Raw genomic sequence first — 72,089 nt, 5'->3', positions numbered from 1 at the left:
GTAAAACCTAACAATACGCAGTTAGAAAGGTGAAAAAGCCATTGCTGGTAATTTGCCTTTTTTGCTTTTCATGTCACTTTTTTTTCAATGCACACCGCTTAGGAAGGATTTCTTGACACAGATGACAGAAGTAGCTTAACAATCCATCTGCTTTGTGAGCGCTGTTTATTTTCTCGCATTCAACAATTTTAATTGGCAAAGATATTTCATAGCGTCTCTTACATGTCCACACTAAAATGAAAGTTAATTTGCTGGTTTTGGCCGCAAGCGTGCTGCATCATTTTTTGGGCACATGACAATTTCAATAAAATTCCATGTTCTGTTATAAATCAAAAGCAACATTGCAATTGATCTCTATGCCTATTTTAAAGGCTGTAAGCAGTTAAAGTTAAACTCGTATACACACGTTAATTAAAGTGTTTTGTTTCCGCACAGGGGTCAGAGACATTAGTGGCTCCTTTATAGAGAGTGTCAACTTTTTCATACCATTTTAACCTTTTTGTCTTTCATTTTGCTAATTTGTTCCAGATGCGTACATTTCAGGAGCAGAAGTTCTTATTTTTACATTGCCTAGAGCTCAATTCATTTATTGTAGGGTGCTAATATTGTATGATCCGCTTTAAATTTCCATCAAATCAAATATGCCATTTTAAAGATGAAAATACGAAACAAGTAATTAATGGTTGTGCAGGTTGGTGGCCCAGTTTTTCAGATATAAGGATAAAACTCTAAGGATGTTACCCCGTTCCAGCTCTTGATATTAGTGTAAGACAGTAAAAAGGATGAAGAAAATCAAGTTTAATGTGATAATTTTAAAATGGGAGACAAAATTAACAAATTAATAATTTCATCATTTTTGTAATATCAATCATATTATAAAAATTCTTTTAAGAATGAAAGTCTCACCCAGTGATATTATAAAGCTAAATATAACCTCAAGTTTAGAAACAATATCTCTGATTACATGGAGGCAACGCATTCATCTTTACATACAGCGCATGCTGACACATTGGGTGCAGGTTCCAATAGCTACCGACTCCAAAGTGTCCCGGTATGAGTGAGTGGGAGTCTGCCCTGTGCCCATAATCCAGAACTGGATGAGCTGAGTAGAAAATATATGGATGGGGAGATAGATTAACTATTGTAACCAGTAGGGGGCATCACTGAGCCCCCAAAACCATAGACATAATATCACCCAACACAGACCCAAGTATCACGAACTGTGAGACTGAAAAAGCACATAAGCGTCATATATATTTCTGAAATTGCCCTCTAGGAGGATTACCTTCAAAACTTCAACTAGAAACAAAAGGGGGCTTGAAGAATCTTTATAAAATAAAAGATTTATTTTCAACAAAAATGCTCTTTAACATAAGGAGCTCCTTAGAGCACAAAAGGAATTGCCAGGAAATCCACAGCAAACACAGGCCCCAAAACAGAATCCCAAGGCAAAAGTCAAATTTAGAGGACAGGTTCACAAATCTGGGAAATTACAATAAGTACATTAGAAACACAAGTAAACTCTCCACTACGTAGCGCATTCAAAATGAACTGCATGGAACAATGGAAGGCCCTTCAATTTATAGAGTGGAGGGCAGTCCTTGGTGGTGATTGGCAGGTGGCCTCGCCTCTTGGGGAACCACCCCTAAAATACATGGTACACACCATTGGCTACATTTAAACATAGACAAAACTAAAAATAAAGAATAAACATTATGTTCATAAATTAATGAATCAATAATGAACCAAAGCGACGTTAAGCATCAACTTGTGAATTTCCCATTGGGATTAATAAAGTATCTATCTATCTATCTATCTATCTATCTATCTATCTATCTATCTATCTATCTATCTATCTATCTATCTATCTATCTATCTATCTATCTATCTATCTATCTATCTATCTATCTATCTATCTATCTATCTATCTAACTTGAGTCCCAGCCACAGGAAGAACCCTGGCTGAGACAGGACACCAGGCTCAGTAAATGTTTTTATTTGTCACAAATGCTGTTAAGATGAACACAACCAATACTGATACAATTGATGAATTAAATAACAGTCCTCTTACTCCTTCTGCTCCTTCTGGTGAGTGTTCCCTTCTACCTCAGTACCCTGACTCCACGAGGGCTCCTTTTAAGCCGGGCCCTAGAAGTTCTTCCAGTGTTTGGGCAAAGTCCAGAGGAGGTACCTCTGATTCAGGTGGAAGTTTCCTAAAGTTAGGGGTGGTCCATCCATGCACGTCCCTTTGGCTGGGATGTCTGATGGGACTAGGGTTCCCAGCATGCCCTTGAGGCAGGTAAATGGGAGCGGTGACATAGAAGGACTGTCCTTTATCATGTTGGGGGAGCATGCATTCTAAAAGGGCTATCTTCTCCTCCATCCCTTCCATTATTCCGGCCCCCTTTCCAGGCCAAGAGTTACCTGGTGGGGATACCAGACATTCCCAACAGGCACTTACATTATATTTCTTTATAGTTGATTCTCTATGCTAATTGAACTGTAATTACTTTTTATATTGAATTATTAGCAAGAAAACTAAAAGGCAAAAATGGAGTCATGCTAAGATATTTTATACCATAATCTGATGTCACTTTAAATAAATGTAATTATTTCCTACATGTTGTCAGCTCCCCGACTTCTTCCAAGGAGAGGAGGAGTCATTGTTCTTACAACGGTCATAACGAAAATTTACAATTTCTTTGCAAAAATTTAAATGTTATTTTCTCCTAACAGATTTTAAACAATTCTCCTTCTGTTCCACAGGATGACGGTTTTGCACCCAGTGTATTATACGTTTGTTTAAAGAGATCTAGATGTAATGGGGGAAAGAAAATAAATAAACTTACACTCCTTACTCTTTTAATGTAACCACGTTAAACTGTTTCATTTCTTTCCTTTCACTTTTCCACATTGAAACGCCGGGTTTCTTGACAGCAAGCAGCGACTTGATGTTAAACACATATACGTCTTACTTCTGAAGTAATTTTGACCTTTTTTTTTCTTTTTTACATTTCTCGTTTAACCACTACCACATGTCTGAGATTTTTTCTCCTTGTTATACTGTAACAGAGCACTAAATCTGTTCCAGGGTGGTGAGGTATGAATACCTCCATTTTTCGCATTTATTACTTGTCATTTATCTGTAGTATCCATATTACACAATTAATGTGATTTTAAATTAGGTCTGTACAACAAAAGTCAGTATGACACAAACAATGTCAGCAGTAATGTGGAGGAGTGTTTATATGCAATCAACGCTGCTAATGTGGTTCACCAAGAAAAACATTTCTTTCAAAAAATCTTCATATGCACAGCTTTGAATGTACTCTTCCAAATTCATATTTCACATTAGAAACATGAATACATAGATTGAAGTGTTTTTGTTGTGCTGACTCATTTTACATTAAGGGGACTGAAAGGAAAAAATGTTGGACTATCGACTACCATGGCCCTTATTATATTTAAAGTGTGTGCTGCTCAAATATTTCTATATTATTTAATTTTGAACAAAAAATCACAACGATTCAGTCTGCACTGGATCGCCCTGAATGGAGGCATTTAGGTACTTTTCTACCCTTTAAATACCTCCTTTCACTTGAAAGCAGACGGTCCTCAAATAATGTACAGTATGTCATTCCTTCAGATAAAATTACAATTCTCCTTTTCTGCCCTTAAATAATTGTGTCAATGAGTTAAAAGATTGGATGTGATGTAACTACTTGTCTTTGAATACAGAAAAAACAGAAATGGTATTAAATAAATGGGAGTAATACAGACAGCAGTTTGGTCCTGTCACATTATAATTCAGTTGGCCAAGATCAGGGGTCCTGAAGTTGAGTCATGAAGGCCCACTATGGCTTCAGGTCATTGCCCCAATTACTTTACTCAGCAGAAGTGTGTCAAGAAACGCAACTGGGGCTCCTTCATACATACATCAATAGGCCTGCATAATGTCTCGCTCTGACTTGGACTGCTGTTTTTATATTTAGCCATGTCAGCAGTTTTCTTTTTTTAGGTTTTCATTCCTTTCAGGTCATTATGGTGTATATTTGAAAATAGGTTTATTGTTTATCATAAAATAGTATAATAATGTTTATTTATTGATTGATGTTTTTAGCTAGCTTCTGTAAAATGTCAAATAACCCTTTGGAACAAATTAAAATGCTATCTATCTATCTATCTATCTATCTATCTATCTATCTATCTATCTATCTATCTATCTATCTATCTATCTATCTATCTATCTATCTATCTATCTATCTATCTATCTATCTATCTATCTATCTATCTATCTATCTATCTATCTATCTGTAAGTTCTCCCGCGGATAAGTCGGGGCTTGATTTTACCATATAATTTCTGGTATTTTATGTCAGTTGTATAAGTCGAATGCGGAAAACTCACGCTATTGGTCCAAGAGATTATAATATGCTAACGCCCACCTGAGACAGAAACCAAGGAGCACATGGCCTTGTTTTTTCCATTTATCGTGCCTATGTGACCATACGGTAATACCTGAACTATACCGAAGCGACGTTTGCGCTGTTTGTTTTTGTATCTCACACCGCCATGCACCTTTATCGTAAGAGCATCCCTTATCTATGATGGAGCGTTCGATCAGAAGAAAATATGAAGCTGGAAGCAAGAAAATGTAAAAAAAAAAAAATTAAAAATTAAGTGTTGCATTTTTGAACGGGCATATAAGTCGGGGTCTGATTTTTTTGATTGATTTTTCGGGTTTCAAGACCCAACTTATACGCGAGTATATACGGTAATTATACAGAACAATCAAATTGTAGTTTTCTAATATTTTATGGAATGTCTTGAATTTATGTGCAGAATTGGAGTAGTAGTGGTCATGGTTGAAGTTAATTCTAATATAACACATATTTGTCTGAATTTGGTGGCACGGTGGCGCAGTGGGTAGCGCTGCTGCCTCACAGTTGGGAGATCTGGGGACCTGGGTTTGCTTCCCGGGTCCTCCCTGCGTGGAGTTTACATGTTCTCCACGTGTCTGCGTGGGTTTCCTCCGGGCACTCTGGTTTCCTCCCACAGTCCAAAGACATGCAGGTTAGGTGGATTGGCGATTCTAAATTGGCCCTAGTGTGTGCTTGGTGTGTTTGTGTGTGTCCTGCGGTGGATTGGCACCCTGCCCAGGATTGGTTCCTGCCTTGTGCCCTGTGTTGGCTGGGATTGGGTCCAGCAGACCCCCGTGACCCTGTGTTCGGATTCAGCGGGTTGGAAAATGGATGGATGTCTGAATTTTATGTGTGTAGTGGAGTGAAGTAGGAAGAAGAAACAACTGTGTGTGATGTACGAATAGAACAAGATTTTTCGGTGGGGCAAGACGTGGGAGGAGCATGGGAGCGCGTTTGAAAAAAAATTGAAAGAAAGCACATTAATAATGGAAGGGGATGACTCTTTTGTTCTTAGTTCCTGTTAATTGTAAATATTAAATGTTTTTGTGTTTTTCCTGGATAACGGAATAAAGATTATTTTTAATGAAAAAATAGTATCTATCTATCTATCTATCTATCTATCTATCTATCTATCTATCTATCTATCTATCTATCTATCTATCTATCTATCTATCTATCTATCTCTGTCTGTCTGTTACTTACCAGTTTGTGTCTCTTGCATCTGTCCAGAAATTAAAAAATGGCTCTTTTTGCTGAATGATGCAGGAATTTAGACACATAAGGAATTCTTTTTTTTTCCTTTTAAGTGTTTTATTCTTTTTAATGTTCTATTATGCCAGTACTTACACATAAGCACACAAGTGCCTAACAGTAAAGTAGCTGCCCTTTATTAGTCAGTCTCTGATATGCTTGTTAGCAGTTGTTAGCATTCAAAAAAAATTAAAAGGGCAAACACCACAGAAATAAAAAGTGAAATAAAAAAGAATGATAGAATTGGACCTTCTAAAGATATAGGCAATAAATGCTTATATTTCTTAGTTGGTCATAAATGTAAATTTAACACTAATGCACTATACTGATTTCAAAATAAGAGAAGAAGTGAAAAGGACAGCTAATTAAACAATTAGTTCAGTTAAATGTTTTAACGACTCGCTGATTAAGAAACTTGTTGGAACTAAAGCCTGTAGCCACAGGGGGTCCCCAGGGTTGAATTTGATAACCACTAGCCTAGGTGTTAGTTTCACGAAAATGGTATGCAAGTTATGGCTGTGTTACATTTGACGACTTTTCCAGAGATTTTCAGTTGTAGCCTTTATTTATATGTTCTTAGCGAGTAGGGGGCAGTCATGGCACACTCTCATGACTTTAACTTGCCTAATCTGACATACCCAGCGACTCACTCCAACTAGTCCACAACTTGTCCTGACAAAATCAAACCCATATGTGTGTATGTGAGCTGATATGTGACGAATGAATGCTCATCCAAAAGTACAATGCATATAATGCAGGGATGAGGTGTGGAATGCAGGTGTTTTGGACCTTGCAAGTCTGATGTGTCATGTTTTACATACCATAACAGAATGGGAAAAGAAAAGAAAGGGCTGAGATTATGTCAATACTTGCTGTACTTGCTAACCTTTTGTACCTTTCACCTGTCAGAAAAAGGGGCAAGCAATTTTGACATACTCAATGATTTTCAGTCATGTAAATTGACATGGTCCAGTGATAAGATCAGCAAATGCAGTTGGCAAGTCTGGCATACACTACAACTAGAACTCACGTAATGTGACATCAGCTTTAGACATTGTCTTTGACACCAACATACATTAATTGCTATTTAAAACCTACTTTTCTGGTTAAAAAGTATCAAAAAATGAAGATGTTTCATAAGTATGGAAGACACAAAAAGGATAATTTATGCATTTTTCAAGTGAAACTAGTTATTTACAGGCTGTTCAAATTGTTTTATTTGTAACTTTAAATTAATTCAAAATTCTGCTGCAAGAATCATTACTAGAACTAGGATGTACAACCACGTAACTCCTGTTCTTATGTCATTGCACTGGCTTCCAGTTAAGTTTAGACCTTATTTCAAAATCATTCTTCTTAAATATAAAGGCTCCCCATGCCTTCTTGAACTTATTAATAAATGCATACCTGAGTGTACATTATGATCTCAATCTGCCAGCCTGCTAAGGTTGTCCAAAGAACAGGTCAGGCTTTTAGATGCATGGTCCTAAAGTTTTTAAATATTCTGCTTACTTGCATAAAAGATGCCTTATCAGTCTTACTACTTAAATCCAGCATCCTGTGATTAGAGCTGCTAATTCACTCTTGTAAAAGAAAGAGACCAACACCACATGGAGTTGGGGGTTTCAGTAGGTAGCCCCATGTAAGTTGAGCACACAACACAATTGAAACATGGGTAAAGGATGTTGTGGTCTTGGAACAAGAGAAGTTTTAGTTACTTCTTAGGTGCACATTCTATCGTCATCAGTTGCTGGTTCATAAGTGAATGTCGACCTCTGGGGCTTTGTGTTCCTATGTAATTGTCCCGAAGGCAGGGCTGGGGTGCCCTTTGTGGTATTGGCAGTGACATTACGCATACTCTTGGGAATTGTCCTCCTGTCTGCGGGTTAAAAAAGAAAAGTTGGTTACCGTCTGTGTACCGTCTGGTTGCCTGGTCCGATCCTTGGTGTGCTCCCATAGCGCTCATGTACAACACTGTTCATATTACAACTCTGTTTATTAGTCATTTGTATAATTATATAACCATGACAATCATTATGAACTGTTCTTCTCCGTTCTCTTTCTCTTTATGATGTCCTGCAGTGGCACTACATCGCCAAACTGCTACTCCTGCCCACTGGAAATGATATTGGAAGTACTGAACTTTGAAATACCAGGATAAACTGATAGAACATTAGAGCAATTTTGACAAGAACAAGCCATTTAGCCCATCAAGCTTACCAGTTACATTCACCTAATGTCTCCAAAATATCATCAATTCTAATGATGAAGGTCCTTAAAGTTTTACTTCCTTCCACAATACTTGATAAGTTAGTCCATGTATGTATAATTCTCTGTGCGAATAAAAACTTTCTCACATTTGTGTGAAATTTATTAGTTTCAAACTGTGTCCCTGTTGAACAATTTATTTAAGTAACAATTAGGATCCACGCAACTCATTTTCTGCACAACAAATGATAAATTGTACCTCCTCTTAATCTCTGCTTAACTAAAATGATATAACTTCCTCAAAATCTGAATGTAATGCAATCATCTCATTAGACTGCCCAACATGTACTTATCTGTGATGACTGTGTGTAGCCAGCTGGTCTACGTCAGAGCTGCGACTTCCTTGAACTTTGCCTGTGTTGTAATTGACCGTGGACCCACAGGTTTGTTTATTCCATTAATGCTGTTGACCTGAGTGTTTTTCACCTGCTTTGTCTATTATTCATATCTCAATTGTCATGTAAATTGGCTGCATTGTCATGATGTGTCCATGATAAGCCAGTGGAAGTCACTCTGTTTATTGTGTTTTCATGTAGGGAAACTATAGCTGAAAGCTTGTTCAAGTACTCCAAGCCTGTAGTCAGTGAAGAACACTACACACACACAAGGTGAGTTTAATTCTAATGAATCCATTTCTGCCTGGCCCGCTAATTTCATCCCACAGCTTAACGACATGCTGTTAGGTCATTGAGCATCAGTGTGAATGACTGGGTGTATTGAAATGGACTAGTAGTCCATCAAAGGCTTGTGCCCAGTGGTGTGGCTCAGTCAGTTTTCTATACTCCATCACTCACTTTCAGGTCCAGCCTTTCTTTCCTTCCACCTATTGAGTTTTTACTCCAACTCATTTTCCAACTTTATACTACTCTTTATCAATTTGGGAAAATGCAAATAGGACTTAGGCCAGGAAGAACTTCTTTACTCAAAGGGTTGTGGGAATCTGGAAAAAAACTACTGAGTCATGGAGTTGAAGCAGAAACCTTGACAACGTTTAAGAAGAATCGGGTTGAGAGGTTGGGTCTGCTTTACTGTTAACTTAACAAGTGAGCCTGAAGTACTGAATGGTCTCCTCTTGTTTGTCCAGTTTCTTCCTGTTCTTATGTATCCTCAGTGTATCACGATTGGGATTTTGTTTCTTATTTTTTTCTATATAATTTGTCCTTCACTTTTAAAAACCATCAAGACCTACTTTTGAGGATTTTGAAGGTCAAGGAACCCTGAGATTGCATTTATTTTGGTGCCGATGTGTTTTCCACGATGTTCAAAATTATTAAAGTCTCCCCCATAACAAAATTTTTGATTTTTATATGAGTGCCCTCATTTTAACATCTTACTTAAAAGCTACTGCCACTTTTTGCAGTCAGCACAAAATAGTGGATCTGAAATAATGTCAAATCCTAATTATGAAAAAAATGGCATTGCGGGAGAGAAATAAAAAATTTTCAACAATGTGAAAAACACATCAGGAACCAAAAATAGACAATACAGCTCCCTGACCTTTCAAAATTCCCAAAAAGAGGTTTTCATGATTTTTAATGGCTAAGAAAAATGATAATAATAAAGAAAATGTTAATCATAGTACAGCTTCAGGCACCATCCTGGAAGCAAGTCAGCTGTCAGAAAGTTCCAAGGTTGTCCCCATACCCAGAGGTCTATCTGGTGGTCATGGGGGTCTCTGTATCCCTGAACACCAATAATCACTGAAAAGGACAATCAAGTGAAGTCAGCTCCAAATAACTGGACACAGTGCACAGCACATTGCTGTGGATTCACACCATGAAGCATCTCTGTTTGTAGATTTGAAGTGTGGTGAATTGCTGGTGGTCAACTGCAAACCTGCCACATCTGGCTCAGGAGTGGTCGCTCTGTCAGCTTTTCTGCACAACGTTGCCAATAAACTCCACCTGGCAATAGTGCAAATCCCATCCTTATCACCAAATGACTTTCTGTGGACTCAAACCATGAAGCAGCTCAGTTTGTAGATTCCCACTGGGGTGAACTGCCGGTGATCAACTGCAAACCTGCGACATCTAGCTCAGAATTGGTATCTCTGTCAGCTTTTCTGCGCAGTGTTGCCACTACACTCCACCTGTATGCTTTGCAAATCCTATCCTTATCACCAAATGACTTGCTGTAGACTCACACCATGAAGCATCTCAGTTTGTAGATCCGCACCGTGGTGAAATGCCGGTGGTCAGCTGTAAATGTGCAATGTCCGGCTCAGAGGCTGTCTCCTTATGGTGTGAGCTAAGAGGAGAGCTCCAGTGGTCCACTGTGCAGAGACCATTTTAGAACACTGCTAGTGATGCACTTCCTGGTGACATCAGCCACTTCTTCTTACTCTCTTATCCCCCATCTTTTCTGCGCTGTGTTCCTTAGCCGTAGAGGTCAGCTGTGCTGCCACCTGTCAGTTTGTGGGAAATCTCTCAGGTTCTTACTCATTCTTTGTATTCTTTAAATGCATTTGATGCTCTTGTACTGATTAAAAATAGGAAACATCTACACCCACCGCCAACCTCAATGGACTTATTTCTGCAGTCCAATAAGTGACAGAGTTCTTGTTTTATGGGTTTTTGAGATAGAAATAAAAGTACTGTAGAGAAGGAAGCAGCAGTAGCTATTTTTGAATATGAGTTAGAATCAAGGAGTAGCCTTGTCACTTAAATGAGAAAATGCCAAGAGTAGAGTTAACTGGTCTTTCAGAAACATTCTGGCGTCAGAACCTTTAAGTGGAACAAAACGGGCTTAGAACAAAGATCTGAATGTTAATTAGAGAAAGACCTCATTTATCCTTTATTGTTTGTTGTTGCAACCTGCAAAATATTATAAAAGCAGGACATATTTAATCACTGGAATAAAGTAAACTCTCAAGAAAAAATGACTTCAGCAATCTGTGTTTTGTCAGAGCAAATTACAAAGACTGTATTACAATACTTCCACAAATAGTGTGAATGTTATATTCGGTTACAGCCGCCGGGATGAGCCCTGACTTCTGCAACCCTGAACTGGATTAAGTGGCTTTGAAACCAGATGGATGGATAATATTACTGTACAACTAATTCAGAGTTCCATGAATCCTGGGCAAAATATTTATTTCACACATCCCGTGGTCTTAAGAGTAATTTGATGAATATGTTTAAGTGCGTTCATGTGAAACCGGCCTTTCAGTGTTCTTCTGCTGTACAATTGACATTAATGTTGTGGCCTATAGGGGGAGCAACAGAGCCTCCAAACACCAGACAACAACTTCCTCCCCACAAGTCCAGGGTTCAAATCATTTTTTTTTATTTAATAAAGTATCTTCATAAAGGTTTCTGTTTACAATAGCAACAAACCCAAACACAATTCTTTCCTTCTTTTCCCTTCACTCCTCTCAGGGGTCTTGGAGTTGGGAAAGGAGATGTAGAAAGCTCACCTGGAGCTTTGTGGAGAAGAAAGAAGGAAAGACTTGTGTTTGGGGTAGTGTGTATTTTGAAGAAAAAGTCTGTTTGTAGATACTATGTTAAATACAAAAATATTTATTTAGGTGAGATAGAATGGCTTCTTATATGCTGGACTGGGAAAATACTTCCGGTGGCACAACTCTACACCCAGCAAACACTTCCAGGTCAGTCCAAACGGCAATAAAACAAGAGAATCTTCTCCCATCAGTGCCCTCTAGTGAGAAATCCTAACAAGGCTGCCCTCCACATCCCACACACCCCTGCGGGTGTCCAAACAGGAGCCATACCAAAGGAACACTGCCACTTAGTGCACTGGGGGAACATCTTGAGAAGAAGCCCCCATCATCCATCCATGTGGTGCCTCAATAGTGGCCTCCCAGCTGGGACAGTGAGCAGTAGATATGTCGGGAGGGACGCCCACCCATCCATGTTGTACCTTCATTATGATAGCATCCTGGTCGGGTAAGGGAACATCATCCATTCCGGTCAGGGATGCCAGTCCATCCACGTTGTCCATCACAATGTTTTATTCTTATGAGTCTCACTGAATCAAATTCAATGCAACTCATATTGTTTGGACAATAAAGTATTTACTTATTTACTTTAGGTAATAAATAATGATCAGAGAGCCACAGGTTCATAAAATTTAAACACTGAGAGAGTGATTCATCGTCTCTTTATTATTCTTTCAAAGGCCATGCAGTCTTTCCTGGGATTGGCAGGGCTGTAGACACAAGTGCCATAAATGGCTAAAAATGGCACCATAGAAAATTTTTGGTGCCATATAGGGAACAGTATTGTGACTGCATCTGGTGATGGACAATGAAGGAACAGAAAGGGTGGAGCGCAGTAAGTGGTGGGACTGGGAAAAAGGGGCTCTATCTGGTAAGAGTCGGACACACCACTTAGGAAATGAGTGACAGGAGAAGGTTTGGAGCAGAAGGAAGGAGTGAGCTGGGAGTCAGGAAACAACAAGCAGGAGTGGTTAGAGAAAGACAGAATGTGAGTGGTAAAAGACAAACTGATACATAAGGAGAGCTTTGTTTTACTGTTTTGGAGATGTGATCCATTACCTAGAAAACGAAGTTTAGACTTGAAGTAAATCTTTGAAAATTCCAGCACCTCAGAGTTGTGTTGTCTTATTACTGTGGTCATCAGAGTATATTAGCCAAGAACAAATATCAAGTTGTCATACAGTACTTCCAGCCATTCAGGCATTAACAAATCAGAGCTCCAGGGTTGTGGGGGCTTCAATTCATCCCAAGCATCATCAGGCCTAAGGCAGGAACAGCTCTGGACGGGGCACCGATCCTTCACTGGACCCACTCTAATGCTCAACCACCCACCCACATTTGCTTCTACAGGACCAGTTTAGAACAACCAAAAAAACGAAGCATGCAAGTCTTCGGGATTTCAGAGAAAAGCTAAAATAAATGCAAGGAGAATGTGCAAAGTGCAACTACGTTTGAGGATTTGAGGCAGCAAGGCCAACCACTGCGCCGCCTCCCACATCTCCACAAAATAAAAATAACATGTAAAGCAAAAGCCATTTGTAGAACATCTAAGATTGTAAAAGCACGATAGTCCAAAACTGTTAATGCTTAGTGTAACATGCAATGAAATGTGTTTTTTCAAAATTTAGATAATTTTACTAGTAACGATATATTAGAGTATTAGTGTTTCTGAAATACTAATATGTTTAAAAGCAATTTTGGATTAAAAACTCTCTTCAATATTCAAAATAATAAAGAAAAATCTCCCCTTGAAAAAAATGACAACAAATGATACTTATGAGAGCCTTGTACGCGCTTATTTATTCAGTGGCAGCCACAGCTTTGTTAGCACGTCGCTAGAAGACACTTGAATGAATGGCCCTGCTCAGAATCCTCTTGTTTAGGGTTCAGTCTTCCCTCCTGCTCTTTTGAGTTAAAGGACTCCATCCCTCCTGGGCTGCAGATCTCAAGGCTGTGGGTGAGTGTCTCACAGTGCTAATTTATTAACTGACCTGTAGGTGGAGCCAGGACAGCATTTAATGACCCCATGATACTTCTGGGAGTGACAGCCTCTTCTCCCGGCAGTGAGCTGACAGGCACATTGCACTTTTAGCCAGGAGGACACGTCTTTTAAAATGTCTCTGCAAATTTAGTCTCTGTAGGAATGGCTGAATAACTGCGTTCATGAAACTTTCTGTATATTCAGAAAAAAAAAGCACTCACCTTTCTACTGTCAGTATCCTAATCTTTTTGTTAAATACTGCAGCTATTAAAATGTATTTTTAGGAATGAAGTTCAATTAATGTCTCTTTAGATTAAGACACTAAAATCTAAATAAAGTAAACTGTCTGTAAGTCACACAGCATTCCCCTTTTTCCCTACAAGTCATATCAGATCTGTAGCTGACAAAAGGTCAATACAAGGTTTCCCTGAAAATGTAAAAATACAGCTTATCGCATCGAAATATACTGAAACGAAAAAGGGACGACATTAGCAGACTTGCCAGTTTAATTTGAAAATTGATGTGTAGCAAAGAAGTCATGTACAGTACAGTAGGGTGTGTGGGTGTGTGAGAGAGAAAATTTGAATTCCCCTTTGTTAATCTCTAATCATAAATAAACAGAGCTTCTAATTTCCTGGAGGCTTTAATTTTCAGAAGTTGTCAATATGTCTGTTGTTCCAATACACATTGAGAAAAAGTGTTAAATACTGTTTTACATGTTTGCAAAACTTTTCATTATTTCAAAAACCCTGTATAATGTAGCATGTCTCCAAATGCGTGTCTGCAGTTTAGCAGATGTTAGCTGGGAGAAGGTCAATTCATATACAGTACAATCAGTATTTTAGGGCCTATGGAAAGCAAAATGATCAAGCCCTTACTGCAGGGGTCCTCAAGTTCAGTCGTGGAGGGCTGCAGTGACTGCAGATTTTAGCGTCACTTAACTTCGACAATTGCACCGTTTTCTTTTCTTCTTTATTCTGATGTTAGTCTCTGTCTTTATATGAAGTCTGAAAGAAACAATCCAAAATCTTGAGCTAATCCATCCTCTGCAACTCATTACCCCTACCTGGTATGTCATAAAATGCTGAAATTATTGAGCTGAGAACAGCAAGCACCACCCAGCTTAAGAATGCATTCTTTGCAAATCAGAGTACTAGGGTGTTGTACCGTGTTAGCCATTATGAATGTAGAGAAAAGCGAAGCAAAATGACACCTTTTATTGGCTAACTAAAAAGATTACAATATGCAAGCTTTCGAGGCAACTCAGGCCCCTTCTTCAGGCAAGATGTAATCAACCTGAAGAAGGGGCCTGAGTTGCCTCGAAAGCTTGCATATTGTAATCTTTTTAGTTTGCAAATCAGAGTAACTCCTGCTTTACCAGGCATTAGGAACTCTGAATTCATTACATATTTAAAATATTTTTTGGGTAGTTTGAAGGGATCCGGACCATAATATGCATAAACTGTTGCAGAAATTCTTAACCAAGCAAAAAAAAAAAGCAGTCACCAGGAATAAAATGTTGGCCGTGGTGCCGTCAGTAGTACTGGGGTCCTGTGTTTAAATTCTGGCGCAGACACCGGCATTGCTTTTTATTTTTTTTGATTATTATTATTTTTAAAGCTGGTTGTCCATCCCACATCCAAGTGTGAATGCTAAATTAAACTGGCCTGGTGTGAGTTAAGGGTGGGCACGACTGGGCCTTTGATGGACTTACACCCCATCTTGCCTTGTGATCCTGAATCACATTAAACAGATTTGAAAAGGACAGATGGATGGTTTGCAAAGTAATATTTATTTTATTTTTAATTGTATTTTTGTGAAATGTTTCAAACAACTTGCAGGAATAGAGCTCTTTTAATACTATAGTTGCTAAATACAGAATCTCACCCAGATGAGAGAGAGATTTCCACATTACATACTATGGATGATAAATTGGACTAGACTGCCAATGCTGATTCTCTGTGCAAGAGAGGACAGAGCCGGCTATACTTCCTTAGAAGACTGGCGTCCTTCAACATCTGCACTAAGATGCTGCAGATGTTCTATCAGACGGTTGTGGCGAGCGCCCTCTTCTACGCGGTGGTGTGTTGGGGAGGCAGCATAAAGAAGAAGGACGCCTCACGCCTGGACAAACTGGTGAGGAAAGCAGACTCTATTGTAGGCATGGAGCTGGACAGTTTAACATCTGTGGCAGAGCGATGGGCTCTCAGCAGGCTCCTGTCAATCGTGGAGAATCCACTGCATCCACTAAACAGGATCATCTCCAGACAGAGGAGCAGCTTCAGTGACAGACTGCTGTCAATGTCCTGCTCCACTGATAGACTGAGGAGACCATTCCTCCCCCAAACTATGCGACTCTTCAATTCCACCCAGGAGGGTAACCATTAACATTATACAAAGTTATTGTCTGTTTTTACATGCATTTTTATCACTCTTTAATTTAATATTGTTTTTTTGTATCAGTATGCTGCTGCTGGAGTATGTGAATTTCCCCTTGGGATTAATAAAGTATCTATCTATCTATCTATCTATCTATCTATCTATCTATCTATCTATCTATCTATCTATCTATCTATCTATCTATCTATCTATCTATCTATCTATCTATCTATCTATCTATCTATCTATCTATCTATCTATGTTAAACCTAACGGTACTGCTATGTATATACTTGTATTCAATTTTTGTAGACAATTTATGTGCCACATATAGTACTTGTTGTTGAACACAATGGTGAACAGGTTGAGACCTGAGATTGAGGTTTAGATGTTTTGTGAAGAAATTGTTTCTGCCGTTCAAATGTTTACATAATTTTGACTGCTGAGAATGATGGCCTTTATTTTTGACAATATTTCTGTAGGTGTTGTTGTCATTTTATTTCAAAGCTCCAGCACTTTGCTTTCTACCAAGCAGTTTACCTTTAATTTGTTTTAATGAAAACACCATTGGTTTGGTAACACATTACTTTAAACACTTGCATGTAATAAACCATATTATGCGCCTTTTTAACATGATATAAAACAATGAAAGAAACTACAAATTCATTGCACAATTTAACATTTTTTGATAGTTTGAAGGAATCTTGATCTTAACATGCATAAACTATTGAAGAGAGTACTGTTCTAACTAAATAAAAAACAGTCATAAGAATAAAACATTGGCCATGATTTGCAAGCAGGGTGGCCTGGTGGCTTTGATGGACTCACACCCCATCTTGCCTTGTGATCCTAAATCACATTAAACAGATTGGAAAAGGACAGATGGATGGTTTGCAAAGTAATATTTATCCATCCATTATCCCACCCACTATATCCTAACTACCAGGAGTCTGCTGAAGCCAATCCCAGGCAGCACAGGGCACAAGGCAGGAAACAAACCCTGGGCAGGGCACCCACCCACCCACCACAGGGCACACGCACAACCACACACCAAGCACAATTTTAGAATCGCCAATGCACCTAACCTGCATGTCTTTGGACTGTGGGAAACTGGAGCGCCCAGAGGAAACCCACGCAGACACATGGAGAACATGCAGACTCCACGCAGGGAGGACCCGGGAAGTGAACCTGGGTCTCCTAACTGCGAGGCAGCAGCGCTACCCACTGCGCCACCGTGCCACCTAATGTTTATTTTATTTTTAATTGTATTTTTGTGAAATGTTTCAAACAACTTGCAGAAATAGAGTTCTTTTAATACCATAATTGCTAAGTACAGCCTCTCACCCAGATGAGAGAGAGATTTCTATATATGGGGGGTCCTCGGGTTACAACGTCTCGACATACGACGTTTCGAGTTTACAGTGCTCACTCCCATAAAAACTTACAAAAAACTGAGACGTGAGAAAGAATTAAAGGTAAGGATTTTTTTACACTCATTTTTTCTGTTACTATAGTACAGTGTACAGTACAGCATATTTATATCCTTTTCCTTTTTCTGTGGCTTACTTGTGTGTTTATGTTCTAGATTATGATTTTGCAAATGTGTTAGGATAGGTAAGTGACTTAGGCTAGGGTGTGTTTTGACTTACACCAAAATTTGTGTTACATCACTGTTGTAGGAATGGAACTGTGTCATAACCCGAGGACCTTCTGTAATGTACAGTATATAGCTGAGAATGATGGCTTTACTGTAATTTTTGATAATACTTCTGTAGCACAGAAAATATTTTCTAAGGTTTCGTTGTCATTTATTTCAAAAGTCCAGCACTTTGCTTTCTACCAAGCAGTTTACCTTTAATTTGTTTTAATGAAAACACCATTGGTTAGGTAACACATTACTTTAAACACCTGCATGTATTTAACCATATTATACACCTTTTAAACATGATATAAAACAATGAAGGAAACTACAAATTTATTTATTTATTTAGTTTGAAGGGATCTTGATCTTAACATGCATAAACTACTGAAGAGAGTACTAACTAAATAAAAATAAGAATGAAACGTTGGCCGTGATTTGCAAGCAAGGTAGTCTAGTGGTGCTGTCGGTAGCCCCGGGGTCCTGTGTTTAAATTCTGCTGCAGTCACTGTCAGTGTTGTTGTCTTTTTTAATTTAATGGGTACACTGGTTGTCCTCCCACATCCTAAATAAGTGTGCATGGTAAATGAAAATGGCCTGGTGTGAGTTAAGGGTGGGCACGATTGTGCCCTTTGACGGACTCCTACCCCTGAATCAAATTAAGCAGATTTGAAAAGGACAGATGGATGGAGTTTATAAAAATATTGAACATTTTATTTTTAATTTTATTTGTGTGAAATGTGAACTCATATATTTTAAAAATCTATAATAAATATAACTAAGCAAAACTAGCCGGTTGATATTTCACGTTACATTTGTGCTGATATATAAGGCATTAAGTTAACAGGGAACACAAAGAGACTGAAAGCACATTTCCTGTTTTAAACATGAATGAAATATCTTTTAGTTTTAAAACGCATCATTTCAGATCCTTGCTCCTCAATAAGGCTGACCCTTCAAAAAGCTTTGGTAACTTGATTACGCTAAGCACTGGGGCTACGTTTCGGTTCTGCTTGGAAACTTTGCTCTCGGGAGCTTGAACCCAGTACTCTTTTGTGACTTCCTTCCATCACCACTCTGTCAAGTCCATTTGGAGTAAAAACTCGTGTCAGAAAGCATTATATATTTTCCGGGGAAAATAGAAAGCTGCCCTCCACTCTCCTTGCTGAGACACTGTGTCCCCTTAATCATACTTTTCATTTCAGTACATTGAAATTTCTGTTACCAAGGACAACATCATAAATAAAAGTGTTTGTGAAATTTTTACCTGCAGCTTCCTAACTTTGTGCATTAAGGGTAAGAGAGGAGGAGAGGTGGTCATCTGTGAAAATTTATAATCATTTATTACCTACGGCTGGAGCAAGGAAGTAAGTAAAAGCATGAAGGCATACATCCATAAACTGGAGCAGAAGCCCCTAAATGAAAAGTAAAGTGAATTTCTGTATCTTGTCACAAAATAATGAGAAGCTAGGGCTCTTATTCATTGCAGTGTACAATGCATTCACTCTCAATCTATGTTTAGCAGTAAATGCTTCTCTGATGTATCGCCTGAAATTTGAAAAGAAATATTTGTGCTCACCGTAATGGGGGGTGGGGGCAAGAAATGCCTGAGTGGACTCTTCACAAAAGGTTTCTAGCGTGCTGCGTTGCAGTTATTTTAATCCACGCTTGTTTAGCGCAGTGTTTTAGCTAAATTCATTTAAAGCAAGCCACTTCTTTCTAGAACATTGCTTCACAAACCTGTTCTCAATAAGGCTCTGTGTTTACTGAATCGGATGTATATTTTTATAAAGATTTTGTCATCTCGTGGGCTGCTTTGAAATTGTTGGACAGAAACTTTCATCAAATAGTGCATTTCTGCAGGCATCTGTCACAAAGCGATTTTTTGTGGTAAAGCTGAAATACCTACGAAAAAAAAAAATGGAAACAGGGAAAAAAAAAAAATTCTGCCAAGAAAAAATTCAGCCCGGATTTTATTCTTTTCCTAGTGAACAGAAAACCAAATAAAGGAAGTTATGGCTGTGCGAGACACTTTCTATCCAAAGGATTTTCAGTTGTCAACAAGGGAAAGAGACACTCGTATCAGATATTACCAGACCCCTTTTAGAGTTGGTCACTGCATGATTTCTTTGATTTTACTTTTACAATTAAAAATGTACTGAAAGTTCTAATTATGGCATTTATACTTATCTATTCATTCATTGGTTTTTCTAATAGTGTAAAAAACTGGAACACAACTATATATGTGTTTGCCTGTAAAAAAGTGTGCACAATATATAGAACTGGATAAAGGAGTCTGCTAATAGCCAGTAATAATCCTTTACATTATTAAAAGAATAAGGCTCTGTGTTTCTGTCCGGTTGTTATGTCTCTGTCATTCCAACAAATGGCTCACCACAAACATCTTTAGTAATAAAATATGTTCCATTTACCATTCCGATAGATTGTGCATCACAAATGATAATACAGTTTTTACGAATCCCACACCAAATGGAATATGACAGAGACATATGCATTTGCTTAACGCTGATTATGTAGACAATACCTTAGATGTGTAGCATGATTGGTAATTGTATAAATGAACTCTGTATTTAGACACATACTGTGCACACCGTATACCTTTGGAAAAAAACAATTAATAAATTATTAAAAGATCATTAGCTGTAAGATTTAATACATTTTGTACCGTACAGGCTATGTAGAATTCAATAAAACTCTACATCTGGGTGTGCATCCTATGTATATTGTTTGTGAATGGTTATGTGCATACATACACTGTATATATTTATATATTGCCAGATATGTGCAGTTAGGTAGCATCTTCAAAGCTTTTAAATAGTATGTAATTCACCTCTGGACCAGGGGTCAGCACTCTCACTAACACCTTCTTCCATTTTGCCTTCAAAGCAGATGACTGCTGGCTGGAAGAACTTTAGCGTCACTTTCTCTGATGTCACAAAGCCGTCGTCTCTTCTGCGCCAGACTCCATATAAGAACAGCAACACTTGGAAGCTGGCATTCAGTAAGGAGTCTGCTACTATGAGAAGAAGACTCTCTCCAGTAGCTTTTGCAAGAGAACATAGATTCACAAAGCTCCTTTTGCAATTTACATTTGGTTTTGTTTTCATATTACCTAAATAAATGGGGATCCATCAACTCTTTTACCTTGTTCAGTCTGATTATATTACAATATGTATAGTAATACACACATATATACAGCAGACTATGTGTGAAGGGAGTCAATGAATAAGGGGTATAAATTGATTATATTACATAAAAATCAGTTTATGACAGAAAGTGGGTAGAAGGGCCTGGTCACATAGTGGTATATACTGTATATACTGACAGCCTCACCAGAAACAGATCCTTTCTTCAACCATCACATAATAATGGCAGCCATCTGCTTTTTCGGTATTAGTGGGCTCATATGCTGTAAAAATAAAATTTTGCCATCTATCCACTTTGTGAAAATGCTGATTTCTTTAGAATGTGCTGCAAGCTGTAACCAATCTTAGTAGCATTTGGCTCAAACCAGCCCTGAGGTCAGTACAGGCTGACCTCCCACAGTTATTGTCCTTTTGTCATGATTCACAGTCACCGATTAATGTAACATGTAAAACAGGACTGGAGGCTGTGGTGGTTACATATTAACATATCAATCAATCAATCAATCAATCAATCAATCAATCAATCAATCAATCAATCAATCAATCAATCAATCAATCAATCAATCAATCAAATTTATTTATAAAGCACATTTAAAAACATCTAAAGTTGCACCAAATTGCTATACAAAGAAACATGTAAGACTAATATAAAATGACCAATTTTATGAAACAATTAATTAAAACTATTTAATATCTATCCACCTCCTCCTGCCGACCTCACCCACGGTAGATTGCGGAGGAGAAAAAGTGAGTTTTTAACCGAGTCTTAAAAACCTTAGTTGAAGGAGAAGGTCTCATATGGAGAGGCAGATCATTCCAAAGTCTAGGAGCAATAACTGAAAAAGCCCCGTCACCCTTAAACTTTAGCCATGATCTAGGAAGGCAAACCATTTTAGTGCACATCTTTGAATACTGACTTCACACTCAAGCCATTTTAATAGAACCCCATGGTCCACCATCCAACACAGGGAAACCATGTAAGCTTCACACAGACTGTGACCTGGTTGAGAAAAGAAATTCAGGTCTGTGCAGGTGTGAGGAAACTGTGCCATCCACTAGTCTGCCTATCCAGATTGTATGCATACATACAGTATATATTTGTATACCAGCTTCTAGTAAGCCACATATATATAGATATACTGTAAATATATATATATATATATATATATATATATATTATATACTCTATATATAATATATAATATATATATATATATATATTATATAGTCTGGGGCGGCACGGTGGCGCAGTGGGTAGCGCTGCTGCCTCGCAGTTGAGAGATCTGGGGACCTGGGTTCGCTTCCCGGGTCCTCCCTGCGTGGAGTTTGCATGTTCTCCCTGTGTCTGCGTGGGTTTCCTCCGGGCGCTCCGGTTTCCTCCCACAGTCCAAAGACATGCAGGTTAGGTGGATTGGCGATTCTAAATTGGCCCTAGTGTGTGCTTGGTGTGTGGGTGTGTTTGTATGTGTCCTGCGGTGGGTTGGCACCCTGCCCAGGATTGGTTCCTGCCTTGTGCCCTGTGTTGGCTGGGATTGGCTCCAGCAGACACCCGTGACCCCTGTGTTCGGATTCAGCGGGTTGGAAAATGGATGGATGGATGGATGGATGGATTATATAGTCTCTCTCTCTATATATATATATTGTAAGAAACCACAAACAATCATAAAGGTTTGGGTTTTTTAGCCCCATATACTGTAAACAAAAAAAAGGTCAGTGTTCTTTTTTCAATTACAACAGACGCATGAGGATTGGCAGATGAACAATTTATAGGGTGGAACTGGAAGTGAATCGATGAGATGCTGGGAAATATCATGGTGATGGATAGGAAAATGATGTCATCAAGAAGGGACCAGAGGGTAGAAAGAGACCCGGAAGTGACTCTTTTCCTTAGGCGTACAGGTAAAGTCATGGTGGCGGTGCTTGGTTTTTTCTGAGACAATAAAGAAAGAGAAGTTAGTACCCAGCCGTTGTCCCCTGGCACGACTTGTCGCTTTGCGCGTCGGGTCCTTAAGCTGCTCCCCATGCACTCGTGCGAGACTATATATATATATATCTATATCTATATCTATATCTATCTATATATATATATATATATATATATATATATATATATATATATATATATATATATATATATATATATATATATATATATGCCTGATGAGCTCAGAATTAGGGCGAAACATGTGTTGCGTACTCTTTGCATTATTTGACAATAAACTACTTCAACCATATATATATATATATATATATATATATATATATATATATATATATATATATATATATATACAGTATATATACAGTATATATAGCCATGGACAGACTGGCATATGAGCTGAATGGACTCTGTTCTCTTTCCTGGACAGGAGGCTAATATAATAGAAGGTCTCTGTCAGATGGTGGTCGACTGCCTCCCATATTCAAAAAAATACTTTTGATATTTACTGAGGTACTTAGGAGTCAGTGTTGAAAAATATGTTTTTGTTCACACACCAGTAAAAAGCAAAACTAGCTATGATTAAAAGCAGACCTGAAGTGCATAATTAGCACATTACTAAAGTGATTTAAAAATGATTCTCTGGTTGAGTTTAGCACACAGTGTTAAGCCCATGTCCCTTATTATAGTCGTACAGTACAGTAATCCATCAAAGAAGAGAAGGCCATTTGGCATATCAGTGTGTGTTCAATTACTGGCATAATAAAATGTACAGAGGTTTGTGGCCCAAATATAAAACAATTTCTTTCCACTTTACTGAAGTGTTTAGAAATATCTTCCTGCTCCCTGTTAAGTGGGAAATTTCATTGATTTACTTTTATTTTTTTCCTTTTACATTTGTTTTGTTTGGTGGTTTTAGAGAGCAATGCCATGATAGAGTTCCTTAGCAACCCCAGCAACTATTTAGACTAACCTTGTGAAACGTCTCAAATCTGTTGGTTTAAGCTGTTTAAACAAACAAAATAAGTTTCTCTTATTTATAGTTATTTTATGTTGTATTATATTATTTTATGATTATATTAATTATATTATATTATTATATTATTAATGCAGAACAGGCATGGTTCTTGCCTTCTGCCACAATACTGACAAAAGTCAGTAAATTAGATTAGATGAGATTAGATTATTAGGTGGCACAATGGTTATGTCACTGCTTCCTCACAGATCCAAATGTTTTGGGTCCAACTCCTGCACTCAGTTGTCATCTATGTGGTTTGCATGGCCTCCCCTTGTCCATGTGAGTTCTTCACCAAAAGACAGGTGTGTTAGACTACTTGATTATACCAGATGAGCCCTGTGGTAGACTGATGCCCTGCCCATCATTGTTTAGTGCGTCGTACTGCCAGGATAGGCTTGGTGACCCTGGATTATCAAAGCAGGTTTGTGATAGTATATTATTTGATACTATAGTATATTTCATTTTAATTGGAGTACCCAGAAAAAAATACTCACAAACACAGACAGATACAGATAAGAAAAGAAAGAGCAAACTTCACAGAAAATAAATGTCTGCACATGGAATTCTAACCCAGGGCACTTTGGCTCTGTGAGGCACTGTTTCTCACCTTGCTGTGCTGTATTATAACACTTCGTTCATCTCAAGTTTGTAGGGGGGCAGCACCTGGTGTAAGGCAGGAAAAGGTGTGGAAGAGACCCCAGTTGATTGCAGTGCCCACTGACAGGCATTGCAAGTTCTCTAACCAAGGAAAATGGGAATTGGCAACACACCTAAGACATTTATCTTTGGAAATGTGGGAGGAAAACCAATGCAGACATGGAGAAAAATCCACACCGAGCATAGGACATTGGATCCATGAGGCTAAAGAACAATATAATATAATATAATACAATAAGATATAATGTAATGTTTTAAATTATCATTCTGAAATGTATTTTTCTCTTTCAATTGAAGTTTGTATTACAAAGAATTATTAACTCAACATACACCATCAGAGGGCGCTGCATGGCACATAAAAACAGTTCCAATCTGGTATCAAGTGGGCACTTTAAGAGGGCGCCTTTTACCTGCTTTGCCACTGTAAGTGCACTGACAAGTAACTAAATATCTTTCTTTTGTCCACTTTGTCAATATACGGTCTTTCATACTTCATGGCAGATGTTTGTTTCTACACTGTGTTTAGCCCCCTCTCATATGCCAAATGCAATACTCTGCAAAGAAGGAAAAATTATACAAATGAGGGTTACTGTATTATTCAACACAGAAAAACAAAAGAAAAAAAAATAACTGTAGGGATAAGTAAATAAACCTTGAGGGGGTGTTGGGGCTGGTGTAGGGGGATACAAGGCTTGCACTGCACTTTTACAAATCCAGTAGGCCATGAGCTTAAATGTCATATGAATGATGGGGTTATTGGGTCTTTACAGTATAGATATGTGTCATGGCAGATATTACAGCTTTTATTGTAACAAGACCAATAATACTCAAAATAATAATACAATTTATATAGTACCTTTCCAATATATATACTGTGAGCTGCAGATTTTGAACAAAAATGCTGAATTTTTGTTTGTCTAGAGTATCAGTATGCAGTAATTCATAATGGAGTAGAGCCAGAGTAACCATCAGAGAGGACAGTGGGGAAAAAATAATGAATTCCAAAATAAATAAATAAAGTAAAATAAAGATAAGAAGGTCAAACTCTTGCTGTCAGTGAATCCCAAACATCCAGCTACTCCCATTCTTGGTAAAATTTACTTTTTTAAGATTTTTGTAGTATAATCGGTAATGATAAAATTTGGGAATCATGCTGAAACGTTTCTTGACACTGAAAGCCACTGTGTTTGACCTCAGAAATGAATTTCTCATAAGTTATTGTTTGACTTCCAGTAAAAAAATCAATCAGTGCAGTCCATCCATCCATTCCTTCATTCATCAGTATATTCAGGTGAGACAGGGCACAAGGTGGCAACCCACCTTAGAAGGGAAATCTGAACTTGAGGTCAATTTAGAGTTGCTAATTAACTTAACATGAACAATAACAAAAGCCAGGGAATTTGTAGAAAATTCCTGAAAGATGTGCGGAGCAATCTCGACAACACCTCGGCATGGGAGTTGAACCCCAGAGCTGGGAGGCTTTAGCACCAGTCGCTGTGGCAGCCGCACTGTTTCATATTATTGTTGTAATGACAATCTGGGAAATAATCAAATAGCAGCATAAATACTGAAGTACAGTTCAAGACTATAAAAATGTGATTCTCTATTGATTAAGCCGTGTTTTTTCCCTCCTTTTTCATGTTTGTCGTTCACTTTTCCACCCTTTGTTTGGTGGAATCTCTTTATATTTTTTATTTCAGATATTTCTTGTGCTGGCATGATTAGAGGTAACAGCTTCTTCCCTCCATTTTGCCTGCAGGGCCTCTCCATCTTTCTGATATATGGGGTGTACAACACAGAGGTAAGTCTGCATAGACCGTCTCAAGGCTGACAGAATGAACGAGAGAAATGACAAGTTTCTGATTGCACTAACTAAGGGACGAAGTGGCTTTCTGCATGAGCATCCTACTGCCCTTCATGCTTGGACTAACTTTTATGCATCCAGACTCGCCATTAAACACTGACACCTTGAGTAAAGAGGCAGTCATTTCTCAACAACATTGGCTAATATTTCACTGCCTCTTTAAGTTTTTAAACTCATGGTCCTCCATTTAACATTTTGACATTAGGCTTGTGTAGGACCAGCCTGAGCTGCTGTTAGACTGTTGCAAAAATATGCAGGGCAGCAAACTGGAAATGGATTGCTCTGAGAATATTAGGTTTTTGTCTTATTAATAGTTGGCAACGATCAAGAAAAGGAGGCAGGTGCGGAAAAAGGAATTGCAGTTCACTGGATGCTCAGACAATTTTTTTGCTTCCATTTATTTTATATATATTTATATTTGTTTAATCATGCATCTAATCGTTTCTTCTCATTGTGTACAAAAAGGACTATTACTGGTAACATACTGTTGTTAAGAAACTGCTGTCTAATTCAAAAGTGCATCTGAAAATCCCATTGGAAATGGAGGGTATCTAGAAATATAATGAAAAACTGGAGAGGTTTTAGCTGAAATAAAAATTAAAAATGGCTTGCATGACATAATTAAATTGCATCTGTGCCCATTTTTTTCTTTTTAGCTTTAATTATAAATTACTAAAGAGCTAAATTTATGTCCTCTGACTTATCCATTACATTTCTGTGCCTGTCTTGGTAGCACCAGGTGGATGGCACAATACTGGGTACAGAGCGCACTTATTCTTAGACCATTTACATTGAAATATGCAAGCTTTCGAGGCCCCTTCTTCAGGTATATTGTAATCTTTCTAGTTAGCCAATAAAAGGTGTCATTTTGCTAAACTTCTCACTACATTCATAATGGCTAACACGGTACAACACCCTAGTACCATTTATATTGTAAATTAAAACATAAAAGTAAAGCTGCCATTGATACCCGCCTTTCTGCTGTTTCATGTTGAACAAATTGGGAGCAGCTTTGCCTGCTAGTGCTCTTCTCTCATGGAGTCCGTGGGAGTGAATCCTCTTTTTTGTCAATTTTACAATTTTCAATTTGTTTCAAAGTGCTTAAAATTTCACTTTCAGGGTCTAAACAAAAATATATTGAAATAGATAACATCATTTAGTTTAATAGAAAACACAGCTCTTCTTACCCGATGTACTCCTTACCACTTCTCAGATGGTAATTTAGAGATGTTAGCGGTGGCAGAGTGGTGACATGTTGAGCGTTGGTCTGACATGCAAGGAAAAATTTCAAGGTACTCTGTGAATGTGACAGAACTACTAATACTACTATAACAAATGTATTTTGGATATTGAAATTTTTATTCATAGCCTCTAAAATGTTATTTTTAACTTTTCAGTGCCCTGATGAGCAAACCTCTATTTAAAATGCTTATTTATTTTTTCAGGTTTTGCTTGTAAGCTTAAGTTGAATAGATAGTCGTTTATGAATAAACTGACTTTTATTTGTTGTTATGTATTTATGAATTTCCCATTCAATATTTTTTTATTTTCCTGGCCAGTTTGTTAATGAAGTCCACTAGACCAGGGTTTCCTAAACTTAATATTTTCTCACGACCCAATCTTACACTTTTCAGTGTTTTCAAGACCCATTCCTTGACAATCGTTAGAATGGTGGGCAGTGACCCTACATGACCCAACAGCAGCAAGTGACCCATACTTTGAGAAACCCTGCACTACAGCAGTCTCCCAAACTCAGGTGCAGGAGGTCCACAGATGTCCATTCTGGTCACTTTCTTCGTTTACAGAAAACTACTGTAGATGGAATCTACAGATCTAGATCTATCTATCTATCTATCTATCTATCTATCTATCTATCTATCTATCTATCTATCTATCTATCTATCTATCTATCTATCTATCTATCTATCTATCTATCTATCTATCTATCTATCTATCTATCATATAGTGTCTTTCACATCTATCTATCTATCTATCTATCTATCTATCTATCTATCTATCTATCTATCTATCTATCTATCTATCTATCTATCTATCTATCTATCTGTCTGTCTGTCTGTCTGTCTGTCTGTCTGTCTGTCTGTCTGTCTGTCTGTCTGTCTGTCCGCTTTTCACGAGAGAACTACTTATAGGATTTAGATCGGGTTTTCTTCTATAATTTGCTTCAACATTCCGGATGATTTTGTGACTTTTTGTCATTGCGTTAAGTATCATAATTCACTTGCAGGAGCGATTTATTAATACAAATCCGAGACAGAGGCTGCGGGCCAAGGAGAGGTGGAAGCATGACATCAGGAGTGGGGAGCCGAGCGGGTCCCTCCTCACTCACGCACACAGCCTCTGTTCAAGTCGGTCTGCCTCTCGTGACGTGTTAGAGTGTACCCTGCCTCCACTTAGCTAGTGAATGAGAGAACTACTTAATGGATTAAGATTGTTTTTTTTTCTATAATTTGCTTGAATATTCCAGTTGATTTTGTGACTTCTCTTATTGCACTAAGAATCATAATTCGCTTGCAGGAGTGATATATTTGCCCTAATCTGAGACAGAGGCTGCGGGCCAAGGCGAGGGGGAAAAGTGACGTTAGCCTCTGAATGAGTCAAACTACCTCTTGCCACATTTTGGAGTGTACCTTGCCTCCACTTAGCTAGCGATACCTGTTTGTGTATTGATTTTTAAAGTTTGTCCTGTTTCACTACTACGTGGGTTGAGCCGTGGGGGACAGCTAGTATATACTGTATATATATATATATATATATATATATACAGTGATCCCTCGCTATATCGCGCTTCGCCTTTCGCGGCTTCACTCCATCGCGGATTTTATATGTAAGCATATTTAAATATATATCGCGGATTTTTCGCTGCTTCGCGGGTTTCTGCGGACAATGGGTCTTTTAATTTCTGGTACATGTTTCCTCAGTTGGTTTGCCCAGTTGATTTCATACAAGGGACGCTATTGGCAGATGGCTGAGAAGCTACCCAACTTACTTTTCTTTCTCTCTCTCTCTCTCTTGCGCTGACGTAGGGGGGTGTGAGCAGGGGGGCTGTGTGCAGCTGCTTCCTGAAAGGACATGCTGCACGGAGCTTCGCATACTTAAAAGCTCAAAGGGCACGTATTGATTTTTGACTGTTTGTTTTTCTGTGGCTCTCTCTCTCTCTGATCCTGACGGAGGGGGTGTGAGCTGCCGCCTTCGACAGCTTTGTACCGGCGGTGCTTCGCATACTTAAAACCCAAAAAGCCCTATTGATTTTTTTTTTTTGACTGCTTGCTTTGCACTCCTTTGAAAAGGAAGATATGTTTGCATTCTTTTAATTGTGAGACAGAACTGTCATCTCTGTCTTGTCATGGAGCACAGTTTAACCTTTGAAAAAGAGACAAATGTTTGTTTGCAGTGTTTGCATAACGTTCCTGTCTCTCTACAACCTCCTGTGTTTCTGCGCAAATCTGTGACCCAAGCATGACAATATAAAAATAACCATATAAACATATGGTTTCTACTTCGCGGATTTTCCTATTTCGCGGGTGGCTCTGGAACGCAACCCCCGCGATGGATGAGGGATTACTGTATATATATATATATATATATATATATATATATATATATATATATATATATATATATATATATATATATATATATATATATATATATATATATGTGTATGTATATATATATATATAAAACAACAAAATGTCTGGTGTCTTTGCCCAGGTGTAATGTCATATGGTGCCTAAAAGGCCTGCAATATCTGATGAACAAAGGCAACAAGACACACAAAGAAAGAAGGACATAAGGGCTAGCATATTCTATGTTTTTGTTTTTCAATAAAACAGTGTTTCACTGTGCTAGTAACTTAGTAAAGTAACAAATACATTTAAGAGCAAGAATTTACTTCTATTCATAAAACTGGTTTCAATGAAAACCTGTGGTAATCATGTCCCTCTATGAATGTAGTTTGAGACTCCTGCATTAATAATAATAAATAATTACATTTATATAGCACTCTTCTGGCTTCTCAAAGTGCTTTACATAGACGATGTGGAGTCACTTTAACCACCACTAATGCCCAGCATGCACTTGGATGATGCTATGGCAGCTGTTTATGTACCAATATGCACAGTAGCTGTTAGATAGTAAAGGGACGAGAGAGACAGTTAGTCAGTAAGCAACAGGGAATGATTAGGGGTCCAGAATGAGCAGGCCATAGTGGGCAATTTAGCCAGGAGTTCAGGAAACATTGTTCTTTTTTTTAAAGGATGCCCAGGGATCTTTTATGACCACAGAAACTCGAGACTTCAATTTTCTGAAAGATGGCACCAATTTGTGTCCCAGTCACTGCACTGGAGCATTGGGATACACACTCATACCACAGGGTAAGTGCCCCCCAATTGCCACACTGACAGCTCAAGCAAGCAGCAACCCTAGCTTTTCCTAGATGGTCTCCCATCCAAGTACTGGCTGGACTCAGTTATGCCTAGCTTCAAGTGAATGACCTGTGCTGAAGACCAAGAGGGGATGTCAGTCTATTTAAAGGCTCACTTAAGCATACACAGCCAACTTTCCTAACCTGCACACTTCTAGGAGGAGCAAATAAAATCCATATTTATGCAGAGAATGTGACAAATCAACATATAGTACAACCAGGCATGGAATATGAATCCAGTCCAACATGAGACAGCACTACCCATTGCATCTCTATGACAGCACTGGTGTGGGGATACCACCTGCACTTCAGAGAATGCATCCCATCTGACGCTAAGCATGTTTGCACCTCGTCTATATATTAATGGGAGCCCATCGAGTAAAAGATTAGGTTGCTACTGATAGAGGTGTTGGGGAGGCCACCAGGGGGCGCTTACCCTGTAGTCTGAATGTGGATCCCAATGCCCCAGTGCAGTGACAGAAACACTATTCTGAAAAATGGTGGCTTCCTTCAGATGAGATCCCTGGGCATCTTTCAAAAAATGTAGGGTGTACATCAATGTTCTGGCTAAATTGCCCACCAGGCCTGGTCATTCTATTCCCCTAATCATTCCCTGTCCCTAATTGGCTGACTGTGCCTCTCACCTGTTCACCACCTAATAGCCAATGTGTTATGAGCGTACTAGCTCAGTAATGGCTGCCAGCCCATCATCTTGGTGAAAGCTGTAAATTGGTGGTGGCAGAAGTGGTTCCCTACTATTTATGTAAAGCACTTTGAGTAGATTTGAAAATTACTATTAAAAAATGTAATTAATTAATAAAAAGCTATACAGTTGAGGCTATAGATTACAAGCATAGCAGAATCTGATTTAACAGATGCACACTCTAAATGGTAGCACTGCTGTACAGATTTGTTTTCTAAATGCTCTACTTTCGAAATTCCTAACAAACATGGAGACACTTTAACTTCATAAGAGCATTCCTAGCTAACCTAGCATCCATCTGTGGAATTTAAGAGGTGTCACACATGCGCACCTGGGGACCACCTTCCGCGCTCAGAGGAGGTAAAGAGTACCACCTCAGCGCGAGAGGGGATGCTGACTCTAACAGTACCTCCTCCTTTCCCTGCAGCATCAATCAGCCGCTCAAGGGGGACGCCTGGCCACTCCCACAAAGTCCATGGAAGGCCTCGCCCCTTCCAGGTCCAGATGATACAAAAGGAGCCTCTCCTGGAAGGTGAAGTCACATTCTGACCTGACAATTAAGCAGGACAGAACTGCGATCTTATATGGCTCTTACAATGAAAATGCAGTTATTTACATTTGTTATTTGGGCCCTAAACTTGTCTTTTTGTTCCAGCTAAACAGGGTAATCTGATTGGCACCCCAACTGTTTATCAGGATGTTCTTGTCTATTGCCTGGCTGTGGTACCTGGTATTTGAAGAAGCTCACACAAACATAGGGAGTACATACAAACCTCAGAGGCCTAAACTAGGAATTGAGGTGTGAGGTAGTCCTATTAATGACTGAAGAATAGATCATCCATCTAGGTGTTTTCTAAACATGCTTGATCAATGTATTAGAGTTTGCCCTAACAGCAGGAACAAATCTTGAATGGGACATGCTTGACACCAACATGTGATTTGAACCCGGGATGCTGAATCTGTGAGGTAGCAGCGCTAACCACTGCCCTATCACAGACAGAGGTGACCTTAGGGGTGTATGGGGCCTAGGGCTGACCAACCCCACACGGGGCCAGCCACGTCAAACACTGTTACCGGTATGTGTGGACTGTATAACTGTATATACTGAATATACTGAAGTTGCATGCGAATTTAATAAAAATAACATAATAAATGTTAACATACACCTGATTTTCTCATTACAACTACATCAAAATATTGCTTAGAATATAACTTGACAAATCCGCTTGAACGGGACACGCGGACCTCAAAAGCGGGAGCCCCCTTAGGCGCGGGGCCTGGGATGGTCGCCCCACTTGCCACCCCCAAATGCCGCTCTTGATCACAGATCTGTACAGTCATCAAGCACCAAGTTTTATACGCTTTTCTTTTCTTTTTTTTCCTTGAATACACATAAATACAGACAACGGCATTTGGAGATTTCCTGGAAGAGGGTGAAAGACTTTGTTTTTTTTTATTTTGTCCATTTTGGTTTTAAATATGTACTTCAAAGAAGATATTTATGGTGAGATTTGAAGGACACGTGGCTTTGATTGGTAAAGTGTTCCTGTACATTGCCTCCCATTTAACATCTTTAGTTCCAAACCATAACCACAATTCTAGCAGTCATAACTGTGACAGAGTAGGTCACCACTGCGGTGTAACAAACTGTGTCCGCATGTCAGAGAACTCATTTGGTGCTTGAGGGTGACACAGTGCTGTGGCCCAGCTGAAAGGACTTGGGATCAGCCTGGACACGACCTGCATTCTGCTGTTAGGCTTTTCATGCATGTTTTATCATTACTCCTGTTGTCTTAATCATATTATATAACACTTCTCAGTGTTAGCACCGTAGTTAGGACTGGGGCCTCAAATCTTTACTAACCTGGGTTTGATTCCTGCCTCTTCACAGTCTATCAGTTTGCACATTCTAGCTGTATAAATTTTGATTATCTTAATTGCTCTCGTTATTGGGCAGCATGGTGGTGCAGGAGCCAGCATCCACTTGATATGCTGCCTGTGTGGACCCTGTCATTGTCACATCCCCATAGACATTAAGGTTGTCTTATTCATCAATTCATAGTTCACCTTGTGTGATGGTAAGTGGGCCCTGCGATGGACAGGCACCCTGTTTTGCTCCCATTGGAATAAGCTCTTAATTTGATTAAGATGGTTTGAAAATGTTATATGTTTATTAATTGTATTTGAGTCAGTTCATTTTATATAGCATAACATTATTCACTGCAGTATCAAGTTCAAAAGTGAAATGCAAATACAGCTTTACAAATTTAATCAGGCATAAACATACAGTAAAACACAGATTTGTTTAAAAAGATAGCAAAACACAATATGTTAACTCAGTATGTGCGTCTCTGGAACTGCACGTCTGACATTGTGGTCAGCAACACAGGAGTGCCACAAGGGACTGTACTTTCTCCGGTCCTGTTCAGCCTATATACATCAGACTTCCAATACAACTCGGAGTCCTGCCACGTGCAAAAGTTCGCTGATGACACTGCTATCGTGGGCTGCACCAGGAGTGGGCAGGAGGAGGAGTATAGGAACCTAATCAAGGACTTTGTTAAATGGTGCGACTCAAACCACCTACACCTGAACACCAGCAAAACCAAGGAGCTGGTGGTGGATTTTAGGAGGCCCAGGCCCTTCCTGGACCCCGTGATCATCACAGGTGACTGGGTGCAGATGGTGCAGACCTATAAATACCTGGGAGTGCAGCTGGATGATGAATTGGACTGGACTTCCAATACTGATTCTCTGTGCAAGAGAGGACAGAGCCGGCTATACTTCCTTAGAAGGCTGGCGTCCTTCAACATCTGCAATAAGATGCTGCAGATGTTCTATCAGACTGTTGTGGCGAATTCCCTCTTCTACGCAGTGGTGTGCTGGGGAGGCAGCATAAAGAAGAAGGATGCCTCACGTCTGGACAAAATGGTGAGGAAGGCAGGCTCCATTATAGGAATGGAGCTGGACAGTTTGACATCTGTGGCAGAGCGACGGGCGCTCAGCAGGCTCCTATCAATTATGGAGAATTCAATGCATCCACTAAACAGAATCATCTCCAAATAGAGGAGCAGCTTCAGCGACAGACTGCTGTCAATGTCCTGCTCCACTGACAGACTGAGGAGATCGTTCCTCCCCCACACTATGCGACTCTTCAATTCCACATGGGGGGGTAAACGTTAACATTATTCAAAGTTATTGTCTGTTTTTACCTGCATTTTTATTACTCTTTAATTTAATATTGTTTTTTATTGGTATGCTGCTGCTGGAGTATGTGAATTTCCCCTTAGGATTAATAAAGTATCTATCTATCTATCTATCTATCTATCTATCTATCTATCTATCTATCTATCTATCTATCTATCTATCTATCTATCTATCTATCTATCTATCTATCTATCTATCTATCTATCTATCTATCTATCTATCTATCTATTAATGCAAGTTGTTAAACAAGAGAGGAGACAAAAACAAAAACTCCACTCAGCAGTGTCCCTGAAGAAAATAAACCTCTGGGAGTCCATAGTCTTACTGTATATTGGCAAAGATAAAGTCTGACCCAGTCAGAGTCCTTGAGACCTCAGCCAAATGATTGTCTACCCCCTCTTGGGCATTCTGCTCTCTTCTCTTATACATAAACGTCTACTCATAGAAGTGTGTGTGTCTGTTTGTCCGGCCCTGAAGTGCGAGGCTACAGCATGAAGCTGGAAGAAATCGACTCCATCGCTAAAGTGAAACCTCTGAGAAAAGACAAATGAGAGAGAAACTCGCTTAGCCGCTGATAGACAAGGGGGGTGAAACCGCCGACTCTGCATTTCATTTTTTTTTCTGACGATTTCAATAGTTTCTAGGATCCCGGGCTTTTAACAGCACAGGCTTACACCGCTAGTGTTATATAATGAACTAGTGAACAGTGGGTAGTGGTGCAGTAGTTAATGATGATTCCTCAGGGATAGGAATTCCATACGTGGTCCAGTCACTGCCTGTGTAGACTTTGCTCACTATGCCCATGTAATTTGTATGAAGTTGTGACATTCCTTCTCATATTTTTTACAACTAGGGGGCTTTGCCCCCTGCTCACTTTGCTCGCTCATACCCTATGCCCTGGGGCATGCTATGCGCCAGCCACTTCGCGTCTCTGCCTCTCTCATTGTGAAAAGGGGGGCTGAACGCACGCTAAGAAGATGCGGTCGCTCTTCCAAAACCCCCTCTTAAACGGTAATACAATGGGGAACAAATACATTTTTTTTACTTCCTCTATGCTCAATCAGCTGGCTTGCTGCTGCTTGTGCTGTGCTGCGTGATCTGTAAGCCTCGCAGTGCTTCGAACATTTAAAAGCCCGTACAGCAGCCGTCCTCCTTGTCTCACAGGATGTTAAAGTGTCTCAGAGAAAATCACGTCTCGACCCAAGATTTTTTTATATACTAGAGAGATGTGTTGCATATCACATTGCAGTACAGGGCGAGATAGTGGCACGACTGTTAATGCAGGGGCCTCACAGCTTCTGTGAATTGGTTTCAGGATTTCTGTCTGGATAGCGGCTGTGTTCAGTTTGCATGCTCTCCCACATAATTTTTCATTTTATGGTCATTTTGATTTTAATGTATGGAACCTTGTATAATTATATGAACTTAAGATTTTGTCAACATTATTATACATCATGCAAGTTAGGTGGGTTGGCAATTCTAAATCATCTCCTGATTAGATAGATAGATAGATAGATAGATAGACAGATAGATAGATAGATAGATAGATAGATAGATAGATAGATAGATAGATAGATAGATAGATAGATAGATAGATAGATAGATAGATAGATAGATAGATAGAACTTTATTTGTCACCATGGGGAATTGTGTGTGTGTGTGTGTGTGTTCACCATGTCCACTCAATGCTTGCTGGGATGATCTCCAGCTTACCCATGACCCTGCCACAAATAAACAGGTTTAGAAAATGGATGGATTGATTCTCTTTGTCAGCGTTATCATAAGTCATTGGTGCACTGGTTACACTAAACTGGCCCCTGATGTATGTGTGTGGGTCACCCTGTCCAGAGTTTGCTCCTGCCTGGCACTCAATGCTTGCTAGGATGGACTCCAGATACCCCATGACCCTGCTCCACATAAGTGGGTTTAGAAAATGGATTGAGAAATGGATGATATTTATCCTAATGTATGCATTTTCAAAGATGGGCAGCACAGTAGTTGAAAGCAGTTTACAGATTTACAGGGTCACGTTTACAGAGTAAAGTGAAATGTGCTAATCAGCATGCAATTGCCAGACTAGCTCTATAATCCGGGTTCCATATCCTGCCTGACCCCCCCTTTGTTTTCATTTTGTATGTTATCCCTGTATCATTTCTGATTTTCTATGTTACCTTCAGTAAAAATGAACAGACTGGACACACTTAAAAAGGTTTGGGGCAGTCACCCATATAATATTCCTGGCTGCAAAAGGTTTTTGAATAGCACAGAGATGTTCACAATACTGAGTCCAAAACAGAACTGGTGAGGGTTTGCAAAGATGGCGGCTTTAAGGGATCAGACCGGAAATGATGTGCAGGAACCGGAAGTGATGTAGGGGAGCTGGAAGTGATGTTCTTCTGACATCAGTCTGTGCGCCGGAAGTGACACTCTTCTGGGTGCTGGAACCAGAAGTGATGTCATGCTGCGTGCCGGAAGCAACGTCATCAGCTCTGAATCAGATAGGTTTTCCCGCGGCTGGTCTGTAGAGATAACAGGAGAGGGTTTAGTGCACTCCGCCACCTCCTGGCCTGGCGTGGAATTACCTTTGCTTGGTCTATACAACGTCCTCCTACTCGCACATGTGTGACACTTCATTATAACGTAAAGCTTCCATCAGTGTGGGTCAGCATAGTAGTGGAGGCGACACAGTTTTGGGGATCAATAGCTAGCCAGAATAATTTGTGTAACTTTATTATTTACCTTTTTACCATTTTTATAATGTGGCGGCATAGTGGTAAGTAATGCTTCCACAGAGCTTTAGGGATTTGGTTCAGTTCCGTACCCACCTGTATGGACTTTGTCCTTTCTTCCTGTATTACTTTCTTGTTATAACCCATAGCACCTTTAGGTGAGGGCTGACATGGTGACTCACAGCTGGTTGGAGTGTGCGTCAGTTCTTGCTGCGGACTGCAGTTTGCATGCTCTCTCGGGCACTGGTTTTCTACCACATCCCAAAGATACCCCTGGTGGGCTTAATGCTGACCCTGAATGGAGGAACATATTCTTTCTGGCTTTATGATAGAAAATGATGCGTGCCAAGTGGATGAATGAGTGGACGTCACTTAGACGGTGGTTTCTAGTATTATTTCAGACCAGCTAGGAATATAAATTCTGGTTGTACTCCTAGAAAAGTACAGGAGTTAAAAAAACATCATATACATAAATGCAAGGGACTGAAAAACAATGATCTAACAGAGATGTATACCTAATGTCTTTAATTGAGGTTTATTTAACTGATAATGTTGTTTGCTGGTATTATATTGCTTTTTCAGTCACTCAAAAAATGAACTAATGTGTTTCTTCACTTTATTTATGTAATTTAAGTTAACATAACTTAAAATAATCAGTTTGCTGATAATACACACCTTTTTCTGCAGTAGTAACATTGACAGAATTCTCTTCGATGCCACATTAACATGATTAAATCATGTTGAAACAAAACCATCAAATGATATTCTTTAAACAGAAGTGCAATCTGCCTCAAGAATTGTTCTCTTTACTTGCTTATTTTAACTTGAACTGTTTTGCAGACAACACAATTGCTCAAAGTTTCTCTTGGTGTTCCATCCATACTCGAACAAGGCGCATAAAGCGTCCTTCATAACGGCCACAATGTATACAGACTTACATGTAGTGTGCTATATGTACAGATCATATAGCGTGGAAGCCTCGACAGATCTGTTGATGGGAATTTTACTATGCACACTTAAATAAATGTATGTGTAAATACTTATATATACAGTGCTCTCCATAATGTTTGGGAAAATGACACATTTTTCCTTGATTTAGTCCACTGCTCCATGGTATAAAATTACAAATCAAACAATTCAGATGTGATTAAAGTGCACATTGCAGACTTTCATTTAAGGGAATTTGAAACATAATTTATATTGAATGAAGGAGTTTTGGATTCAGGAAAAGCCCGAGATGAATCAGAGACTGTGTTTAAGCAGAGTGACTGCAGCAGGAAAGAAGCCGTTTCTGTGTCTCACAGTCTTTGCCTTTAGTGACGTTTCCTCGGTGGTAATACTGGAGGAGATGGTTGGTGGCCCAGGTGAGGGTAGTCAAGAACAACAATAACAACAACAATATTTATTTATATAAAACATTTTCATACAAACAATATAGCTCAAAATGCTTTACAGGATGACGAAAGAGAAAAAAGACACAATATAAAAATAAAATTAGGCAATACTAATTAACATAGAATAAAAGTAAGGTCCAATGGCCAGGGAGGACAGAAAAAAACAAAAAAAAACTCCAGTGGCTGGAGAAAAAAAATAAAATCTGCAGGGGTTACGAGGCCACGAGACCACCCAGCCCCCTCTAGGTATTCTACCTAACATAAATGATCTCAAACAGTCCTCATCGTTTTCAGGCTTCACATGGAAGAACTTGACGATGATGGTCATGTGGACCTCTGGCCTTTATTCCATCAATGTAGAGACTTCACGGTGCTTTGATCAGGTGGTGGTGGTGCAGGTCACCACCACAGAAAACCGGAAAAAGAACAGCAGAGAAAGTAGGGTTTAGTACGGATTTCTGAGCCACCATGAATGATAATGATAATTAAATGCATTTACAGAATATAAGGATTAAACTAAAATGAAGCTATGAGAAAGCCATGTTAAAGTAATGTGTTTTTAGCAGTTTTTTTAAAGTGTTCCACTGTATTATCCTGGTGAATTTCTATCGGTAAACTATTCCAGATTTTAGGTGCATAACAGCAGAAGGCTGCCTCACCACTTCTTTTAAGTTTAGCTCTTGGAATTATAAGCAGACACTCATTTGAGGATTAAAGGTTACAATTTGGAGTGTAAAGTGTAAGACATTCTGAAATATAGGATGGAGCGAGATTATTTCAGGCTTTGTAAACCATAAGCAGTATTTTAAAGTTAATTTTAAATGGCACAGGTAACCAGTGTAGTGACATCAAAACTGGAGAGATGTGCTCAGATTTTCTTTTCCCAGTTAAGATTCTAGCAGCTTCAATCTGCACTCGCTGTAATCGATTGATGTCTTTTTTTGGGTGGTCCTGAGAGGAGTGCGTTACAGTAATCTAGCCGACTGAAAACAAAAGTGTGAACTAATTTCTCAGCATCTTGCAATATTATAAGGGGTCTAACTTTTACTATATTTCTTAAAGTGAAACAATGCTGTCCTAGTGATCTGATTAATATGTAATTTAAAATTCAGATCAGAGTGAATAGTTACCCCTAAATTCTTTACCTCAGTCTCTGAATTAAGTTGATTTAACATAAAATGAACACGTTTTATATGTATTTGTGTAGAGATCCATCCATTTTGGTGCTTTGTGGTCCAAGGGATCACCACATCTTTGTACAGCTAGGAAAGAAAGTTCAAGACTTGTAGCTGATATATTTACTAAATGCCATGAGTTTTGTGTGGCTGTAGAGCCTGGTTTATGATATTTTTTGATACACTGGCAAATTTAAATCCATTATCTAATTCAAGTGGACTGCTTGGTAAACTAGTGCAATAAGAACAATCTTACTCTGAATGTCAAAAAGACCAAAGAGATGATAATAACTTCATGAGGAAGATATCTGCATGTTTATCCATCATTGCTCAGGAGGTAGGAATAGTGACTAAATATAACTACCCTAGATAATAATCTTAAATGGAATATTAATACACAAAACATACACTCTAAATGCAATCAGTGCTTGTTTCTCCTCTGTAAACTCAGGGTTTTTAAAGTGGACAAGGACCTCATGTCGTCCTTTTATGCAGTCTATCATCACTTTAAGCTTCACTGCCTGCTTCAGTAATCTGACAAACCCAAATTATGAAACGCTTCAGCAGATTACCAGACATGCAGCTAAAGTGATTTGGGCTGACGTAGTCGAATTGGTGAAAAAATTGGAAATCATCACAACTTACTACAACGATCAACTTAATTTCAGAAAATCAGGGAGGATTGTCATTCTGAAATCCCACACAAAGTTTTCCAGAAATTACTTTCTCCCCAGTGCATTATATATTTTTAATAAGGAATAATTCCAGGAGTATAACGTTTTTCTTATGTATCACCTAAGCATTTTAGGTTCAATGTACAATCAAACAGCTAGAAGTAGTTTTAACAAAAAATAAATAAATTTTTAAAATTATGTACACATTTTTTTAGAATTTCTGTGTAAGTCTTAACTTGTCTACTCTCGGTTTGTTTGTGGAATGTCATTTCTGTCTGTTACTGGATGTAACAAAGAAGGCAAATTTCACGTTTTCTTGTGTAAACAACTAAATAAAAACCTTGAACTTCAAAAACGTGTTGCGTACTCTATATACTCTTAAAAATAAAGGTGCCAGAGTGGTTCTTCAGAGAGATGCCATAGCAAAACCATTTTTGGTTCCCAAAAGTCCCATCCGTATGAAAGTTCCAGAAAGAACCATAACAGGCTCATTACAGTAAATTAACTACATAGATGGTAACAGATTTATGAAACACCGATGGCCCCTGATTTTAAAATGACTCTCGCTGCATATAAGAACACAGGATAAAATTCAGGTTTTCTTAATCTGTTAGTGTCCTGCTAGGCAGCCTACCATACATTAAAGATTTCACTTTTTTTCCTGCATATTAGTGCATTTTTCATAGCACAAAGTACCAGCCTCATATGCAATTAACCCCAGAGTGAAACTGTGCTTTTTCAAGCAATGGCTCTATGAGGAACTACACAACCCAGTAAAGAACCATAAAATGCCATTAAGAAACCAGCATTTTTAAGATAGATAGATAGATAGATAGATAGATAGATAGATAGATAGATAGATAGATAGATAGATAGTGTCACAGGAGGCTGGGGGACAGACCCAGCCGGGACACCTGGAAGGACCGAGAGGTGGCGCATTAGTCCTCCGGGCCATGAGGGGGCAACTGCCCTGGGTTGGAAGAGGGCCACGGAAGGGGAGCAGGGATGTTCAAACCCGTTGGGGCCCGTGCCCACCGCCAGGGGGCGTCCCGAGCCTCATGGAGCCCGGGACACATTTACTTCTGCCACACCTATGGACGACAATCCTTCCAGGGACACCCGGAGTGCTTCCGGGTGCTCTCCTGACACTTCTGCCACACCAGGAAGTGTCGTCAGGCAGAGCACCTGGAGCTCATCTGGGTAAGGATGAAAGGGGCCGCCTCCCTCCAATCAGTGAGCTGGAATCGGGAGTGTGAGCTGGACAAAGCTCCCGTGGAGAGAGGAAAGGCAGCCCAGGGACATTGGGAGAAAGGCCTGTAAGAAAGGTGATTTGGGCGAGGAGCACAGTGTGTTGTGCGGGACAGTTGTGTGTTGGAGAACAGAAAAATAAACATGTCTTTTATAAAGATGCTGTGTCTGTCAGATGGTGTCCGGGCAAGTCTCACAATAGCTAGCTAGCTAGCTAGCTAGCTAGCTAGCTAGATAGATAGATAGATAGATAGATAGATAGATAGATAGATAGATAGATAGATAGATAGATAGATAGATAATTTTTTTTATTTTTTTAAAAACAACGTTTATTGATATAATTGTTAAAAACAGTATATAACATCACCCAACAAACAAAACATATATACAGAAAAATAAAAATCTTATTCTATATAACAAATAAAGAAACATTTCCAGTTAAAGCTTTCCTAACACACTAATTAAGCAATTGTGGGAAAAATTATAACATCAAGTGTAACTCATCATCCTCACATTCACAGAGCACACTATTTACACACCAAACCTCCCTAAACCGTTCCAAATTCTTTGTACATTTATAAAAATTAAACTCCACTAAGATTCTACTCATACATAACTTTTTGAAGAACCCAATGGTATCCTGAAGCCCAGTCCCACTGATGTTATTTCTGCGGGTTTTCCATATCGTCAATTTTGCTTGACCTATGATGAAGTTCACCGGGTTCACGTTATTTCCTGTTCGTTTTGTTACCTTCCACCCAAACAAGAAGCCCACCTCGTTATATACAATACCCAATTTAACAATTAGATGTCTGATCACATTGAAAAGAGGCTGAATTCTCATACAAAACAGAAAACAATGAAACACGGTTTCCCTCGCACCACAAAAGGGACACTTATCAGTAACCCCAGGACTAATAATTGCTAAAAAGGAGTTGACTGCTAAAATACCATGCAACAGCCTCCACTGCAGATCCCCCACCCGATGAGCCAATGGTGGCCTGTACAGCGACCTCCAGGCCGGCTTTGCTCCCTCTGGCACAGTAAGCTTGTCTCTCCACGGTGTGTCAGGAAGCGTCTTCAGTTGAATCTGATGTTTAAATGTCACACACATTCTGTACAGCTGCTTTCCAGTCACAAACTGCAGTGGTAAGTCCAACAAGTTACTTATGGACAGTAAGCCATTTGTTTTATTGTCTTTCCACTCACCTGCCGGTGACACCACAATTGCAGGAAAGCCACAGTCACTGGAAGGGCAAATGTTTCTATCAAACAATAGATGGATAGATAGATAGATAGATAGATAGATAGATAGATAGATAGATAGATAGATAGATAGATAGACAGAAAAGGCACTATATAATAGATAGATAGATAGATAGATAGATAGAAAAGGCACTATATAATAGATAGATAGATAGATAGATAGATAGATAGATAGATATGAAAGGCACTATATAATAGATAGATAGAAAAGGCACTATATAATAGATAGATAGATAGATAGATAGATAGATAGATAGATAGATAGATAGATAGATGGCCGTCTTAACATATGGGCACAATGGGCACTGGCCAGGGGCACAAGGAACATTGGAGCGCACAGTATTTCTGATGCCTGTGTAAGTTCTGTTTTGCTATTAAAACAGGGGTCCCAGCCAGGGGGTCCATGATGCTTTTAAGACATCCCTTTGATCAGTACATAGATAGATAGATAGATAGATAGATAGATAGATAGATAGATAGATAGATAGATAGATAGATAGATATGATGTAAAATAAAGATACAAATTTTTGTACAAAGTAATTTCAGATTACTTTTAAGGGCGTACCTAAACCTTGTCCCTTTTTATTGGGGGTTTCACGTAATGCTGACATTTCTATCGATTCCTAAATCTTGTCCCCCCTTCGTTTTTTACCTGTCGATGGCGTATTGACATTTCCTGCGACGCACTTTTATTTATTCACCTTCATTTGTGGTGCCGTTTGCGTATTGGTATAAAAGGGAAAACAAACGTAGTCGGCGTTCAGTTTTTTGAAAATGAAGCTGCATGGGCAGAAGGAGATCATGAATTAGTGGACTCGTTCGCACAGATTGTCACAATTTTTCAATTAGGGAAGAATTTCCTATTTTTGATTTTTGCGTGTCATAGGTGAAGCGCAAGCTGTCAGTGGTTTTCGTCACCGCGCGCACTGTATAAAATGAAATTATTGCTTTTCATATTTACAAAACCTCTTTTCTAAATCATAAAACACACATGGGTTGCTCACAAATTGTGAAGACCCTGGGTCAAGGAGAACTTGGAAGTAAGAAAATGGATTCCAATCCACTAAAAAGCCACTTAAGCAAGAATTCAGCGATGATTTATTTTGCAATGCGGAGTGTCAGCTCCAAACCCCTTTCGTGTCAAAGCGGCGCGGTGACTCAGGGCCAGCCTTTTCGTACTTCTTTGTAAAGAATAAAAAACGAGAAGGCGGCAGGGGCTCGGAGAGTCGCGGGCTTTCAGGCGCTCCGACAGCTTGGATGTGGACCCTTTATTGTGAACGGTTAATTTTAAACGGCCGAGCATCGCTGGCCTTGAAAATCCCATTGCTGGTGCCTTACAAATATGAGGCTCGATGGATATTTGACTGTTTCCTGTGAATCAATTAAAGCGAGAATTAACCACCATTGAGAGAATATACCTGGGTGAAAGGCCTTGATCATTTAAGCAAATGCTGCTTTAATTATAATGAAGTAAAGTCAAGAGCGGCTGAGGTTTGTCGCGTTAGCTTGAAACTGTCGAGCTTCACTGGCATCACGTTCGGGAGCTTTCAGTGAAACAGAAGTTAATTTTAAATTCAAACATCATTTTATAATCTGGATGAAATAATAGTTTTAAAAAATCTCTCAAGAAGAAAAGATGGCAGTAGTTCAAGGGTGCCGGTACATTTTGCCTGAGGTGTTCATATATACAAGCGCATATTAGCGTCCCTCCGTGGCAGCACATCAGAAACAGGGATCAGCTCGTAAGAACACGCCGGGCAGGGATAAAAGCTGGCACAAGAGACAAAGGCAATCTGTATTCCCGACAAAAACTCCCGGCTAATGCATTTCACATTGTTGCGTTGCATACAAAGTCTCTCCTCTAAATCATTTCAAAGAATTCTCTCTTTTTTGTTTTCTCGTGACTGTTTGATTCTGTGCTGATGATCAGTGAAGAGCAGGGGTGGACGGAGCACACCGGGGCACTCATCCATCGGTGGGCACAATCACAGCTGCCGACAGTTAATGTTTTTGAGGATGTGAGTGGAAAAGCCACGCGAACGCGCGGAGACTCCACACTGACAAATCGCAGGCACTGGCACCGTGAGGCACTGGCACTGACCACAATGCCACTCGAAAAATACATCTAGGCGCCTAACTCGTTTCTTATGTTAGGTTTTCCATCTAAATAAATAATTACATCCTGCTTTAAAATATTTGTGTGTTATTTAATTGTAACATGCTAAAACTAATTCATCCACGCATGCAAGAATTTAGAAAATCCCAAGTAAAAGTAATCTCCAGGGCAGTCCATAAATGTTATTTTATAGCAAATTTCTACTACATGAACTGTATCAATACCCACAATAATAAGTATGAAACACTTTTTATTTTAGTTTGATTGAACTTTTTTTGTGTAATGTAGTTTTAAGATTAATTACAATGTTGCATTGGAAGCAAAGGAAAAGATTATTTTCTAATTCTCTTAAAATAACGGTTCTTTAATGGAACTTTATGGTCCTTTACTGGATTGTGTGATTCTTCATAGAACCATTGCTTGATAACGCACCATTTAATTCTGGGAAGGTTTTCCGTATATGAAATAAGTTCTTTTAGCTTTGAAAAACTTTCTAATATGTTGAAAAAATGAAATATTTTAATGTATGGTGGGCAACCTAGCTGGACACAAACAGATTAGGAAAACCTGAACTTAGCCTGTGCGAGTCCTTTTAAAATCAGGACCTGTTGGTATTTCACAAATCTGTTACCATCTGTTTATGTTTATTTACTGTGCTGAGCCTGTTACGGGACGGGTCTTACGGGAACCAAAAATGACTCCCTGACATTGCTCTGAAGGACTGCTGTGGCACCTTTACACTCTTAAAAAGCCTGGTTCTTTAATGGCAATTTAAAGTTCTTTACCGGGTTGTGTGGTCTTCTTGGAGCCATCGCTTGACAAAGCACCATCTCATTCTGGGGTTCTTTGCATATGAACCTGGTTCTTTGTGCTTTGAAAAACATCCTAATATGTAGAAGAATAAAAAAAACAAAAAACAGAAATGGAAATTTTCATTGTATACAGTAGTAGGCTGCTGAGCAGGAAAGTGAACCTGAACTTATGTCAGTGTTCTTATATGCAGCAAGAGTCCTTTAAAAATCATGACTCATTGATATTTCACAAAACTGTTACCATCTCTTCATGGCTATTCACTGTATGGAGACTGCTGCTTATCTAAATAAATAAAGGCTGTTTGTGGAACCTGCATGTGGATGGGTCTGTTGGGAACCAAAACTGGTTTCCCTATGGCATCTCTCTGAAGAACCACTCTGGCACCTTTACTGTTAAGAGTAGCGAAAGTTTCTTTTCTTTCTTTTTAAATGTTTCTTTGTTTTCAGTCATTCTGGTGTGTGCTCACACTGGTTTGTGTTTATAGTGCAGTTTTTATCTATTTATTTATTTAAAGAGCTTCAGTAAAAAGCCAAATCCCCCCCCCCCCCCCCCCCCCCCCCCCCCCCCCCCGGGACAAATACAGTTCTATCTATCTATCTATCTATCTATCTATCTATCTATCTATCTATCTATCTATCTATCTATCTATCTAGGATATAGTACAATATTGAGGTGCACTGATAGTTCAATCTGCCATTTCAATGTACATTTTGAAACGTATGAAGTTGGATGGTAGCAGTGTAAGACATGGGATACAGTATTTAAAGACAGATCCACAGAAATTGCTAATCAGCTCTATGGTGGTTGACCAGGACCTGCCTCTACTGAGAGCAACAAAGAAAAAAATGAATGAGTGCACTGGACATGGCAGCCAACAGGTCAGTGCTGTTATGTGAATTTCCCATTGGGATTAATAAAGTATCTATCTATCTATCTATCTATCTATCTATCTATCTATCTATCTATCTATCTATCTATCTATCTATCTATCTATCTATCTATCTATCTATCTATCTATCTATCTAATACAGGGCTGTCTTAGAGTTCTATTGTAAGACAATATAAAGTACAATGGGGGCAAGTATGTAAATTTCACTCAAGTATATTAATTTTCAATTCATCTCCTTATTAAAACGTAGAAGAGTGGATTGAAAAGTTTTGAGGGGGTACCTGCAGTAAGAGAAGGGTAAAAAAATGTTGGGTGGAAAGTTCAGTGCAGCCTGTGCACAAACAAAAGGAAGGTTTAAATGGAACCGAGAATCCTCAGATTCCTCAGGGCAGCGTTTCTCAACCTTTAAGTATTTGTGACCTGAGTTTTCATAATAGTTTTAATTGCACCCCCCTAAGATTTTTTTGAAAGGAGCCCACTAATACCAATTTGTTCTTTTTTTAATTAATGATATATCATAGATGCATATTTTATTATACCTACTTAACTTTTATCGACATTTATCTAACTCTATATTTATTTTTCTAGTATCAGATGTAGTTTAAGTTAATTTGTTTTGGTTTCAATAGATGTATTTTTCATATTTTCGATTCTTGTTTCTTTTTTTCACATCTTCGTGCCCCCCTTTTAGTTACTTTGTGCCTGCCCCACAGTTTGAGAACCACAGCCTCAGGGTTTGGTACAGTAGGTTTTTTGGCCTGAAATTGTGGTGGGACTATACCAGAATTTTCCTTTATGTGTGCAGGCTTGTCTGATGTTGACATTAACCTGCCTAGTAAATAATTTCTGTTCCTCTTTTGCTAATGACTAGTGATATATTTGAGTTCAAGCACCTTTCAAGTCACAAAAAAAAACATCAATGGGATGATGGTGCCGGATTTGTCTTTGTTGGTGTCAGATCATTGTGATATCCTCTAATATCATTATTATCTATAAAATATAGACATAAAATTAAATGCTATGTAAAGTGAGAGCCTTGCAACTGCCCACTGCTCAGGGAAGTCTTTGAACTGCTTGAAGTGGAGTAGCAACACCACCAGTTTAGAATCAAGTGGCTTTGAGGTTAATAAGGGACAAGTGACAATAACATGGAAAGAACATTCAGATGACACACAGGCGACTTAAACAACACACTGCACATCCAGTAGCAGAGCTAACGATCATACAGACCGGAGACCAGCAAACGACTGAAACATTTCAACATACATACCTGTTTTTCCCAACAGAATTCTGCCCTTCTATCTATCTATCTATCTATCTATCTATCTATCTATCTATCTATCTATCTATCTATCTATCTATCTATCTATCTATCTATCTATCTATCTATCTATCTATCTATCTATCTATCTATCTATCTATCTATCTATCTCCTCCATTGTTTTCTGTTCACTGGTAGCCACAGTTCAGTCATTGACTACAGTACTTCAGATATCTTGGTGTTTAATGTAGATATAATAAAATAATATATATTGTTTTTTAATATCATATGCTGAATCTAATTGGCCTCACAACTGCAGAGTCACTGGTTCAAATGCCCGTCCTGGCACAATTTCAATGGGATTAAATCACTTAGAGATCTGTACATAGACAACGTCTTTGCATCCTACAAACAATTGCATTCCATATTTAACTTTCCAGCAACACATTTCTTTCACTACCTTCAAATTAGAAACTTTGTTAAACAGAACCTGCCTGATTTTTCACATCTCCCACCTTCCTATATGCTGGAAAATATATTGATCAGTCTTGAGGACTCAGACAGCACTTCTGCAATATATAAAACCATTTTACAGTCCCTCCCTTTCAAAGATCCAAGAGTACAGTGGGACAAAGGATCTCTTACGTAATATTTTAGAAAAGGAGTGGAAAGTTGCAATGCACAGAATTCACTCAAGCTCCATATGCAAAAGGCATAGAATTATTCAACTCAAAATTATATATCGAGCATATCTGTCTCGTTAAAAATTGTCCAAAATGTTTCCAGGGCAAGATCCAACCTGCGAATGCTATAATCGAGCTCCAGCCTCACTGGGTCACATGTTCTGGACCTGCACCAAACTAACATCATTCTGGACCAAAATCCTTTAAATGCCTATCAGAAAGCCTTGGTGTCCCAATCCCTCCTAATCCATTAACAGCTGTGTTTGGTGGACTTCCAGATGGGCTTAAAGTGGAGAAGGACAAACAAACTGTGATTGCCTTTACTTCACTATTGGCACGTAGACTCATCTTGCTCAACTGGAAGAATCCTAACTCTCTTCTTTTAAGTCAGTGGGTAACTGATGTTTTATATTATTGAAATTGGAAAAAATCTACTTCTCATCTGTGCAGAACTTTTTCAAAACCTGGCAGGATCTAATCAATAATATTTTAGAATAAGCTCTTAAAGCGCTGAGGAAGCAGATTCTCTTCCTATTTCTTTTTCTTCTCCATTTATCTTTATCTGCTTATTAAACTCAATTTATTTATTTTTACTAGCTTTAAGTTTTACTCTGTTGGCCATGCTCTCTTTCTCAGGGGTGGGGGTTGATTTGTTTACAATCCTATTTTTGTAAAAATGTATCTATTTGTATGGAATGATTACAATAAAATCAATAAAATTTAAAATAAATAAATAAATGGTGTGTCCCTGCTCTCTTTGTGTTCATGTGAGTTTTTTTTCTTACTCCTGGTTCTCTGTTCTCCTTCTACATCCCTAGAATTGCCAGTCAGGTTGATTTGAGAGCCTTAGTTGGTCAGATGTATGCAAGTGTGCCCTGCAATAGACTGACACCCCATCCAGAGTTTGTTTCTGCTTTGAATCCAGTGTTGCCAGAGATGACTCGACTATTAGATTAACAAGGCTCTGAAAACAGATGGATAAACAGATTTAATTCTTGAGTACTGTAGTCTTAAAAGTTATTTTTGGTTAAGCTCTCTTTTAGATATTCAATAATAATGCAAACTTTTGTCCATTTAATGTTTTCTACATCCAGCCATCCATCCATCCATCATTATTTGAAAAAGAGTTTGATGTCCTACCCTGGAAATATAGTATAACCAGATGCCTTCTACAGGAAACCTACATTTTTGGTAGAAGGTTCATTTTTCAGCCAGACAGTGACCCCCAATCATGAAACCAAAGCTACAGAAGAATGGCTTCAAAAAACAATTTTAATGTCCTGGACTGGCTGAGCCAGAGTTCACATCTCGATTCAGTCCATGGCTGGACTTGACAAAGTTTGTTCACTCACAATCAACATGCACCCTGGTAGAGATTGATCAGTTTTGTAAAGAACAATGGAGAAAAATGGTGGTGTCCAGATCTGCAAAGCTGATAGAGACCTGTACTGTAGACATAGACTCCAGGCTGTCATGGCTGCCAAAGTTATATCTACTGTACTCAATGCTGACTTTAAACAGCAATCAGCAGAAACCCCAGACAGCTCATCTCTATTGAACCAATTCTATGAATTCTAAAACCAAATGGCTGCACCAGTGGTGATTTAAGGGAGTAAATACATATTTTGTGTTATATATATGTAAGTAATTTAGGCCACTTTACGGAGGTCTGTTTTCAGTTTGACATTAAAGAGTCTTTTTCCTGTTGATCAGTGTCAAAAAAAGCCAAATTGAATCCACTGTGATTCAGTGTTGTATATTAATAAAATGTGAGAACTTCCAAGGGGAAATGAATCATTTTTATAGGCACTGTATAAGGCAATGGTATCCATGTGGGCTCTTGGCTAGTGCACAGTTTGGACTTTTTGTGAACTCCCATTCAGACTTCTCTTATCATCTCTCTGTGAACCTGAGTGTCCCACAGGACGTGTTTTGCTTAGAAATGAACATTCCCAGTGGAAGCTGCTTGTAAGAGTATCCGGAATTTGTGGTTTACTTGAGCGAAACTTCCCTCCCTTCCTGTCTAACTGCACCACCATATGAAGCACTTTTCTGCAAGGTCTCCATGAAGTTCCAGATTCTCCCCTCTGCCTTGCATGGAGGAATGCAGCAGAGCATGGAGTGAACTTTAGAATAGAGCCGTGTTTGTGTTTAACTACCTGTGTGTTTGAAACACCCCAACGACTCTTTGAATGTCTAATTCTGAACTGAGCAGGTCCTTCTCCTGGTCCTCATGGCCAATGTTTCAGATTAGACGACTTCCTTTCACCTTTATGCTTTTGTACCACAGTATCTCCTCTTCTTTCTGCTGTCCTTTCTTTTAGTTCCAAGTTTTTCGAGTTCTTGTGCCAAGATTAATTGTCAGCACTGAAAAAAAACCCCAAAATCTACTGGGCTATAAAAATACAATCCAGCCATCATTCTGTGAACCTACGTATTGCACTGTTTGACATCACTAGGGATGCCAGTCCATCTCAGGGTACCCTTGCTCAAACTCTGCTGATTTAGAGTTTCAAGTTCTTCTAATATTATGTGTTTGGGATGTGGGAGAAAAAATGAACATCCAGATAAAAGTACTGATTGCTAAGTGTGAGCAATGAGGTTACTCTGCTGTAAAAAATGTCATTGTCACAGATAACAAGACACACACACACACACACATGCAGAAGAATCCTGTAAGTGGCACACAGAGTGTCTCCAGCCTTGGATTTGAACCAAACATTTTAGTAGTGAAGGCGCAGTGCTAACTACTACACCATGTGGATGGGTGGAAGGAGCAGAGGGTGAGTCCCAAGAAGTGTTGGGCTGCCAGCAAGGTCGCCCCTATTAATTGGAACACACAAGGGTGCAAAAGTGAAATAACATAAATTAGACTTCTTAGCTTTTCAGAGGTGATGGCTTTTAAGAGCGGGTCAATCAAGAGGAGCTCTGTGCCACCGTAAGTCTGGGTCTGAATGAGACATTTGGGGGCATCAGATTATTACAGTCCCATGATTGGAAAGGGCGGGGCTAATTGCCCTCAAGGTGCTTTTTCTTGATGCTATGGGGAGAAAACAGATGACTTTTTAGTGACAGCACCCCCTCTTGGCCTGGTGAGGTATCACATACCATAAATGAGACTGGAAGATGTACCTGTGATGTGTGTATGTGCCAACCATCATGCCCGCCTGACTTCAAACCCGCTTCATTCAATTGATAAATGTGGTGGTTGGTGGTAGGGACAGGGTTAGGCCTGTTATGACAGTACTGCAGTATTGAGCGTGAAGCAGGGAACAGCTGTGGACATGGCACCAATCCTTATATGGGGCCAGAATCACCAATCTACCTCACTTTCTACATATTTGGAGAACCAGGATTTCATGTTTTACACACTGCTCCAGAGAGGCGGTTCAAAAGAATCTTGGCCTACTTTTAACAAGCTACATAGTAACCATCAGGCTGAGCCATCAGAAAAAAATATTATACAAATCTGTCCCATAGTTAATATCACTAAAGCTATCATTCTTGCCAGTCTCTCAGCTGAATCCAACAACAATGAGTATCTGTCCCACAAGAAGATCACAGATGTAATCAGATGGGCCCCCCTGTTTTAATTGGTGTTTCACTGAGTTTAAGGCCCTTGACACCAAGAAGGTTTCAACAGTGTGTCTGTTTATTATACTCGCACACCACCTCATGACCTGACGACAAAGGCTCAGCCAAATATAGATGTAATCTACCCCACTTCCATGTTAATTTACAAATAAAACTATACATTAATATAAAATTCTAAAACAACTTATACAAACTACATTCAAATGTAGTTAAAACACTTAAATAAAATGTGTGTATCATATATATCACCACCCCCAGTAAGGCCTCCACTGTCCAACCCACTGCACATGCTACACCGTGTTTAACCAACTTAAACTGACTAGTAACTTACAAATTCATTTTTTTGCCCAGTTAACTCTAAACACTCATAGAAATGGGAAGATAGAAAGAAAAGCACTCTGGCAATGATGCTGTGTTAGTTTATAATTAATTGATATTTTATTTAAGGGAGATGTATATTAAAATTCATATATGCAGAACAGGCTAATTTTCATTTATAAAAAAATGTAAAAAGCTAAACAACAAAATGGGATGGGCTAATACGCAAACTGGGTAGGCAAAGGTCAACCCAGGGTCTATACTGGTGCTTTGAGAAGGCCTGGCATTGTGGCGGTTACCTCTTCTACTTCATGACTCCAGTCTCCTAGATTCAAATCTGATGCCTGAGCATTGCCTGCGTGGTGCTTACATGTTCGCTCCATGTCTGTGTAGCTACTTTAGGTTTCCTCCCATATCCCCATTGCATATTAAGGTTAAGTGCTCTGAACATTGTGAACACCAGGGGCACTCCAGATCCACAAACAAAGTTAAATTTAAAAGGCTAAAGAGTTTTTAATTGTGGGAAACTCTTCCCTATCAGTGTTTCTCACCAACATAACCACAAGTACAATAAAGCACAGTATAGCACAACTCTTTTTTTTTTCTTTCTGTCACTGGTCACTGCCTCCCCTACATGAGCATTGTCCTCCTACTCCCGACTCTGGCTTGTTGATGTGAGGCAGGCAGCTGTTTTTATCTAGAACCCAGGAATGCTTCCGGTGAAGTGAAACTGTGGCCATGAAATACTTCTGAGTAAAGTTGGAACCTTAGGGGCTCCCAAATCTTACAACTCCCCCTGGCTGCCCCCATGGGACCCAACAGGGATGTATACCTATACTGCTATAATACCCGGTATGCCCTGAGGGCATCCATGTGGGGATCACAGCCTGGGTTCGCTACCATCTAGCATTCTGGGGGAAGCAGATGCCTTAAAGAAGCAGTCTCTCACTGTCCTTCCATTGCGAGGGTGTCCTGGCTGGGTAAGGACAGCGGCTGTCCATCACAACATGAACTTAGGAAAGAGAACTATGTATTATGCTTCCTCCAAGGTTCCCCCTTGCTGGGGTTCAAATGTCTATTTTCTGTTTAATTTTAACATAGTTGATTATTGAGTTTCTTTATGTCTATCTATCTATCTTTTCCATTTGCCATGTGTTTTGTGGGTGGTCCCCAAAGAGGCTGCCCATCAATATTAAGGGACTGCCCTCAGCCCTATAAAAACGGAGGAAAACCCACAGTCTGTTATGGCTCATTGAATGTGCTGGAGCTTGATGAGTGTCTTTTGTGATTTCTTTCCTTGCTTTTTGTGAATTTTCTGGATTTTAACCTTTTGTGCAGTTCTTTTGATCATTGTTAGGATTTGGGTATTGGGACATTATTTGCTTTGGGATTGCCTTTTTCAGTGAACTCCTTTAGGCCTTTTGTTTTCTTTTGAGCTTCATTGTTAGCAGAACATTTTTGTTTACACAGATTCTATGTTTGCCATTTCTACCTGGGTTTAATGGTTTTCCCCCTCTAGTGGGCATTTTTGAGGCATTTTTGAGACTCTTTCCACTGAGGAATCCCAATTTCATGACACAATGTGAGAATCTGATAAAGGTTTAAAGCAACCATAGTCATATTGTCATTAGCATGATACATTAGGCATTTTCTTGCATTCATCTTGCCTATGTAAATAGGGACGGTATACAAAAACACATATCATATTTATTTATTTAGCCAATACTTTTATCCAAAGTGAACAAAAACAAAATAATGCTAAAACTAATGTGCCACAATGGCAGATTTTCCTTGAATTCATTATCCCTATCACTTCCTACTAACTGTCTTTTCTCCATTCAAATCAGTTTGTTGATTCTTATAACCTTCTGAGTCCTCATAATGTCTTGAGTTTCTGTAGACAACCTTTCAGGGATCTGGAAATTGGAAATGTGTCAAATGACAAATACGACTCTGACTTGTCAGCAGCCAAAAACCAGAAAATTATACTCACACTATTGAGAAAATGCAAAAGTTTAAACTCAACCAGCTAATGGCAACACCACACTTTACATTGTTTAAGACTGAACACTTCAGTGTTTGCGTGGTTTTCGGACTAGCAAGGTTCACTTGGCTTAATTAAGCTAAGTCTTGATCTATTGTTCTCTTTATCTCTTCATCTCATCTTGCTACAATTTGTTCATATTGGATCTGACATACCTAGATAAGACATTGTTATAATTATCTGTCAAGTCAAATAAATGTTTGCTACTTGTTATTTACACTTTGCCTTAAAAATAGTAGGCCATATGAACGAGGAGTTGTGCTAAGGTTAGAACATTGGCCTGGCAGCTTCTTGTTCAATTCTTAAGCTGCTCTCTGTAGAGTCTGTCTGCTGTCCTAGTGTCCGGGGTTTCTGTTCCAAATCCTACAGATGTGCAGGTTTGGTTGATTGATCATTCTAAACTGACCCCATATGAGTGAGTGTACCAGTGCTTTCAGGGTTGGTTCCTGCCCTTTACTAAGTGCTGCCAGAAAACATGGACTTTCAATCAAGCTATCTAAAATCTCAGTCATATTACGTGACTTTTCCAGCAATTTCTAGTTGTAGACTTCATTTACATTATTTTATTGAGTTAGGGCAGTTATGGCACCTTCCCATGACTGACGGTCATCTAGTTAGGCAACCCATCAACTTAGTCCAACTAGCCAATAACTAACCCCAACAAAATTTTGTTTGATTTTGTCTTTAGTCATAGGGGTGGGCGCTGAGTGCCCATGAGAGCTGGCAACCAATGAATGCTCATCCGGGAGTACAATGCATTTAGCGCTGGACAAAGACTAAGGAAACATGAGGGTTTTGGACAAACACAAGAAAGGCCCCTTTGTCTGATGTTGTATGTTTTAAGTACTACAACAGAATAGAAAGGCAGGATGTCATGGTCTATCAGAAAAAGATGTGCACTCACAGTGTGTTTGAAATGTGAAACTGTGCTGGAAGGTCATTACAATGCCTTTGGCATGCACTATGATACTTAGTCATGTAATTTGACATCTTCAGGTGACAAGATCAGCTGTAGTCATCAAGTTTGACATTCCCTCCGACTCCGACTGGAAGTTGTGTAACGTGACAGTGGCTCAAGCAACCAATACTCTTTGTTAAAAATATACAATTTGGTTTCACAGAATGTAACAGCATGTGTGGGAAGGCCATGTCATGGTGCTAGGTGACAGCCTGGAATACTGTGACTGAGGGTTGGTTTACACATCTGTGTGACAGAAAGAAACAGTTTTTGTAATCTCAATGGAAGGGGGACATATGATGCAGAGTGGGATACCACTGCACCGGAGTGCTCTGTGGTTAGAAGTGGCAAACGAGCGAGATCTAGTGGGCTGTGCAAATATCTTTTGGAGCTACTGAAACCCGTTGGTACTCCATTGCCTGTTGAAATAGAACGAGAAGTGAGATTCCAGTTAATAGAACCTGTGGGATCGGAGTGAGTCCAGAGTGAGCGAGTTATAGGAGAGGAGACTGGACCATGGATCCGATCTGCATGAATGCATGTGCATATGTGTGCAGGTTCATGACCCCACTTGTAATTAGGAGATTGAGTGCAGCGGTGTCAGCTTGATGGCATTTGAGCCTATGGGTGGGAATGGAGAGGTGTACAACCGGAATTGGCTGCAGGCGTACCACGAGGATTAAAACACTATACAGGGGCCCAGTTCTGTTGGGCTGGTGTGGTTAATGACAGAAGTAATGCAACATTCTGAAAGCTCTGCGAAAGGGAAAGAAGATGATGCAGTGTTCTGGGGTGAAGTCCTCCGATTATTTACTGAGGTGGAATTAAGAACCTGGGGAGGACAGATGCTGAAGTTGCCTTTGGGAATCACTTGGATCTGTTTGCATTTTTCTGACAGACTCTAGAGGGGGGAAAATATACATGAGTGCCTGCTGATAATATTCATGTGAAAGTCTTGAGAATAGAAGCAATTTGGTGAACTGGTGGTGCGAGCCAGTCTTAACCTGTGGAGGAACTCAATGAAGTCTCTTTACCCTGAGCAATTTTGGGGAGCGTAATGGGAGCTGGAACCTGAGACTTTATAATTGTGTTGGAACACAAGAACTGATTTTATTATTAATTAATTGTATGTCAGAAGACTGTGAATCAGCAAAAACATCTTTGACATTTTTTCGAAAGAGGCTTGTGTCTCTCCATCCTCTCTCTCTGGTTGGTCGTTTATGACTACTGAGGTGTTAGGTGCCACTGCACAGGACATCATAGCACATTAATCAGATTGGTTGTCACAAATACAGGTGAGCTTGTAAAACTTTGGAAATGTGAAAGTGAAGTACCCTAACATCTACAGACAACAAAAGCAGCAACTGCAGTCATCAACTTTGACATCCACTCTGACTGGAAGCCATGTAACATGACATTGGTGTAATCAATAAAGGTTGTGGATAATAGAGTGCGCCAGAGCCCCTCACTCTCAGACACAACCCCACAAACAGTTAAAACAAAGATGGTTTATTACCACTAATACTTTCCACCAAGGCTCCAGAAGTGCAATATACACAACATTTATGTAAAAACTGAAAGATTCAACTCTTGCAATTTAAGGAAATGGGAATTAAGAAGTAGAAATGCTAGATACTGTGCATCATGCTGACCTCCTCTCAGTTTTTTTTTTTTGTGATTTTATTGATTTTATTAAAATCACACAACATTCCATACAAATAAATCAATTTCTACAAACATAAGATCGAAAAACAAATCAACACCCACCCCTGAGAAAGAGAGCTAAGCCAGCAGAGTAAAACTTAAAGCTAGTAAAAATAAGTAAGTAGATGAATTAATAAGTGAATAATGATAAATTAAAAAAAGGGAGAGAATCTGCTTTCTCAGTACTTTAAATGATATTAATTAGATCCCGCCAAGTGAGAATTTGCTTTTTCCAGGTTCAAATAGTATAAAACATCAGTTACCCACTGACTTAAAAGGGGAGAGTTAGGATTCTTCCAGTTGAGCAAAATAAGTCTACGTGCCAATAGTGTAGTGAAGGCAATCACAGTTTGTTTGTCCTTCTCCACTTTAAGCCCATCTGGAAGACCACCAAACACAGCTGTTAATGGGTTAGGAGGGATTGGGACACCAAGGCTGTCTGAAAGGCATTTAAAGATTTTGGTCCAGAATGATGTTAATTTGGTGCAGGCCCAAAACATGTGACCCAGTGAGGCTGGAGCTTGATTGCAACATTCACAGGTTGGATCTTGCCCTGGAAACATTGCTCTCTGAGTCCTCAAGAATGATCAATACTTTTTCCGGCTTAGAGGTAGGTGGGAGGTAAGGAAAATCGGTCAGGTTCTGTTTAACAAAGTTTCTGATTCGAAGGTAGTGAAAGAAAAGTGTTGCTGGAAAGTTAAATTTGGAATGTAATTGTTCGTAGGATGCAAAGACGCTGTTTATGTACAGATCTCTAAGTGATTTAATCCCAAATGTTTTCCAGACATTAAAAACTGCATATGTTTGAGAGGTTGGAAAAAGGTGGTTCTTGTGCAGAGGTGCCACAGTTAAAAGCTTCTTTATCTTAAAATGCTTCCTACATTGGTTCCATATTCTGAGTGAGTGAAGCAGAATTGGATTAATAGTTTATTGGCAGTAACTTGCATTTATTGGGGTACAAACCAAAGAATATAAAGAAGTACCGCAGGATTGTATTTCTATTGCGGACCAAGCCTGTGTATGTTCATCTATTTGTGTCCAGGTTTTTATAACTTGTATTTTTGCTGCCCAGTAATAAAATTGAAAATTAGGTAGAGCCATGCCGCCTTCTGTTTTAGGTCTTTGTAGGGTTGCTCTTTGGATACGTGGATGTTTTGAATTCCAAATAAATGAGGTTATGGTTGAATCTAATTTCTTAAAAAACGATTTATTGATGTATACAGTATTGGAATGTTTTGAAATAAAAAGAGAAGCTTAGGAAGGATATTCATCTTAACAATGTTAATTCTTCCAGCTAAACTGAGATGAAGGGTTTACCATCTATGCAAGTCTTGCTTAATTTTTTCCATACAGTCAGCAAAATTTTGTTGATAGAGAGCTTTATGTCTTCTTGTGATGTTTACCCGTAGGTATTTAAATTGATCTGTGCTGATAAAAGGGAAGTTGTCCAATCTAATATTGTATGCTTGAGAATTCACTAGGAAGAGCACACTTTTATTCAGATTAATTCTGAGACCAGAGATCTTTTGAAAATCTGAAAGTGCTGTTAGAACTGCAGGCACAGTGTTTTCTGGGTCTGATATATACAGTACCATATCATCTGCGTATAGAGACATTTTCTGTTCAAGTCCTTCTCTGATAATCCCCTTTATCTCATAAGCATTTCTACAGTGAACTGCCAGTGGCTCAATGGCGATTGCAAAAAAGCAGTGGTGACAAGGGGCATCCTTATCTAATACCACATTCTAGTTTAAAGTAGTCTGAATTAATGTTGTTAATACAAATTGAAGCTTCTGGATTGGTATACAGTAATTTGATCAACACACAAATGTTCGGGCCAAACCCAAATTTCTCCAATGTAGTGAAAAAGTAGTTCCATTCAATCATATCAAATGCTTTTTTTTGTATCCAATGATAATATCTCTGGGGTGTTTGAGTTTGCGGGTGAATATATTAAACAGGTGTCGAAGATTGGAAGCTTAGTGTCAGTCAGTCAGTCATTGTCCAACCCGCTATATCCTAACACAGGGTCACAGGGGTCTGCTGGAGCCAATCCCAGCCAACACAGGACGCAAGGCAGGAACAAACCCCAGGCAGGGTGCCACCCCACCACAGGGCACACACACACAAGTACACACACACACACACACACACACACACACCCACACACACACACACACCAAGCACACACTAGGGACAATTTAGGATCACCTATGCACCTAATCTGCATGTCTTTGGACTGTGGGAGGAAACCCATGCAGACACGGGAAGAACATGCAAACTCCACGCAGAGAGGACCCGAGAAGTGAACCCAGGCCTCCTTACTGCGAGGCAGCAATGCTACCACTGCGCCACCGTGCTGCACTAAGTGTCGGCCTTTAATAAATCCAGTTTGATCTTGTGATATCACTGAAGGCAGCACTTTCTCCATCCTTCTAGCTAAGACTTTGGAGAGTATCTTAACATCATTATTCAGAAGTGAAATTGGTCTGTATGATGCATATTGTAATAATACCTTATTTTGTTTAGGAAAGATGGTGATTAATGCTTGGCATTTGATATTTCATATCTTACTGCCTTTATGTGACCACAGAAAACACACGGGTATTGAAAACCAATGGATTGCTGTATGTGGAAATTTTACCTCATCATCCCAAACATACTGAGATCGAAAGAAGTATCTTTAACTTCATGACTGGGTGGCACAGTCATCATTATTTATTTGGGTTCATAGATTAGCTTGATGACTGTTATTGTACAGTGGCCACATTATGCATGTTCAGTTAACTGAAGGCTGTACTTTGGTCTAATATCAGGAGTGTGTAAGTGTTCTATTGGACAGCATTCCATTCAAAGTTGGTTTCTATTTTTTGTAAAGATAATCTTCTGCTACCCAGCTCTTTTTAATGGATAAATGAGGTTTAAACCTATTTTGGCCTAATCGATCTCGTCAAGAGTTATTATAAACTGTTACTAATGCACCTCTATTCTGTTTCTCTTCTCTGTATCTTGTTGTGGCACTTGGAACCTTGGAATCAATGGATTGAAAGATTCTGTCATCAGATTGGATGAACCAGCATGGTTTCTACTGTAGAATGTCCAGGAGGGGTGGGAAGCCAGTTCTCCGAGACTCTGACTATGCCTGACTTTATCTTTGATTTTCTTTGTTATAATTGATCATAGACCAACCAAATGTTATTTTTTCCTCCAGGGATGTTGCTGACTGGAGTTTTTCTTTTCCTTTCCTCTGATGCCAACTGGCCACAGTTCAAGAATTAGTTAAAGAATATATAGTTCTGGGCTCGATTTAGGTTAATCAGTTTCAAACCACTTTGATTTTCTGTGTTGTTCAACAAATCTGTCTTAATCAATGTGTTTAAAGTATCTATCTATCTATCTATCTATCTATCTATCTATCTATCTATCTATCTATCTATCTATCTATCTATCTATCTATCTATCTATCTATCTATCTATCTATCTATCTATCTATCTATCTATCTATCTATCTATCTATCTATCTATCTATCTATCTATATGCACACTGTAAGTGAGGAAGATGGCAAAGAAGACCCAATGAGAATTTTGGGAGCCCCTCGGGCCACTCCGTTAATGCCAAAGTCCAAAAAAATGAACAGTGGTGGTGGACCCACAGAAAAGAGGCACGGCAAAATCATCTTTAACTTCTCAATATGGTCAGCTCTCTTGAGCGGTCAAGTTACGGGAGCTTCAACATGCAGAGCTTGCTTTCCATCTTCCAGGAGCTGATATGTTCCTGACTGTAAAGGTTTAGCTCTTCACAGTGGGTATCTTCCTGGTGCTACAACGGAAAAAAGAAATGACACAGCAACCGTGCCCCTTTGTGGTATGGCAGGGTATTAAATACTTGGTTTGAGCCTTGAAGGTGACCCTCAGATGCCCATGCGTGACTAGGATAAGAAGAGTAACCAAGTTAAGGCAGAAACCTGGTTTCTTAGAAATCCGCATTTACCAACTCAGGTAGTCCTCTGGAGTTCTCCTTTAGCAAAATGCTCTGATGTCACTAAATGATAGATAGATAGATAGATAGATAGATAGATAGATAGATAGATAGATAGATAGATAGATAGATAGATAGATATACTTTATTAATCCCAAGGGGAAATTCACATTCTCCAGCAGCAGCATACTGATACAATAAACAATATTAAATTAAAGATTGGTAATAATGCAGGTAAAAAACAGACAATAACTTTGTATAATGTTAAATGTTAACCCTATACTCCTCCTCCTGTCCACTCCTGATGCAGCCCACGATAGCAGTGTCATCAGCGAACTTTTGCACGTGGCAGGACTCCGAGTTGTATTGGAAGTCCGATGTATATAGGCTGAACAGGACTGGAGAAAGTACAGTCCTCTGTGGCGCTCCTGTGTTGCTGACCACAATGTCAGACGTGCAGTTCTCAAGACGCACATACTGAGGTCTGTCTTTAAGATAGTCCACGATCCATGCCACCAGGTATGAATCAACTCCCATCTCTGTTAGCTTGTCCCTAAGGAGCAGAGGTTGGATTGTGTTTGAGGCGCTAGAGAAGTCTAGAAACATAATTCTTATAGCACTACTGCCTCTGTCCAAGTGGGAGAGGGATGTAGCATATAGATGATGGCATCCTCCGCTCCCACATTCTCCTGATATGCAAACTGCAGAGGGTCGAGGGCGTGTTGAACCTGTGGCCTCAGATGGTGAAGCAGCAGCCTCTCCATGGTCTTCATCACATGTGATGTCAGAGCAACAGGCCGGAAGTCATTCAGCTCACTCAGACGTGATACCTTTGGGACTGGGGTGATGCAAGATGTTTTCCAAAGCCTCGGGACTCTCCACTGTTCCAGGCTCAGGTTGAAGATGCGCTGTAGAGGACCCCCAAGCTCCGATGCACAGACCTTCAGCAGTCGTGGTGCAAAAACAAGAAGCTTCACAAAAGTGTACCCTTCAGCCTCAATAAGCTAAATACCATCATGTCACACATGTGGATCCACATGTATCTATTCCTGACGACTGAAAGGCAAGATGGCAAAATGATAAAAATAAACAAAAACAATATAAATAGAACAGAATCTGTTGTTGTCCTTCTCAAATGTAATGAATATTCTCTTCAAAAGTTCAGTTAGAAATTACTGTTATCACAATTTGATTGTTTTATTTCTGTCATCAATGTTTAAATGACTTAATCAAGCCAGAAAGCCGGCTCATATCTTTTCCTAATTGGCTTGAACTGTGCATCCACATACAGTATGATTTCCTCTTAGATTTGAAGCAGGGCTGGACAAATTAACGCGTTATTATCATATTAACACATTAATTAATTAACCCAGACAATTATTCGCTCGTTAATGCAGTTTTTGTTATTATAATTATTATTTTGAAAGTCTCAGTCTCGCTAGCAATCGATAGAGATCAGTGATCTTCTTGTTACAGTGCTATTCGATACACTTTTGCTAGAAGGAAAGTTAGCTTTGTTGATTTGACCTCGATTCCCTGTGCATGCGTGAGTAGTGAAGAGCAAACAGCTTCTAAAATGGCATGTGGAGAGATACCAAAGTGAATGCTCAAAGCAAAATAATCAGCGGATGACTTTTTTCGTATTATCGCTGAATCAAACTCTGATTTGTCGGACACCGATTTTGATGCAAATGATCTGGGGATGTAGATCAAAAACGAAAGTGAGGTACTGGCATCAGCTGATCGGTCCCCAGCTGATTGTGGTGTTGAACACATTCGTGTAGCTGATGCACTTATGACAATGTCCACCCGGGAGGACAGACACTTACGATGATACATATTGCGTCTCACTTCAACTGCCACCCCCACTCACCTGTCTCAGAAAGACATCCAGGCAGCCAGCCCACCGTGCATTCCTGCTGGCCGTTGAGCCACCCCCCCCGCACAGCCACTGCTGCCGCAGTCTACAAACAGGTGCCAACAGCAGGCACAACAGGCAGCAACAGACTTTTTATGTTGATTTATGTTTGAAGCAGTTGCTTTGTGCACTTTTCAGAAAACTGAATTATTTGGAAAAAATATTAGCCCTCCAAGAGTTGCTACTGAACATAGACTGTTTATGTTGCTCCCTGATAAAAGAAAATGTTTCTACTGGTATCTGTTCAGATAAAAAAAGAAAACAGATTTAGAAATGTTAAGTTGCTGTTGCTCGGAAGGTGCCTGTTATAATGTTGTGATCATGGCTCTAGACTCTGAGGGTAACTTGTTTTTCTTTAACAAAATAGATAAAACGTTAATGCATTGTCAGCGGCAAATAGCTTTGGTTTTATATTTGATTTGATTACATTAATGTTTAAGTTGAGATTTACAAGAATATACTTTAACTGCTACTATGTAAAGAGAATACTGCTGTTAAAAAGCACCTTATTTGTTTAAAGTGTTTGGAAACCAAATACACACAATACTCTACTTTTGAGTTTATTATTGAATTTTGCATATAACAATGTGATTGTTGTGATTGTCTGCAATTAATCGCGATTGATCGTAGACAATCATGCGATTAATCGTGATTAAAAATTTAAATGGCTGCCCAGCACTAATTTCAAGGATGTGTATTTTGGAGGTCTTGGTGACTCTATATTGACCCCTAATGTGTAATCTGATAAGGTGCCCTGGTGTCCCATTCAAGGTTAGCTCCTGTTTTTCACCTGATGTTCCCACATGGCTCTAACTTGGCCGAAGTGAGCTAGATAATGGATGATTTCAGTAAAGTCTCTCTAGAATTCCATCAGCTGAAAGATTTCCTACCTCACTCCTCTTCATTCTTAAAAGTCAGGCTGTGTTTTTGGTTAACGGGTTTACTCTTTTGCAACTTTCAAGCAAATGGAGACAGCTTCATTAGCTAGTGGTGACAAATGCTGTCTGTGCTACAGCGCCCTGCAAAATACTCATGGCAGGCCTATGTCAGTGTTGGCTTTGCCTCTGTTGTTACAGAAATTTTTCACAAATAGGCAGAGATGAATGACGCTATAAGAGATGCATATTTGCATGTAGGTGGAACCTTAGTCTGTAATAATGTAAATTTCTGAAGTGTGACAGATTGCTCAGACGACTGCCTGTTGTTTTTAAATCACATTTGAGAGCAATTTGCTGAATCCTTCTTCCATAGCTTCTAACACTCGCTCATAAATCTTAGACTGCCACCAAAAACCGGTAGCAATGCTATTATTTTCTTACATTTCTAAACGATGAAATGTTCTGAAGTTAGTGAGTTCTGTATGCCTTACAGAGCAGACGACCTGCCATTTACATTCTGTTTTGTTAACAGCATTCACTAGATTTGGGCTTTTCACTCTTTTATTTGTGATCTTAATCCACTTAATCAGTTATTGTGCCTTCAGGAAGTATTCAGACCTCTTCACATTTATAACATTTTACTGTGTTGCAGCCTTATGCTAAAATTACTTTAATACATTTTCCCCCCATTAAACTACACTTAATACCCCAGAATGACAAAGAGAAAATAGGATTTTAGGAATTTTTGCAAATTTATTAAAAAAATTGAAAATGTATATCTCATATTGACACAAGAATTCTGACCCTTTACTAGCAATTTTGAATAAGGTTTATCCTTTTATTGATCATCATTGAGATGTTTCTACACCTTGTTTGGAGTCCCTGCGGTGGGTTGGCACCCTGCCCGGGATTGGTTCCTGCCTTGTGCCCTGTGTTGGCTGGGATTGGCTCCAGCAGACCCCTGCGACCCTGTGTTCGGATTCAGCGGGTTGGAAAATGGATGGATGGATGGATGTTTGGAGTCCATCTGTGGTCAATTGGAGATGATTAGGAAAGGCAGACCTGTCTATAGAAGGTCCCATAGTTAGGCAAAAACCAAGCCCTGAGGTCAAAGGAATTGCCTGCAGAACTTAGAGACAGGACTGGTCGAGGCACAGAACTGGGGAAGGCTACAAAAAAAACCCCACTGAAGGTTCCCAAGAGCACAGTGGCCTCCATTATTCTTAAAGGGAATAAATCTGGAACAACTACAACTCTTCCTTAAGCTGGCTGCCCGGCAAAACTGAGCAACCAGTAGTGAAGGTCCCTGATAAGAGAAGTAACCAAGAAGCACATGAATATTTTGGTTGAGCTCCAGTGAACTTGTGTGGAGATCGGAGAAAGTTCCAGAAGGACAACCACACACTGCAACACTCTACTAACCTGGGTTTTTTGTTAGAGTGACCAGATGACACATGAAAGCCCCTACTGACTCTAGAAACAAGTTCTGCTTTTTGATTGTGATTTTCAGTTTGTAATTTGGCTCTGACATCTCTTGTTTTCTTTTCCAATCTTGACCTTTGCTTTGCCCTCGACTTATTCTTTCCCCTAATCCTCACTCTAAAATTCTTAACCTTCTGCCTTTTTGCAGTCAGCACACCTCTGAACTAGGCCAGTGCCTTCCCTTGCCTGCCTAGAGTAGGCCTTTCCTCAGGAAGTCTGAACCCCAAACTCCAAAGCCAGGCTTCGGCCTACACAGGCCCAAAAGGTAGACTTGGCTTCAAAAGTTCAAATTATTTTAAATATACTTGAAATGTTCCAACCTTTGACAGACTTGACAGACTTCTGGCTAGAGAGAGACACATCCAACAAGGAATATTTATAGATGAAGAATTTATTTTAAATTGACCAAAGTAGAGCAAATATGGTAAAAAGGCAAAAAGGGATTCTTTAAAAGGCAACTCACAGCAAATACGTCCACAACCAAGAAATCAAATGCCAAAGACAGAAGCAAATAAATCCAGAACTACAAAAAATGAACACTTAATATAAATGCACTCTTGAATATCTAATAAAGGCTCAGAACATCAGCAGTGACATCAGGGTGGCCCTGCCTCTTAGAGTTTCACCCACAAAACACAAAGAATATATTCAAATTGAAATATATAGTACAAAATTAAACAATATTTAAATAATGCAGTAATAGCAAAAATGCTATAAAAAAGAAGCAGTTGACAAATTCATCCATCTATCCATTTCCCAAACCTGTTTATCCAGATCTGGTTTGCAGGGAAGTTGGAGCCTATCCCAGCAAGCATTGGAGGCAAGGCAGGAACAATTCCTGGACTTAGGGTCTGGTCATTTCAGGAAGAACAAACACACACACACACACATCTGTGGTCAATTTAACACTACTAATTCACCTAAACTGCATGTCTTTGGACTGTGGAAGAATAGCCATGTGGACATGAGGACAGCTTGCAAACTGATCACTGGGAGCACCAGGGACATGAACACTGGTCTCCTTGTTGCAAGGCACCAGTGGCACTGTGCTGCCCGACCTGACAAATAATAATTCACAAACAACAGAAATACCGAATAAACAAAACGTGAGATTAACCCTGGCTGAACCATAACACATTTGGACAGTCCGTAACACTCAGTTTCCTTTGCTTCCTCTTCTTCTTCAGTTTGAGCACTCATTAGTTATTACTAAACTTTACTTAAAAAGTCAGACCTAGACCCGTGTGCACTTAATAACTATAGACCCATTTCAAATTTACCCTTTCTCTCTAAAATACTTGAAAAAGTACTCGCCAATCAGCTTCAGTCATACCTTACGCATTACAATTTAGTTGAGAAATTCCTGTCTGGTTTCCGCACTGGTCATAGTACAAAAACGGCACTAACACGGTTGTAAACGACATTCTGATATCCTCTGATGAAGGAAACTCCACTGTAATTATGTTGTTAGACTTAAGTGCAGCATTTGACACCATTGACCATTCTATTTTACTGCACAGGCTAGAAAATGATGTTGGGCTTACAGGCACCATGTTCGCCTCGTTTAGTTCTTGTTTATCAAATCGATTCCAATATGTACAGAAATGTGCTGACAGTACTCCATCATTATACACAGAAGTGAGATATGGCGTCCTGCAGGGCTCAGTACTGGGACATTTACTGTTTTCACTTTATATGCTTCCACTGGGATCTATCATTAGAAAACAGAATGTTAATTTTGACTCGTATGCAGATGACACCCAGTTATACATTTCTTTTAGACCAAATGAAGTTTCTTCAATGTTGTCTTTAACTAGTTGTGTTAGTGAATCAAAGGAGTGGATGGATGAGAACTACTTGTCTTTAAACACAGATAAAACAGAGACGTTAATTATTAGAGGGAATGACGCTGATCACAAGAATATTTTGTCATTATTTAACTCACCATTATTTAAATCACCATTAATTATACTGAATCTGTCCACAATCTTTGAGTTTCTTTGACTCTATCATATCCTTTAAAGCACACATTACAAAGTTGTCCAAATCATGTTTCTTCCGTCTTAAAAATTTTGGTAAAGTAAGACGTTTTCTAAATGAGCAGGATTCTGTGAAATTAATTCATGCATTTATTTCTAGTAGGATTGACTACTGCAATGTGGTGTTCACTGGGTGTTCAAACTGTTCTTTATACAGCCTCCAGTTAATCCAAAATGCTGCTGCAAGAATTATTACAAGAACAAGAAAATACGAACACATAACTCCAGTTCTTAAATCCTTACACTGGCTTTTAGGGCAGATTTCAAAATCCTCCTTTTAACATATAAAACCTTAAATGGCCAAGGTCCGGCTTACTTGTCTGAACTTATCATGACTTACAAACCAGTGCGCACATTAAGATCTCAAGATGCCGGTATGCTTATGATTCCAATGATTAATAAAATAACAGTGGGAGGTCGAGCTTTTAGTTACAGGTCCCCTAAACTGTGGAATGGTCTGCCTGCTACTATAAGAGATGCCCCTTCAGTCTCAGCTTTCAGATCCCGGCTAAAGACTCACTACTTCAGTTTAGCACACCCTGACTAGAGCTGCTGATTAACTGTGCATACTGCATCTCTGTTGTAAGTCATTAGCACTAAAATGTAAGTAATATGATAGTTATAATTTGTTACTAACCCTCACCTATTCTGTTTCTCTTCTCGGTACTCAAATGTGGCACTTGGTGCCACTGCCCATCTGCCAAGTTGTTTTGCTCGCCTAAGGATTGCAGGAATCATTGGGTAGGGGGGTCCTTTCATCGGATTGCCTGGCACAGCGCTGTCTCAGCTGTGAAATAGCCAATAGGGGGAGGCAGGTTGATGGCTGACATCTTCAGGACTCTTAACAAATCTAAATCCTATTATATAAGATCATCTACTGTTAAAATCCCACTACACACACAAAAAGGGGTCTCTCTTTCAATTGCCTTTCCCAAGGTTTCTTCCATTTCTTTTCCCTACAAGGGTTTTTTTTGGGAGTTTTTCCTTTTCTTCTTAGAGAGTCAAGGCTTTGCTGTCAAAAGGCAGGGCCTGTTAAAGCCTATTGTGGCACTTCTTGTGTGAGTTTGGGCTATACAAAAATAAATAGTATTGTATTAGATATTAACTCTTGCTGACACAAGCTTTCCTTTTTTAAGAAATTCTGAAATATCGGTATTTTTGCCTAAAGTTTTCCTTCATTATTTTCTTTTAATTCACCCTGTTGTTACAGATTTAGCTCCCTTAAATGTACTCTTATACTTGCTAATCATGGCACCCCAAATGGTGTCCCGTTGCATGTGAATTACCCTGTGCGGGTAAGAATTTCCCTTGACTCTGTACATGTGACAATAAGGATCCTATAAATGCTGACAACACTGAAAGCTGGAGAGGAGCAATTATTTTGACAGCATATTCACTTGTTGACCCATAATAAATGTGAAAATAGCATAGAGTATCATCAGTATTTAGATACAAGTAAGAGAGCAAACTATAGAGAAAAGGGTCAATTTAAAAGAAAATGACAAATGAAACATAAACATGTAAAGCTATAGAAAAGAATACAACTATTTATGAGCTTCTTAGAGATATTTATAAGCCAGATAACTAAATGATGAAATCATTTAAAAGCAAGAGTAAATTTCTTGGAATAAAAACCTGCAGCCTTGGTGGTCTCCAGGACTGAATTTGAAGACCACAACTCTAAGGCTATTTTTTTTTTTTTTTTTTGCATCGTCTGCCTTGTTTTATTAAATTCAACAGCAATCTATTCTGTTCAGAGTCCCTGATTTCTTTCTTTCCCAATAACTTCATTTCTAGGCCACAGTACAAAGTGACAAATGGCCGCTTAAAGGAGTCTCCTTAGTTTGCAGGAAGCATGTGTCACTTTCAGGTCCCATTACCCTTGACAAACCTTAACATTTTTATTTTTGCGCCTTCGATACTATATAAGCGGCAGGCTGCGTTTTGTGGCCACAGGCTTGTCCGTTCCTTCTCAATGTGTGAGACGAGAGCAGGGCACGTCTTCTGAATATTGGGGATGTCATTAATAAAATTGTTTTTTTTTATGTTTCAGGTGAGAACTATAACTAAATGATCTGAAGAAATAAGAAAAGTGATGAATTTCTAGGTGAGAAATTATGGTGCATGCATTTATTTGAGTGAAAAACTGACAAAGTTAATGTGCAGGAGGAAATACATACATCGTGTAGTTGAAACTGCTTAATCCAGTTCAAGGTCAAGGGGGCATTGGGTGGAAGTTGGTGCCAGTCCATTGCAGGGAACACTCACACACATGGGCTAATTTAGAATCAGAAGGAGACCTAACCAGCACATCTTTCAAGAAATGCAAAGAAGCCACAGCTTCCATAAAAACCTGCATAGATTTGGGAAGAAACATGCAAACATAACGTAGACAACAACTGGGTTTGAAATTCAAAGCCCGTATAAATCATCCATGAGGGAGTGACACCAACCTCTGCCTCACTCATAGGAGAACATAATGAAGTTACAAATTAGACTTGGTGAACAGTAATTGTGGCATAATGAACTGAGCAATGGAGCAAAAAGCTCAACGCTACAAGTTCAGTTCCTGTGAGTCTAATCCTGATTCTCAGTGAGTCACTTAAATCTGATCAAGCTCAGGCTTCAAATATTAAATTAAAACAATTGTATTGTATTATGATCTTTAAAATCACTTTAAATTATTTCTGCCATTATTTCATCCATCCATCCATCCATCCATCCATCCATTTTTTAACTTAAGTTGCCAGTGCCTGTCTTGGCAAAACTGGGTGCAAAAGAAAAGGTCTAGCTATGCATGTAATGCCATTCAATTGTTTGACACTTTCATACACATTCACATTCACATCCATCCATCCATCCATCCATCCATCCATCCATCCATCCATCCATCCATCCATCCATCCATCCATCTATTTTGAGCCTAAGCTTCACAGGAATAAAGTACATGTGTTAGCAAGAACCAACCCTGGATGGGACACACTTTGCACATATTCACACTTATCCATCCATCCATCCATCCATCCATCCATCCATCCATCCATCCATCCATCCATCCATCCATCCATCCATCCATCCATCTGCCTATTTTAAAACCTGATTAATCTAATTTAGGGTAACAGAAATCTAGATTCTATCTTGATAACAACAAGTATAAATGAACCAACCTTGGAAAGGAAACCATTCACTTGACATTTTGAATACAAACATCCAAACTCATCCAGCCAACCATCCATCCATCTATCCAGCTGTCTATTTCAGAACCTGACTAAACTAATTTAGGGTAAAAGACACCCAGATTCTACCTTGACAGCATTAGGTGCCAATGAACCAGCCCTGCGTGTGAAAACCATTCACTTGAAATTTTGAACACAAACATGCAGACTCATCCATCCATCCATCCACCCACCCATCCATCTGTTTATTTCAAACCTGATTAATCTAATTCAGGGTAACAGAAACCCAGACTGTATCTTGATAACATTAGGGGCAAATGAACCAGCCCTGGATAGGAAACCAATTCACTTGATATTTTGAACACAAACTCATCTCTCCATCCGTTTTTGAATCGGTTTAATCCATTCCAGGTTCGCAGAGATCCAGGGTGGCATTTGGTACATTAATCCAAACCATCCTGACGTGTTTCTAATTTTGTACTCGATGAGGATGGGATAGGCTCCGCCATTATATAACCATAAAATTGGATTACAATGTTAAAGATGGCCTAGTGTTTAATTGTTAGGCCACTCACCACATGGTTGCAGGTCACAATTGAGGATCCAGCTCTTAATGGGAAACTCGTCAGAAAAGCAGACATTTATTCGTGCATTTTCAATCCTGTTTAACCAAATTCAGTATTACAGGGAGTCTGCGCCTGTCTTGGTAATATTGGCATAAATGAGAAACTAACTCTGGACAGGACACCAGTTTGTACACACCAACACATTCAAGCCCACTTTACTGAATTCATCATTAAAGGGAGCAGGAGCCTATTTGAGCAACACTGACACAAATGAGAAATGGGAGACCAGTCGCTTGGCACACACGTACAGTATGTTTGCATTTATCTATCTATCGATCCCACTCTTCATTTCCAAGCCCAATTATTCCACTCCAGGTTTGCAGCAGCCTGAACCTGCCTTGACAGCACTGCTGGAACCAAACTAATTTAGGGTGGTAGAAAAAAATTGCCCACTCCATGCATAGAATTCACAATAACAGAATAGCTGAACTGAGCTTCTTGTCCAGGTTTGCTTTTGACTTGCTAGGATGTGATCTGCGTGCCTGCATCTGTAAAATTGGATTATGAGGCTTCAGGAAACGGGTCAGTGGATGTTACAAGCTCAGGATGGGGGTCTGCGACTGGAAACTACAGGGAAGCAGGTTTGAATGTCTCACAGACCCCAAGTGAGACATTTAACCAATTGTACAATAAAGTCTGTGTAAACATTTGAAATGTAACTTGACACTTCAGAAGCACCTCGGGGTGTATTTCGTTATCAAAAGGCACTATATAAAATGAACAGTGATATG

Source organism: Erpetoichthys calabaricus, chromosome 10 (assembly GCF_900747795.2).
Source record: "Erpetoichthys calabaricus chromosome 10, fErpCal1.3, whole genome shotgun sequence".
In the NCBI taxonomy this organism is placed as follows: Eukaryota; Metazoa; Chordata; class Cladistia; order Polypteriformes; family Polypteridae; genus Erpetoichthys; species Erpetoichthys calabaricus.
Note: the sequence above shows the minus strand (reverse complement) of the source record.